General features: G+C 43.9%; 1 protein-coding gene across 1 annotated transcript; it reads left to right on the top strand.

The window, feature by feature from the left end:
* Positions 1-17,931: 17,931 nt before the first annotated feature.
* RAB4A (RAB4A, member RAS oncogene family) lies at positions 17,932-69,382 on the top strand (the record flags this gene model as incomplete). Its single annotated transcript, XM_079703762.1, has 8 exons — positions 17,932-17,962; positions 50,048-50,128; positions 52,231-52,345; positions 57,693-57,755; positions 58,881-59,035; positions 60,445-60,540; positions 64,290-64,424; positions 69,176-69,382. The coding sequence occupies 7 exons, from the start codon at positions 17,932-17,934 to the stop codon at positions 64,403-64,405; spliced, it is 657 nt and encodes a 218-aa protein (XP_079559888.1). The 3' UTR covers positions 64,406-64,424; positions 69,176-69,382.
* Positions 69,383-72,089: the final 2,707 nt, after the last annotated feature.

Below are 72,089 nucleotides of genomic sequence, written 5' to 3'. Positions count from 1 at the left end.
TTCAAAGGATTATGGGATTTATAACATATGTGGACATAAAATACATAGCAATAATAGCAGAAAGGATGGAAGGCAGAAATGGACTGTTGTATGATTCTTATTGTAGACCCTAAAGAAACCACCAAAGAATAATAATAAAACAAACACTTGGAAACTGTGTGAGATAATATTTGTTGTTTCAAACTGCTATATCCTGGGGTAAATTGTTGCACAGCAAGATAACTAATGCAAGAGAAAGAAGGGAGAAAGCATGAGGGCTGCAGGTGGGGATTATTTTCTTTTGTCTTGACTTCAGATTCGCTTCCTCCCCTCACCCCCCAGCACCTTGCCTGTGCTCAGGGACAAGACTGAAGGGGAGAAAGAAACTCAGTGAACCGACGTAGGGAGGCCTGGGGGACACATCTCAACACAATCACGAGCCCCACCTGCTGGAAACAGGAGCCCAGGTCCTAACATTTGAGGCTGTCAGGGTAGGGAGGTCATTCATTCATTCAGTAGCATGTACTGAGCACAGGGCAGTCAGTGCCAAGATGTCCCCTGGAGATACAGAAAGAACAGCAGACCCAGGGCCTCTCGTGACATTTCCAGGCCAGCGTGTGGAAGTCCCAGGCCTCTCCCATGTCTAGTCATGAGCACGCAACAATCCACAGACTGGGATGCTGTTCCAGATTTAAGGATGGGCGTCTCAGCTGCTGGCTGCCTCCTGGTTCAAACAGGGCTCCACAGCAGTAGAAGGGCGAGCATGTTTTATTTTCTAGATCAGGACTTGATCACAGTATCTTTGGAGGCAGAGACATGTCCAAGGGCTTCATAGGAGGAAGCAGCAGGAAACAACTCAGCACGTGGGCTGCTGGTTGCTCCCTCGAGACCCCTCCCCAGCCCCGCTCGGGTCCACACACCTATCCCTTCATGCTCCAGTTCAGCGTGCTGCCAGGGAGTGAAGAGGATGCTGAGCCCAAACACTGGCGGGGACGTGACAGGACACAACTGCCCGCCGGGCACCAGAAGCCAAGCCACCCCCTCTGCCCGTTAGCATCCGATCAGTGTCAAGACAAGGCTAAGTCTTGCTGAGCAAATGCTGGGCAGCCTCATGTCTGGCCCCAGCTTCTCCCACCGGCTCTGGCCTCACTGATTCCAAGTCTACCCCCATCACCCTGCGCCCTTCACTCTCTCCCTACAGCCTCTCCCCAGTTCCTTCCCCATTTGCACGTGGCCCTTGGCTTCCTAGCTCCGCACGTGCTCACCTGGCTCCTCACCAATCACGTGGGCTGTCGCATCTCCCAGCGTGTTGGTTGGCAACTCCCCAGAGGATGGAGGGCCACCAGGGTTCCAGGGAGGCTCTCGAGGTCGCCTGAGAGCCCAGGGAATGAGCAGGCGGGGATGCAGTATCTTTTGAACCGTGAGAGCTGATCTCATCACCCACACCAGGACCCATGGGTGGAGACCAGAAATGTTGGCATCGCTGTAAAGGGGTCTGTGTACCTCAGACAGCCCTTCACTGATGTTGTAGGACAACGACAGAGGAGGGGAACTCCTTGTTGCTCTTCGGATAAGAGAAGCATCTCTTTACTTCTTAGTAGTGACAGACATTGAGAGACACAGGAAGGGAAGTCTCTGGCACACCTGCTCCCTCCCACAAATCTTCAGTCTCCCGGAGACAGCTCTTGCCACCCACGCACAACCAGAGGATATTATTTGGAAGTCCTAGTAACTGTCTGCAGTAACTGTCACACAGGGATTTCTGCCATCATCCCTTATGATAAATGGAGCTTCCTATCAAAAAGTTATACACACCTCAGTGTTCATAGCAGCACTACTCACAATAGCCAAGATGTGGAAACAACCTACAAGTCCATTAACAGATCAATGGATACAGAAGATGTGGTACATACATACAATGGAATATTACTCAGCCATAAAAAAGAATGAAATAATGCCTTTTCCAGCAAGATGAATGGACATAGGGATGATCATACTAAGTGAAGTAAGTCAGAAAGAGAAAGACAAATACCACATGATATCACATATATGTGGAATCTAAAATACGACATGAACTTATCTATGAAAGAGAAACAGACTCACAGACATAGAGAACAGACTTGTGGTTGCCAAGCGGGGGGGAGGGTGAGAGAGGGAAGGACTGGGAGTTTGGGGTTAGCAGATGCAAACTATTATATAGAGAACAGATAAACAACGAGGTCCTACTGTAGAGCACAGGGAACTATATTCAGTATCCTGTGATAGACCTCAATGGAAATGAATATAAAAAAAGAATGTATATATAATATGTATAACCAAATCACTTTGCTGTATAGCAGAAATTAACACAACATTATAAATCAAAAAATTTAGAACAAACAGAGCTTCCTATAGGCAAGGTCATGTGTTCTAACTGCCATGTCACTTTCACAAAGTACTACAGTATACAGCCCTCTGCGCTTTTTCTTCAAGCTTCTTAAAACTACATTAGGACCAGCTTCTGTAGCCCATGCATTTAGTTAGTCAAAATGATTTGTTAAGCCCATCGATTCATGAGAGTTCAGGTTTTATGAACAGGAGTCAACAGACATTGGGCTATGGCAGCTCAGGATAAGAGCCATCCTGCCAAGTGACCTGGAAATTGGTGAGTTTGTAGGGCTCCCTCACCCGCATCTGTGAAGCAGGGAGAAATCAAGCCGAGTTTGGGGACAACACTGTCCTCCTGTCCAGGCTGTGGGGCTGCCTTACAGATGAGGGACCTCAGCAGTGGGGTCAGACCTCCCTCAGCAGCCACTCAGGCAAGTCTAGAAGGAACACCAAGAAATTAGAGGGGAAACGAAGTGCTTTTCTTCACCAAAGTGCAGCGTTATAGTTTTAGTGTATCCATTCCAAAAGCAAAAAGTATAGCGATTATCTATTCTGTGTCTGGCATTGCTGGGTGCCAGAGCTACAGAAAAGAGTACCCTGGATTACAGCCCTGAAGGAACTGACTCTCTGTTTGGGATAAACATTACAGGACTACCAAAGACTAGGGACACCTGTTTTGTAGGGCAGAGGACATTTAAGCTGGACTTTGAAGGATGCATAGGAGTTTGCCAGGAGTAGAAAAGGGCAGCAAAGCCCTGGAGAGGTGAGCAGGTGTGGCAGGTTTGGGGATTTGAGCGGAGTAACCAGAACATAATGGGGGTTGGTATCACATGAGGTGGGAAAGGGAAGGGCCAGATTATGACAGTTTTATGCACAATGCTAAGAAGCTTGTGTTTCACCCTTTTTTGATAGTCTGGCATTTAGTCTGATCACAAAATAAAGATCTCCTGATGCTTCACTAGAGCTTTGCTTCTAAGCTTCATCTGTTCTTCTCTTAAGGATGAAAAGTGGCTTTCTTCACTCACTTCTCTTCTTTCATTTTTCATTTTTTTAACCTCTAGTGAAGGTTAAAGTTTTTATACAAATCTGAATACTCATGGCTATTGTTATGCAGGGGAAGCCCAAAGGCACTGCAAAACACAGCAGAGAGGCCAGTTTCCTGGGGACAAAAGGAACTGTGTTAGATCTGACCACGGGGCTCTGGCACCAGGGGCAGCTGGGAGGGAGATAAAAGTGCAGAGTCAGAAACTGAGCTGAAATGGACGCTAATATCAGCAGGAAGCCCAGCTGCATGGTCTCCACAACTTGTCTCCCACGATGCAGAGTCTATATATCCACTCTATGCACAGTAAGTAATGCCGTGCTTCACAACCCCCTTCCTCTCTCTCTCTCCACTCATCCCCGACGGCTGTCATAACAGCTGTATACAGCAGCCTCCACATTGTATTTCTCTGACTTGACCTCACTTGACTCATGCATCCACCTACCTACTCAGCATCCCCACTCACACTTGACAGATCCTGGTCTCCACATCCCTCATGTGGCAGATTCTGTTTCCCACAGATAAGCACCAGGGTATTCCCATTCCGTACACTCCTCTGCAATGCGATGCTGGCACCCTCCCACGGAGAGCCGGGTCCGTGTCCCCTCCCCTTGAGCCTGGCCGACCTTTGTGACTCCCTCAAACAATAGAGGACAGTAGAAATGAGCTGAGGGACTTCCGGGGCTGGGACCTTACATGCCATGTGCTTCCACCTTGTCTGGGGAGGCTCAGTCTTGGAGCCCAGCCCCCAGGATGTGAGGGAGGTGAGATGTGGGGTTTCTCGCCGAAGTTCTCAGCTGAGGGTCCTGCCGACAGCCAGTATCAACAGCAGGCACGTGCACAGAGTCTCGGATGGTCCAGCCAGCGTGTGAGCCGCAGCGCCCACAAGGTCCACTCTGAGCTCTGCCTACACGGCAGACTTGTGAGCAGAACTGACTTTGGGATGGTCTGTCCCTCAGTGATGGACAGCTGGAACCTCCAACCTGCTCCCCCCGCAGGCTCCCTTTCTCAGAGAATAGAACCGTCCTTTACCCCACAGCTCAGGCCAGTACCGGATGCACTGTTGGCTCACTTCTCACGTCTCAGATCCAGATCCAGTCGATTCTACCTTCAAAATACACCCAGAGTCCATCCACTTCCCATTACTTCATGGCCCCACCCCCAAGCCTCCATCATCTCGGGGGATGGTGGCAATAGCCCCCTCTCTCCAGCACGCGGGGCCACCCTCCCTTCTTCCACTGTACGTATCACTCCTGGCATACTCCACACTTACCTATTAATTCCCTCAAGTTCCGTCTGGAGACAGGAGGCAGAAACGTGACTTTGTCCACTGCTGCAGCCCCAGGAACAGAACGGAGCCCGGAATTGGTGGGCATACGGCGAACGTTTGCTAACCAGGTGAATGAACAGAACCGGCAGCAAAGGGCACCGTCAGCACAGATGTGAGTGAATCAGAGGAACCCACCTTTGCCTCCTTAGCTCAGACTTTTTTTTTTTTTTTTTTTAACTGGACAACACAACCCAAACTGACTTCTTTCAAAGATGTGTCCTTGGACCAGCCACATCTCAGCCCCGAGATTTCCCTTTTCTCCAAAATGGGAATACTAAAACCCGGTCCTTGCAGGGGCCTTTGAAGGATGAGAAAGAGTATGAAAGTCCCTGCCACACAGAAGACACTCAATATGATGTTAGCGTTCTTGTTGTTGTTAAAAGTAAATTGGGGGGCTTCCCTGGTGGCGCAGTGGTTGAGAGTCCGCCTGCCGATGCAGGGGACACGGGTTCGTGCCCCGGTCCGGGAAGATCCCACATGCCGTGGAGCGGCTGGGCCCGTGAGCCATGGCCGCTGAGCCTGTGCACCCGGAGCCTGTGCTCCGCAAAGCGAGAGGCCACAACAGTGAGAGGCCCACATACCGCAAAACAAAACAAAAAGTAAATTGGAGTCAGATTAGGATGTGCTGAGGGGTTTTTATCTTGGGGCACTGGGAGTCATGAAAGGATTTTAAACAGGGAGTTACACAGTTAGATTTGTGTTTCACAGAGCTCTCTGTGGACCTTGAAGCCTCCTGAAACTCTCTCTAGGGCATTCTGTATACATGGATTATGGACCTCACTGGAGGGAGGGTCCATAGGTCTCTTTAGGTCTCAGTGAGTCTGCAGGCCCATAAAGGTCAAGAACCACTGGGAAGGGAAGAAGATGGTGAGGTAGGCAGGAAGGGGCAGTGGGAGGGATTTCCATGTCATGAAAACATTCAAGCAGACCTCCGGAGGGGACCATAGTGAGGACCTGAGGCCTCTGGCCAGCAGCCGCATGAAGGCACCATCCTGGAAGTGTGCCCGCAGCCCCAGCCTAAACTTCAGATGGTGCAGCCTCACAAGAGACCCCAGATCAGAAGCACCTAGTTAAACTGCTCTGGGTTCCTGAGCCACAGAAACTGTATGCAGTAATATACAGTTACTGTATTCAGACCCTAGTTCTGGTGTAATTTGTCACAGAGCAATAAATGACAGATTCCTTTAACTTTCTCCAACTCTCCTGGGCATCACTGCCCTTGGCTCACTTGATAATCCAGTTTCCATGATATTCTCCTTTATGATATTTCCCTACATGGACCAAGGCAAACTGACCTCAGAGCCTAGCTCTTAGCCTCTGCACTGCATGACATCCCAGCTTCCCTTGCATAATAATGTAACACTTGCACAGAGCTCTACAGCTTACAAAATGCAGCATCACACTTCATCCTCGTGGGAACCTTGGGGTAAGGAAACACTTTTGCATTTCTCCATTTTGTAGTTTAAAATAATGAGGCTCAAAGAAACTGAAGTGATTTGCCCAAGGTCACAGAGGTAGCGCGTGGTAGCTGGAATTCCAAACAGGTCTTCTGACTCCAAATCCCCGCCTCCCTCTATTAGTTTGCTGGGGCTGCCATAACAAAATAGGGCAAGTGAAGCGACTTAAAACAGTAGAAATGCATCGCTCACAGATCCAGAGGCTGGAAGTCCAAAATCAAGGAGTCAGCAAAGTCCTTCTGGAGGCCCTGAGGGAAGATGTGCTCCACACCCTCCCCCAGCTCCTGGGTTGGTGGCAGTCTTGACCACAAGTCCCCTGGTTTGTGGCTGCACCATCTAATCTCTGCTGCCATCCTCATGTGGCCTTCTCTCCTGGTGTGTCTCTCTCCTCTTCTTATAAGGGCAGCAATGTTATTGGATTAAGAGCCCACCCTGAAGACCTGATCTTAACTTCCTTCTTAGCTACATCTACAAAGATCCTGTGTTCAAATAAGGTCCCGTTCACAGTTACCAGGAGTTAGGTCTTCATCATATCTTTTGGGAGGACACAAATTAACCCAGAAAACCTTCATAAATTACATGCTTTCCTAGTAGACAATCCATAGACAATCACCCAACTGGGCCTAAACTGGGAATTCCTGGGATTGTCCTTGCTTTGCCCCAAAGTGCAGTCTGGGGCTCAAGCAGCCTGGGAGAGTCCACAAAGTGCCCACCAGGGGGCACCACTTGACCAGACAATAACTCCAATATACCTATGGGTTTATTAAATTCCTCCCTGAATTGTTTCTCAATTTTATTTCTTAAATTATGATCTTCAAATTTGCTGGTCCAGAGAGATTCAAGGATTTACTGGTTTTCCAATCACAGATTTCTGAGCAGCTTTGAAACTCATTGCACCCACGCTTGTAGCCATGGACTTGGAGCCACCCTGTGCTGGTAGGTTCTTCAGGCAGACAGTAGGTCTCCGCGGTCCTTAAACTGGGCACTCCCTTGGGATAAGCTCAGTTAGAGGAGCCAGGAGCCCCCGCTGATTCTGAGATTCAAGTGAACAGGAAAATACATGGAGGAGTAGGATGGCTGTCCCGCCAGGACTGGCTCAAGCTCCTATCTCGCTAAGGTAATTTCAACTCTCAGCAAAGTTGCCCAAGAGAAGTCTGCTTTGGCCACCACTTCCCCATGGGCCCCGTCTCTCTATCCTCCTTCCTGCTCAGACTCATGTGCCACAAACTTGCCCCCAAACCCACTGCACATTGGTTCCCAAAGAGCCCTCAAGTTCCAAGACTGCGTCTCCCACAAACAAAATCTCCAGTTCCCTGAGGGTCATTAGTTATGAAAGGTCCCTCTTTACTCACACGCAAAGTGAAACTCGTCAGCTGTCTGAGAAGGGGCGGAAGGAAAACCCACAGAAGCAGCCTCAGAATAAGCATCCCTGAGTCCTGGGCCTGGGTGGCTCACCCATCCTGGGGATGCTGGTGTGCAGTCTCGGCACAGATTGTGGGCTCCCCTGGGACAGTTTAAAGGCTCATCATCATCTCCGTGGCCGTCGTTACTGTTTCCACACAGGTGACACCAGCCTTCACTCATCCACTCATTCATCCCACACATAGTTGGGGGCATCTGAAAAGTGCTCCAGTGCTCTGACTGGGTCAGAGGCTCCAGACTCCCTGCCAGGCTGACACTGAGTCATCGCTCAATCATGGGGTCAGGAGAGTAAAAGAGAGAAAGAAAACGAAGAGATTGGGCTTTAAGAAGGAAATGGACCATCTCAACAGAGGGGATCAGGGAAAGTCCCGAGTCAAGAGCCTCCTGAGAAAGGTGAGGGAGTGAGGAGGGGACCCTGCAACCCACCCGGTCCCCCCAGCTTTGACGGCTGGTGTTGGCTGCATCCCCTGGAGAGAAGCTCTGCTGACTGGGGCAGGGGTGGGGAGCCCTGAAAGAGAGGGAGCAACCCCCAACATGGATAGCTTGAGCTTTAGCCCATGGTGGATTTCCAACCTGTCTATACCTCTAACCAGAGAACTAGCTCCCAGCAAGACGCCCTCACTGCCAGACACAAAGGCCCCGAAACCCACCGCATTTAACATTCCACTCTGCTGCCCTCCATTCCATGCCCCAGAGGCAGTCAGTGCCTGAGTCCTTTAGCAATGAAGCGCTACCCACCCCAGCCCACATCAGGATTCCTCACGTGTGGGGACCACCTGCTTCAGAAGCCTGAGATGCTTGTTAAAAAAATGCAGAGCCCTGGGCCCTGACCCAGGATCGGTGAATCAGACCCTCTGGAGATGGGATCCAGAGTCTGTGCTTCTGCCAGTCTCCCAGGTGTTCACAGACTCTGCAGAAGCCTGGTCTTCACTTCGGAGAAGAGAGCAGGACCTGTACTGACACACAGCATTGCTGTATTTACAGCTCTGTGGAGCATTTGGGTGATGAAAAGTGTTGTTTATGGGTTGAATGGTGTCCCCACCCCACAGTCATATGTTGAAGTCCTAACACCCAGGTCCTCAGAAACTGACCTTTTATTTAGGATCAGGACCGTTGCAGATGTAATTGGTTAAGATGAGGTCATTAGGATCATTAGGACTTAATCCAATGTGACTGGTGTCCTTATAAAAAGGGGAAATTAAAGCATAGAGACAGAAAAAGGGAGAAGACCACGTGAACACGAAGGCAGAGATCACGGGGGTGCCAGTGACCACTAGAAGCTGAGAGCAGCGGGAACAGATCCTCTTTCACAGCCTCAGAGGGAGCCAGCCCTGCCCACACCTTGATCTTGGTCGAGTTGCCTCCAAGACTGGGGGACAGTAGTCTGCTGTCTAAGCCCCCCGTTCTGTGGTCCTTTGTTACAATAGAAATGGTATTGGCTACAGTTTGGGCCCAAATAAAGATGTGGAGACCAACAGAAAGGACAGAGGACAGAGTTTGGAGGAGGGAAAGCAGGCTGGAAATAGAGGATATGGTGGGTGTCCTCACAGTAGAAAAACCCACCCCAATCTCATGGAACATATTATATTTTCCCATGGGAAAGCCAGTAATCTTCTATCAGAACTTCTTAAAAATTAGCCTAGAGAAGATTTAGGAAGAGCATGAAAGAGCTTTTGGGGTGACATGAAGGTTCTATATCATGATGATCATGGTTGTTTGTTACACGACTGTGTAAAATTTGTCAAAACTCATTGATGAATTTTGTTGCATGTAAATTATAACTCAGTAAAACTGATTAAAGTGAAAAATCAGCCCAGGAAAGAAATTTCTGGTTAATTTTGTTTGGTGGTGATTAGAGAGAAAATCCAAGAAGAAAAGAAAAACAACAAAACCACTTGTTTTTGCAAAACATCTTTTTTTTTTTTTTTTTTTTTTTTTTTTTTGCAGTACGCGGGCCTCTCACTGTTGTGGCCTCTCCCGTTGTGGAGCAAGCTCCAGACGCACAGGCTCAGCGGCCATGGCTCACAGGCCCAGCCGCTCCGCGGCACGTGGTATCTTCCCGGTCCAGGGCATGAACCTGCATCCCCTGCATCGGCAGGCGGACTCTCAACCACTGCGCCACCAGGGAAGCCCGCAAACCATCTTTTAAACAAGAAACCAGGCTAAAAATAGGCCATTTGATTTGAAACACAGTATGGAAAAGAAATAGAAAAATAGAAGAAAGATAATTCTATAGCATTTTTATCAGAAAATGAAAACATGGGTATTTTAATATCCTCAGGCAGATAGTTAATCTGATATGGAAAATATAATAAAAAGAAAATAAAAACCAGAAAATTTTCTTCTCCTTTTTAAAAAAACATTTATTTATTTATTTTTGGCTGCATTGGGTCTTCGTTGCTACACGCGGGCTTTCTCAAGTTACGGCGAGCAGGGGCTACTCTTTGTTGCAGTGCGCGGCCTTACTGCGGTGGCTTCTCTTGTTGCAGAGCACGGGCTGTAGAGCGCAGGCTCAGTAGTTGTGGCACATGGGCTTAGTTGCTCTGCGGCATGCGGGATCTTCCTGGACCAGGGCTCTAACCCGTGTCTCCTGGATTGGCAGGTGGATTCTTAACCACTGCACCACCAGGGAAGCCCTAATCTTCTTCTTCTGAATTAAGAACAAAAATTCAAAGAACTCGTGAGTAATCCCTGAATACAAATGCTGTTAAATGCAGAAATAAGCAGAGAAGCGTTCCTATTAGAACGAATGGACGGTTCACTGGTAAGTTTCAAATTAAAATACGCAGTGGGGGAATGACCACATTACTGAAGTGTACCCATAGCTCCAGCCTCGATGGAACACTATACACTGTGTACTAACATTGAGCATTTGCGGTATGTTCCGCACACATAAACAAATCCATGTGCTTCTAGAGGAGGTCCAAAGCCTTGAGCTTGGTCATGGAGAACAGGATGTTAATTGCAGTGTTGCTTTCTATCTCACAACCGGAAGTGCTCCCACTCACATCTCTGTACATTCAGCATTGTGGTGCCTGAGAGAACCTGGGTTTGGTGCATCCTCAGCTGTAAAGGAGGGTGAGGGGAGCTACCTGGGCAGGTGTTGTGAGGGTCAAGGGAAGGGACAGAAAGCACCCAGACAGGACATCGGTTTTCTTAGGTTCCCCTACTTTAAACAATTTAATGCCTTTTCAAGTCACACCTCTGTGTTTTGGATGTTTTTATACTGCATTATTTTTTCTCTTACATATTATAGATAAAAAGGAGACATGCCTTGTTTAGTTTGGCTCTAGAGAAAAATCCCAACATTGATACATACTAGCAGTGAGAACTGGGGCAAAATATGTAATCCATCTAGACCTTTGTTTCCTAATCTACAAAATGAGATAATACCTACCTTATGAGTTTGTTGTGGGGACTAGGTTTTATAATACATGTAAAGCACTTAGCACTATACCTACTGTTTAATTAAGTCCTCAGTAAATAGTATTAGATGATACTTTTAAATGGTTTTACTACAGCCTTTCCACAGTTACATGGTGGCATATGAAACTACTGACTTTTACATTTCCCATAAATCAACAAGTTTAAAATTAAGTTTATTATATTAAACTAAATCCAAATTAATAAAGAGCTGCTGAGTTTCATTTCATTCATTCCTCCTTCAACAGCTACTTAATTATTGAGGGTTTTCTATGTGCCCAGTACTATTTTAAGCATGAGGTCAGAGCAGGGAATAAGACAGATAGATACATCGCCTTTCCTTACAGAGCTTACAGCCTAGAGGGGAGCAGATGATATACTAATAAATGATGTACGGGGTAGATGCTGGGGAGACCAAAGGAGGAAGTGTGTGAAGGGCTGGCGAGGAGAGGGATCACTATTTGATGTCTGAAAGGGAGGGCCTCATGGATGAGGTGACATATAAGCAGAAAACATGAAGGCTCTGGGGGAACAAGTCACATAGACGTCTGGGCAAGAGCATTCCAGGCAGAGGAAAGAACACATGCAAAGTCCTGAGGCCAGAGCCTGCTTGGTGTGTTCAAGACACAAGAGGGCCTATGTGATCAGAGCCGTGAGACTAGTGGGGGCCTGGGGGGAGGAGAGCATCAGAGGAGAGATAGAGCCCTGGGAAGTGACTGAGAGGAAGGGTTCTGAGCAGAGTGTGGCCACCCACCCCACCCCCCATCCCTGGCTGCTTCAAAGATTGTTCTTTTTGTTTTTATCTACATTTTAATAGGTTCGCTCCAGCAGCTGTGGGAGAGCAGACAGCAGGGAGGCCAGTTAGGGGCATGAGGGTGAGGGGGCAGCACAGTGAGCAAAGGTGATTCTGAAGGTGGAGCCAGGGGGACTTGCTGAGGGCCAAACACGGCACGAGTGACAGAGCGAAGCTGAGGACTCCAAGGTTTTGTCCTGAGCAAACTGCCATTTGCTGAGATAGGAGAGCCTGCAGAGGGCACAGGTTTGCTGAGAACTTTGGATGTTTGGGCTTTATTTTGTGAGTATTAAGAAACCTAATAGGTGTTCAAGTAAGAGATATCAAGTAAGCGATTGTATACAGAAGCCCAGGCAAGAAGGAGATCTGGCAGCATCAACTTTACCAGATATTGAAAGCCCTGCGACTGGATGAGATCAATAATGAGGAAGTGAGTGAGGATAAGAGATCACAGCCTGAGGAGGAAGCAGCACCCCTGAGCTGGGCAGACAGAGTGGGAGTCCTCGGGGCCCAGTGAGGAGGGGGCAGAGCTGTGCAGAGAGGGGGGTCAGAGCCTCCAGGGGTCCCTTCATGCCTTCATCTATGGACCCGCACAGGCCTGCGAGGAAGCTACCTGGGGCCAGGGGAAGGGTCACCTGCGGAGAGTGGAGGGGAGAATCCCCAGCACCCACCCAGGGCCCAGGAGTGTGCCTAAATCCAGAACCACAGTGGGTCCTCAAGTTCAAGGACACTGGGTGGAGTCGTCAGAAGGGGTTGGCCTCAGTAATGGGGCAAAATGCTGCTCTGGGCCCCCCACAAAAGCTTAAAAACAGGACCTGAAAGCATCAAACTCTTTCCAAATAGCTTAACTGTATCCCAGAACAAAGTGCAACAATACTTACATATATAAACAAAGTAAACTTCTCAATGTCTGGCATCCAATCAAAAATTACCTGGCATGGAAATCATTACTCACAACAAGGAGAAAGGCCAATCAATAGAAACTGCTTCAGAAATGACTCAGATGATAAAATCAGTAGAAAATGACATGAATACCATTATTAGAACGTATTCCATAGGTTCAAGATGCCAGAGGTGAGACCAAGCACTGAACATGGTACACACACACCACGGTGAACTTCTAGAGATGAAACTACAGTATGTGAAATGGAAAATACACCGGGTGAGGTTAACAGCGGATGAAATACTGCAGGAAAGATTAGTGACTTTAAAGGCAGGGCAATAGAAATTATCCAAATTGAAACACTGAAAGAAAGACTGGCCAGAAATGAAACAGAGTAGCCGTTAACTGTGGACAAATTCAAGTGCCTGATACATGTGCGATGCAGTTACCAAGGCAGAAGAGAGGGGAGGGGCAGAAAGACTATCTGAAGAAATAATGGGTGAAAAATTTCCAAATCTGATAAAAACTATAAACTCACACACACACATAAAACAAAACAAAGAAATGTAATGAAACTGGAGGACAAAAACCATGAAGAAAACCACACCAAGGCTCATGATAGCACATCATAATCAAACTGCTTAAATCAGAGATAAAGATAAAATCTTAAGAGCAGGCAGTGATAAAAAGACACCATGCATACAAAGGAATAAAGATAAGAATGACAGCAGACTTCTGATCAAAAACAACATAAGCCAGAAAAAATTTTATTAGGGGTAAAAAAAAACACATTAATTTAGAAATCAAAACAGCAAAAATATCATTCAAAAACAGAGATAAAAAAAGATTTTGTTAGATATACAAAAGCTGAAAGAATTCATCATCCACAGACCTGTGCTTCTAGATCCACTGAGGGAAGTCCTTCAGGCAAAAGGGAAATGACAGCAAGTGGAGATGTGCATTCACACCAAGGGCTGAGGAGTCCTAGATATGCTACCTATGGGCTCAATATGAGATGTTGGGTCTTATTGTTTAAACCTATTGAAAAGGGAATTTGCTGGAAAATGTGGTAAAAACATACAGTGGAATATACAGGAAGGAGATTCTGACACGTGCTACAACATGGCTGAATCTGAAGGACATGATGCTCCGTGAAATAAGCCAGTCACCAAGGACAACCGTGTGATTGCATTCACATGAGGTCGCCAGAGCAGTCAAATTTACAGACCGAGAAATGGAATGGTGGTTGTAGGAGGCAGGGGGTGAGGGGAACGGGAGCGGAGGGTGTAGAGTTACATTTCCGCAAGATGGAAAGAGTTGTGTGGATGGAGGGTGGTGATGGCTGTACAATGTGAATACAGGTGACCCTTGAACAGTGCAGGTTTCAACTGCGTGGGTCTAGTTATACATGGATTTTTTTCCCATAAATACACAGTGGACTCTCCATATTCATGGGTTTCGCATCCACAGATTCAGCCAACCATGGATGGAAATTCCTCTGTGTGGTTGGTTGAATCTGTGGCTGTAGAACTACGGAAACAGAGGGCCAACTGCACCATACCCTCCTATCTAAGGGACTTGAACATCCATGGATTTTGGTATCTGCAGGGGCTGCTGGGACCAATTCCCCCACGGATGCCAAAGGGACTGAATGCCTCTGAACTGTACTCTTCAAGTCAGATGATTGAGATGGTCAGTTTTATGTGTATTTTACCACAATTTTAAAAACAGAGGAAATTGCCTGCTTAAAGCAAAAATAATAACAGCATATATGGGGCGTATGAGAAATATGGGGGTAGAAGATCCACGGCACCATGGGTGGGGAGAACGGTGGTGAGCTGCTAGGAATGGAAGGTTGACAGTGGTGAGGTGAAGACCCTATTATAAACCCTAAAGCAAACACTCAGATAACCTCACAAGCAGTTATTCCTAATAAGCAAACAGCAGGTAAAATAGAATCATAAAAAAAAAATGCTTCTGTCCACCTTAAAGGCCTGGAAGCAGTGACACCCCAGTAGTAGTGACCACAGGTGTACACAGATACCAGAAATTATCAAAGCGTGTGCTTTAAATGTCAGTTATACTTCAACAAAATTGTTTAAAATAAAAGCAGGATGAGCTGCCTGCACAGGTGAGACCTCCTGGGCGGGGGGGATGTCACATCTCTCCACGTACCCCCTTCTCTCCTTCTGCAGCAGTAACGACATTGTGCACTCTGACATTAGGTGTGGCCACGTCACTTGCTGTGTCCTGCAAAATGTCAATGAAAGGGATTCTATCAGTTCCTGAAGGGGTCCTCACGAGCCAATGCACGTGGTGCCGTGTCCTCCTCCTGCCCAAGAGGCAGCAGGAGCATGTGTATAGCTGAGACTTGGGGCACCCTGGGTCTACCAAGGCCAAGTGGAGCTGAGCCTCTGCCAGCATGAGTGCAGCTGGCAGTCTGAGTGAGAGATGAACTGCATGTATGTTGGGACACCTTTGTTACTACAGCTAACTTAGCCCATCCTGACTGAATACCCCGACACCACACAGGTCCCATTACAGTGGAAGTTTAGTTTGGCACTAGAAGGCAAACCTGTCCAGTGGCCTCCGAGGTCTCTTCCACCTTGAAGACATGAGTTATGTGTCACAGGTGTCAGCAGCCTGGGTGTCTATAACTAAGGTACCCTTTCAAGCCCCCACCAACCTGTGCAGAACTTGGTGCCTTCTCACAGTATCACCCAGATATTTCTGAGTCCCCAAATATTCAAACACAAGTTAGCTCCTATTCTTCACCTCCTTCAGTTATCAAGGAAAATCACAGTGACACCGAGACTGTGACCAGTGCCCCCCGCCAAGACTGGCTCTGCCAAGGATGCCACATCCCTTTGTTCCCAGTGTCACCGCTCCCCAGAATGTCAGGGTCATGCTGTATTCTCATCCCGAGCCCTTTCTAAGGCTCCCCTCCAGGGGACCAGGCCGCCGTTCTAGGTCTGACCCTTGTCTAGGAGCCCATCTGTTCCCACTGGTTCCTCCAGAGATACAACTGCCTCTACCCATGTGGGCCTCTGCTAGTCCTGGGGAACAGAACTCCTTGTGAGGCTGGCAGCCCCTGAAGCTCCTAATTGTTCGTTAAATGTGACACACTGCCAGGGAGCAAAAAGGAAAGTACCACGTGCTTCCAGGCCCCACTGACCTGAGGAGGAGTGGGCAAGATCTATTTTGGAAGAAATCCTTCTCCCTTCATTTCCATTAGACAAATTTCCAATGTGCCTAGGATTTTGGAAGGCTCCCCTGAAGAGAAAGGAGAAAATAACTGGAGAGAACACAGATTAATTTTGCAGTAAGTTTCCCTTCCACACAATGAACAGTACCTTAGAATCAAAGCAGTCTCCAAGAATATTTAGGAGAAATGTATTTTCTCTCAAAGATCCAACGTTGCTGAGATGCAAATCATCTTTCACATTATTATTCAAGGAAGTTTGGCCCCTTCCAACCTCAGCTCTTGAGTACTTCCCTTTCAAGTTGTGATATTTGGCTTTATATTTGCAAACTAAAACAAAAATGGCTTCTCTGGGTGGTTTTTCCAAAACAAATAGTCTTTTCCACAGGCCTATCTAAGCATTCGTTTTCCACAGTAAAGAAAACTGCTCTCAGCTTTGAAACAGTCACTTAATTTCTATCACCCTGTCCAGGTTTCACAAATCATGAGGTCCAGTTTCGATAACTCAGTGATTCCTTTCTTATTATCCACAGAAGTTCCTGACAGGAAGAAGACTTAGATGTAAAGAATGGGATCACTGTCTTTCTTCTGAAATAGCTCTAATCAGAGTCAGTCTGCTATGCTCAGGAGTGTAAATCAAACCTAACTTGCACAAAGCCAGATGAGAAAACAACAAAGTGTCCCAGCCACTGAACAAGGGATATATACAAAATAATTCCAGGAAATTACAGTTCTCACCACATTTCAGCATGGGGCCTCCTCTGTGATTTAGAAGCAAGGATATCTATTTTCTGCTAGCATCAGAGAGAAGAGTAAAATGCCGAGCCAGATAGCCTTTGGAGGGGAGGGGAAGATCTCAGGGAAGTCTGATGCCAATTTGGAGGACAGAGCTAAATGGGCTTGAATAAAATGCATTTCCTGGCATTTTCCCCACCATCCAAGTCGCTTGGGAGCTTAGCCAGGACATATTTTTAGTATTCTACTGTGTCTTTTGAACAAGGTTGGGTCTTATGAGATACCACGTGGCCCTGCTCATGCTCCGATGGAGCAAAATTCCAACCAAAAATCTCTTCTCAGTAAATGTTTATCGCTGCATTTCCAACAGAAGGGGATTCTGAATTCAGTTGTGCTCCTTAAATCAAACTATTCAAACAACAGACTTGTACCCGTAGAAATGCGTCCGCGGCCGAGAGCCCAGAGATGCTTCCTGCCCAAAGGCCACATTCCCTAAAGTGAGGTGCAGGGGGGCCAACGTCTACCGTCTTCTGGGGACTTTTTGGAACCGGTACGTCCTAAGCTTCTGTCAGGTTCCCCCAGACGCCAGCTCGGCCCCAGCGGCGACGGCCCCGGAAGGTCAGCCTGCCTCCCCGCCCGCAGGGCTGGCCTCCAGCTGGACACCTGGGGCCACGCACGGCCTCCTAGTTACACATTCATCCCGTCCCCGGGTTGATCATTCCAGCGTGGAGGAAGTCCTTCCCCGGCCGAGCGCCCCAGATGACGACGACCAAGCCTTTACCGAGGCGGCCAACCTGGCGAAGCGCTGCCTTCCTCGCCAGTGCAGGCACTTTGCCTCCTCTGCGCGAGAAAGGACCCCGCTGTCCCAGCCCCTGCGCCCACCCCGTCACCCCCAGGCCTGCGGACCGCCCTCCCCTTGCCGCCCCCCCCCCCCCCCCCCCCCCGCGCGCCGACCCGGCTCCTCGGCGCCCATCGGCTCTCCCCGCCCCGGCCTCCCCGCGCGCACGCGCGACCACGGCGGGGGCTGGGCCTCGCGCCCCCTTCCCTCCTCCCCTGCCCCCTCCTCCGCGTCCCAACCGTTGGGGGGGCGGGGCCGCGCGCCTGCGCGGAGCGGACAGTCTGGCGGGGCCGCAGCCGCGGGGTGGCAGGCAGTTGCCGTGGGGACCGCGGGCCCCTCCCTCCTCCGGTCCTCTGCCCCTGGCGTTCTCCACCGAGGCGCGGCCGACGACCCGGCTTCCCTGCCGCCGGCCCGGCGGAGCTGCAGACGGTGCCCCGCGAGAGGCGGAGCCGCTCCCAAGATGTCGCAGACGGCCATGTCCGAGACCTACGGTACGAGGCGGGGGCGCGGGCCGGGGCGCGGGGTCCCGGGCTTTCGGGCCGGGGTGGGGTGCTGAGGCCCCGGGCTCGCGGGCCGGGGTGGGGTGGGCGCGGGCGGCGGGGCGCGGATCCGAGTGCTGGGGCGCCAGCCGGCCGAGTGTGGCCAGTCTACGTGATCTGCTTCTCCGAGGGTCCTCTTGCTGGTTCTCCGCGTTCACGCTGGTAGGGTTTCCCTTTCTTAGTCTGATATCAGTAGTCAGGGTTTGGGAAGCCAGTTGGAGACTCGGCTCATCTGCGATATTGTCCCTAGCAAGGGATGTGAAGGACTTGAGGCGACGCCTGCAGTTGAGTGTGCTCCTCGGCTATTGCACTTTGAGCTTTCCTAGATTGGAAGTCTTCCTTTGCACTGAAATTACAAGGGCTTATCGATAGACAAGTTCATCCATTTCTATTTCCAGAGACTTTTCAGGCTGCGTGATGGCTCTTTATAAATGTGTCTTTTTAAGACCATAAGCACCTCCGAAGCACAGCCGAGTCTGCTTGATCTTTGCTTCCTCTGTAGCACCCACACCTGAAGGCACCCAACAGAGATTTTTTTTTTTAATAAACGAAAGCCTTCCCAGTTCATAAACTGTGTGTTTGTTTTTGTCCTGCGTGGTAAAAATAAACAACATAGTACACTTCTGCTTTGTATCAAGGTTGATGAGGTGTTCACCAGTCTGGAATCACTCTCAGATGTGTGCATTCTCAGATTAAGTCTGATTTGGATTTTACAGCCCCAGGGAGGGGCTCAAGTTCAAAACCATTACTTCTAGTCAAATCAGTCGTGTCTCCTCCGTGTGTCCTGACATGCTGCCCCCTTTCCCATCAACAGATAGGTGTGGACCGGCTTTATGGGCCGGTGTGGTTTCCAACACTACAAGGTACCCACCGGCACTGCTCTGCTCTCAGGGAGTTTACGGTCCAGGGGGGGATACGATGTTAATCCAGGTATGATACTAATGAATGTTAAAAATTTCAGGCAGGAGTTCTGAAGGAATGTGGTCTCTGAAGGTATGTTAGAAACCTGACCCAGACCCAGGCCAGGGAGGCGTTAACCAGTGCGCACATACCCAGGCCCTGAGGGATCCAGGGTCCCTGTGAGAGGAGTGTGGTTGAGGCCCCTTGGCCCCTGGGCATTTGCTCCACCTTCAGCCACTCCTGTGACTGGTACCTGCCCTGTTCTTGGTAACGCTGGGAGCAGGATGGCTGTTCCTAGAAGGCTTAGGAAGTCTGACAGGACGTCCCTGGCTTGTAAGGATCAGTGTCGTGGGAGCTTCTGATGCTACAGCACCTGTCACATCCACGTGGTCTGCCTCTGTCTGTAGAGAACCACAGTCAGATTTTCTAAAGAAAATCCATTTCTCCAGCAAGTTTTGGTTATGATTTTGCTTTTTCTTTATTTTCAAGTGCTTCTTTCCCCACACTTTGTTTTTTTCCTCTGAGCCGGAGAAGGAGCACATGGGAGGGGTGGAAAGTCCAAGTAAGAAACCAAGTGGGGTTATGAGTTAGGAGGAATATGGGAAGATGGAGATTTTGTTATTCAGTTGTCTCATATGAAACAATAACCTTGGTAAAATCTGGCATCTCCACTTCAGACAGAGCTCATCAAGCATCACAGGTTAACTGATCAGATTCTGTTCATCAGGCTTTCACCTTTAGTGTTCGTATTTCATGGTACCTTCCAAATATGTTTTTTACTTTTTTTTTTTTTTTTTTTGCGGTACGCGGGCCTCTCCCGTTGTGGAGCACAGGCTCCGGACGCGCAGGCTCAGCGGCCATGGCTCACGGGCCCAGCCGCTCCGCGGCATGTGGGATCTTCCCGGACCGGGGCACGAACCCGGGTCCCCTGCATCGGCAGGCGGACTCTCAACCACTGCACCACCAGGGAAGCCCTGTTTTTTACTTTTAACTAACTGAATTTAATCCTTCCCTCTAGTAGAAGAAACTCATAGAAAATTAGTTTTAGGAAGAGCAAGTGTGGCACTTGAAAGTGCCAACCCAAAATAAAAGTCACCCAAAACCAAGTCCTAATCTGTCACCTTCACTTATCATTGGTAGATTGGCACAGCATTGGTTCCCAAAAGGAAAACAGTCAGGTTCCCTGCTTCTGGCCGTTTGCCTGTTAGGTAGCTGGTAAAGGAATGTTTGCCTAATCTTTAAACTCCTTTGTACTCTGTGCTCATTTTCTCCCTTCTGGAAAAGGAGTCTCTGTAGCTTGACAGGTATATGATGAAAAATAAAGAACCACTGTTTACCAGTGTACTGTTAATGAGCTCTGTCTACTTGCCTTTTCGCTTATTAAGGCAGTATTTCACCTGCCAGTGACTGAAAAGTGTTCAGTATTTTGCTGCTCTGAAAGCACCAACCACATGAATAACGTATGTTATGTAATACTTAACTTAATAGTGTAATACAACATTGAAATCTCGAGCACATAGGTTTCTGATTGAAATCCTCCCTCTGAGTATCCCTAAACCAAAACAGTGTTTCCCACACATTGTTAGATCCACAGCATTCCTAATGCTCTGGCCACTTAGTATGGCTTGGGGCTTCCCAAGGAGCTCCAGACTGGCTGATCACAAATTGGCTTTAATTTCTGATACCAAGATTTGTGAGACAAAACAAACGAATCGAATAGGTAGTGTCAAGCAGTGATGTTCAGAAAGGAGCTGAGAAGCGTAAGTGGTTTAGAACAGCGGTCCCCGACCTTTTTGGCACCAGGGACCGGTTTTGTGGAAGACAGTTGTTCCATGGAGGAGGGGGCGGGGAGGGTTCAGGTGGTAATGCCAGCGACGGGGAGCGACAGGGAGGGACGGGGAGGGACGGGGAGCGGTGGGGAGCGGCGGATGAAGCTTTGTTTGCTTGCCGCTGCTCACTTCCTGCTGTGCCGCCCAGTTCCCAACAGGCCGTGGACGGTAATGGCCCGCAGCCCTGGGGTTGGGGACCCCTGGTGTAGAAGATGCTAGAAATTAAAAAAAAAAAAAATGTAAGGGCTGAGGCAGTTTGAGAGTGAGGAAAAGTCTAAGCCAAATCTCTATATACACTGGACTTTATGCATTCTACAGTGACAACAATTTATGAAGCCAGAAAACAAATTGTTGGCCGCATACTAGTTTTACTATTGATACAGTATACTCAATACTTTTATTTTGTGCTTTATTTTGAAAGTATTACAACATTTGACATATAACTGTGAGAATTATCAGGACATGTTCTTTTTAGAGTGTTATCACTATAGGCTGCTGTGGGTTGAATTGTGTCCCCTAAAAGGTATGTTCAAGTTCAGGTCCTAAGCCCAGGCAACCTGTGGATGTGACCTTATTTGGATATAGGGTCTTTACTGATGTAATCAGGTTCAGATGAGGTCATGTTGGATTAGGGTGAGCTCTCATTCAATGACTGGCATCCTTATAAGTTGAGAGGAAATTGATATAGACACATGGAGGGAAAATATGATGTAAAGACAGGCTGAAGTCGAAGTGATGTAACTACAAGCCCAGGACCACCAAGGATGGCCGGCAGCCACCAGAAGCTAGGAAGAGGCAAGGAGGGGTCCTTCCCTGGCATCCTCAGAGAGAGCCTGGCCCTGCCAGCACCTTGACTTTGGACTTCTAACCTAGAACTACAAGACTACCAAATAAGCCATCCAGTTTGTGACATTTTGTTATAGCAGCCATAGGAAACTAATACATAGGCGTTGGTAGTCAAAATATGATTCAGGGAGAAATTCAGGCTTGATAAAGCAAAGTGGAGTGAAGAGAACATTCTAGGCAAAGGAAATAACGTCTTCAGAGTCATCTGGTTCCAATGAAGTGTAAAAAAACTTGCTGTTAGGGAAATCACCTAAATTGCCATTACTGTGTTTTGTTAGACAGGGCATGTAAAAAATGTCAACAAAGGAAGCATATAACATCACAATAAAGGACATTTCTCTAAACTGAATACATTTATCATTTTAAATGTTTGTATTTTTCTTTTTCTCACCATTGAAAATTGGTGAACAAGAACCAAAGTTTGGGGAACACTATAACCATGGTTCTCAACTGCATGTGCCCCGAGCCCCCTGGTGTGTTAAGATGCAGATTCTGGTTTTGCATATTCACTTCTGCACCTGCCCAGTTCCCAGGCTGTGCATGCACTATTGGTCCAAGGACCACAACTGCATATCAGGACACTATTCTGTACAATGCCTCCAGGCCCTAGAACTTTGAAAACATTGTTCTTTGGAAAATCAGAAGTTTATGAGAATTTTTCATGGTCATTTGAACTATAAAGCATTCCAATCCTTGCCTGTCATTTGCCTTTCTCTGAAGTCTCCTAAATATTTCTAGCCACATCAGTCCCTCAAGCTAAATATCTTGTTTTCAACTCCCTACCTACCTGTTGCATGTGGATGGCCTAGAGGTAGCCTACCCCATGTCCCAAACCCAACTAATTACCCATTGCTATTCCCCAGGTACCCATTTCCCTAAGAGATGATCTTTGCTCTGAATATTTTTTTGGAATGAGAAGAAAGCTGAAGTTTCTTTGATTTTTTTTTTCTCCTAAACCATCCATTAGAGATTGCTCAGACTGATGTAATAGATTTTTCTCACCCATTTCTAACAAATCCATTAGAATACTCGCCAGTGGAAATAGTTTGAGGGAAAACCTTTGATTCCTCTGTGTCCTGTAACACTTGTCTTTGGACGTCACAGCTTTCTCTGCCAGTCTCATCTTGGTAATGGACTGAGTTCCATGTGTTTAAAGAAGACTTTTGCTTCTCTGTAGCTGTGAATATGAATCAAAAGCTAAAATGATGTGCAGGATACTATTGTTTAAAGGCGGATCAAGCAAGGCAGATGTAAAGGATAGAGTACTACAGCACAACATGTAAGTCAAACGAACACTGTCTACAAATTGTCTTCCTTTGTAATCCCCACTAAGCTTTGTAAACAAAAATAAGTTTACATTGAGAGAGATTTGGCCAATAAATAAACCCCTGATGATGACGGTTGTGATACCTGGAGGAATCATGCTTGATTACTCTGCCATAGCTAGATGCAACCCTATACTACACTACAGAACAGTAATTGCTTATATGACAACATTTAGTGACCTTGGCCTTCTAATTCTTCCTGTTTCTCTTATATGCTGTGTTTTGGGCAGTTAAGAAGTCGTAAAAAGCAGCTAATATTTAGAAATGGGGGGAGGGACACCATTCATAAAGCGCTGATACTTTATGAATGAGACGATGTATTTTAGAGGGAGGTTTATCATTTTTCAAATGTGAAGTTTTAATCTTCCAGAAGAGACTGCGGACTTAAAAACACAGCATCTTTCCCTTCTTTGTTGTAATTTAAAATATTGTTACGTGCCACGTGCTCGCTTCATTACAGAAGTTTCTCTGGTTCACTTGCTTACACGGGTTATGATAGGAGTCCTCATAAAATAAACACCCAGCTTTGCTGCCTGTGGGGACTGGCAGATCTATTTTGCAATTCAGTCAACTCTTGATGGTGGCAAAGCACATCTCTTTCCAGACTAGACCGTAAGCTCTTTGAAAGTAGGGGACTACTTGCATGACTTTCTGTCCCCCATGCTGTGACCAGCCCCTGGACACCATCAGGGAATGCTGAATGAGCCTTCACTTTGATTCCACTGGGGAGGTGGTATATTTTCCTCTCAGTTGCAGGATATGAATCAAAATGTCAGGATGAATAGAAAAGCTGACTGGAAGATGTAGTTTAATTCTTTTCTTTATGGTAGAAGTCTACCCGTTTTTTACCTTGTATGTAATATAAATGCAATTCTAATTAAAGCCTCTCCAAAGAGGTCACACAGGCATCCTTTTTGAGAATGGACTTCCCTTGGGAAGTCACATCTGAAATCAGCTCCCAGCGGTTGGAGCTGAGGGCTGCAGAGGCACCATTGCTTTGCCTCTGGGGCAGCAGCCCTTGACCACTGCCCAGTTGAACGTAACTGCACCTGCAGAGAGAACATGATGGTCATATGGCAGCTGGCTGGCCTCAGTGTGTCCATCGGGCACTTCAGGGAGGCTGGCACCCTGCCCTGGGGCCTGGGGCACCCGGGCAGACTTCTTCCCACCCTGGAGACAGACACCAGGTGACCGGAATCTGTGTTCACCCAACGTTCAAATGCCCGGCTGTTGGTAGTTATTAAATACACTCGTTGAATGCACTCACCTGATTCTAAATCCATGTTTACTTAACCACCTTCTGATTATAAATTGACTCTACATGATCAAAAATAAAATTTTTTAGAAATTATGCTTAAAAGAAAACTTCTGTTCAATAGATAATAGATTGTTAGCTCTTTTGGTCATTTTCTCAGGTGGAAGGTTTCCAACTGCAAGTGGCATAAGTAATATGAAAATGTATTTTTTTTTCATTTTAGAGTACTTTATTCAAGTATTGGTCTGTTGGAATTCATTCTAGTGCACTCTTCTTGTTGAGTTTGAACATGTATTTTTGAAAATAGCTATAGATGAGGTTTCAGGGCTGGTTGATCCAGAAGCTCAGCCATGTCAGCAAGGACCTAAATTTTTAACATCTCTCTCCTCTGGCTGTATTATCCTCATCCCCTGAGTCATAAAACAGCTACTGTTTGTAATCTGGGTACCCTTCCTTGTTTACATCCATAGAAAAGAGGAATGCTTTCCCATGTTTATGAAATAAAGTGCATCATCCCCATCTGATTGGGCCAAGTTAGATCAAGTGCCTGCCCTGGACCAGTTACAGGCAGGGTAATGCCTTGCCCTCTTTAGCTGAAACCTCTGTTTCTAATCCAGTCTCAGGAAGGGAGGAGGGGCCTGGGAATCGGTTTATAAAAACAGCGCCTGTCCTGGAGTTCTGGGGTCCTGTTTCCCCAGGTTACTGTGGCTCCTTGGGGGAAGGCTGTTAGGCAGACAACATCTACCGCAGCGGTGCCTCCTAGTCTCCAAAAAATGTCAGCTGTGGTTCAGTTTGAACTTGTTTCTTCCAGTTAGTGATCTTCCTGAAGTAGAGGACAGACTTAGATGTCCCTTCTCCAATGGGGAGGACGCAGCAGAGTTGTGGAAAGAGCACGGACCTCCACCGTGGGCGAGCACAGATGGGAATCCCTGATCTTCTTAGGAAGAGCGAAATTTCTCGTGTTATTTTGCAGACACAATATACTTGCCTTTGATCTTAGTTCTCATTGGCTTTGTGAAGCTGATAAAAATATTTGGTGTTTTGAAGACTAACATTTACCTTCAGAACCACTTTGACCGCACTAATACTTTGGCGGGGGGGACGGAGAATGGAAGTCAATTATTTGGTGGCCATTGCTATTTCCCCACTTTTCATAAATCAGCACCTTGAGTAATTTTGTCATAAATTTGTACGTAAACTAGGATACTGTACCTGTCACATACCTTTATAAAAATGAAGTCCTTACTTTGGATTGTCTTTTTAATATTAAAATCCATAGGGACCTTCATAGCCTAGACACTGATAAAACTTTGTTGGTAAAATTGATATTAAAGTGTGTTTTGTTATTACCTAAATAAGTTCAATAAATGTTCACAACTACAAAAGCATTGAGTTAAAAGTGACCTTCTCTGTATTCCTTCTGGTGTATATCATTTAGTAACAAAGTTAATTTTCCCTAGTTACGTTTCCCAAGAACAGTGTTATTTCTAGCTGTTATGTGACTAAAGATGCTTTCAGATCAATATCCTTGAATGAGATTCTTCTGGTGTTGACCTATTACTCTGTTTCCATTGTACCAGGAAATCTTTCCTTACTGAGAAACCATTGGTGTGTCAGCCTGAATTATAACCCTAATCTCTGAATTATAACCCTAATCTCAATATCCTTTTTTTTTTTTTTTTCGGTGCGGTACGCGGGCCTCTCACTGCCGGGGCCCCTCCCGCCGCAGAGCACAGGCTCCGGACGCACAGGCTCAGCGGCCATGGCTCACGGGCCCAGCCGCTCCACGGCATGTGGGATCCTCCTGGACCGGGGCACGAACCCGTGTCCCCTGCATCGGCAGGCAGACTCCCAACCACTGCACCACCAGGGAAGCCCCCTCAATATCCTTAAATGAGATTCTTCTGGTATTGACCTATTATTCTGATTCCATTGTACCAGGAAATCTTTCCTTATTGAGAAACCATCGGTGTGTCAGCCTGAATTATAACCCTAATCTCTAGATGAAGGGTGAAGTTAGAATAATCTACACAAGGTGCTTTGTATCCAGTGTCTAATCCTCACCAGGACAGGGTAAGGTAAACACTGGGATGCACTTCGGGATGAGGAAACTCTCTGAGAGGCTAGGTGTCTGCTCAGGGTCCCAGAGCTAGGGTGGTGGGGCTGGCATTTGAGCTCATTCTCAAGGGTAATCAAGTCCTTACTCTCCTTTCCTTTCCCGAACAGAAATCTTTCTCTTCCATTTAGTCTCTGATCAGTGATGACCCCCTGGATCTCATTGCTCTAGTGCATGTGCTAGACACACACTGGATGTTTGATACGAGTCAGAATCTATCTCTAACTCAGGACACAATTGGGAGGTGGGCGCTGAAGCCTGTACCTTCTCAACTAATGCTGGAGGCCTTTCCCATTCGCGTGGGGTGCTTTCATTTCTGCGTAATCTCTAAAATTGCAGATACTATTATGGTACTCGAGGCTTGCTCCAAAGTTGTAGTTCAGAAAGACACGCTTTCTGTGTGAATCCTCAAATACAAAAATTACTGTTCAACTGTTCTCTTTTTATTACCCTAGTTGGAGTGTTCTCTGAAACATTTTGACAAACAACTTGCCCTTATTTCTTCATATAATTTTATCCTCTCGTATACCTCAATCAGATTTAACATTCTACTCTTTAAAGTATTCAAACTTGTTTCCTGGTTAAGGATAATTGTTTTTTTTATTAGGTCTCTTTATTTCTGTCTGCTTCGCTGGCCGCCAACTTCCTTTTCTGGGCAGTTTCTACTTTAGGAGAAGAATTCCTTTTCTTTTTTTTGTTCATATTATTACATCAAGTAGGTATCACCTAAGAACTTGCGGTTTTGATGCTGGGTCGCTGGCCAGGCTCACTCACCTGCGAAGGAACCTCAGGCCCCCAGTGGGTCTGACCCACACGAGCGTGTCTGCACAGTCTCAGAGCCTGTCCGTGACCTTGAGCAGCCCCTGGGGTCTGTGCTGAGAATGTTAAACCCACGATGTCACAGATCCTTTCTGCCGTCGTTTAACTCGGGCTCAGGCAAAGCCCCAGTGCCGCTGCCACCAGCCAGGCTGCTCGCCGCCTGTCCCGCCGCCATCCATAGGTCACTGCTCTCCTGCCACCCAGACCGGCCGCCTCGCCTAAGCCAACGCTCCACCAAGGGTTTTGCTGCTTGATTCTCCCTGCCCAGTAAACCAGAACTAGTTTTTTTGGAAGCACTACATGTCATCTGATGTTCTGTGCGGTACTTTGTCCTCTTTGTTGCTGTTCCCTGGTGTCCTCGGGGCTGTTCCTTACCCCCCAAGGTCCCCTGGTCTGGGGTCCCGCTCTCTAGTACAGCCCCTCGTCCACCCTGGGCGACGGCAGGGTCCCCGCTTGGATTCTCAGTTCCTCGATGTCGTTGCGTGTCCCCTTCTCCTCCTTCTCTTCTGCTCCCCCTGTGAGGCCCTCACATCCCCGGCTGCTCTCTGGACGTCACATGCCCCGTCCCGGTCACCCTCACCCGCCCTTCCCCTTCGGAGCTGCAGGCTCCCGGCCCCTCCAGCCCCTTCTGTTCGGGTGATGAGCTGCCCATCACCCACGTGCCGCCCACGGCCTTTCCTTCCCCTCTTCCTTCCTCAGCTGCGCTCGCGCTGTGCCCCCGGCCCTGGCTCCCCACCGTCTGCCCTGCCCGCTGCCCTGTGGACAGAGCTCTTCTCCGATTGAGATCTCTGTAGACGGATGGCCTGTGCATCCGGCTGGGTGCTCGGGGTGCCTGGCCACCCTTCCCTCTCTCCTGGCCGGCTCGCTTTTCCTCTGCATCTGCTGTTTTAAACCTTCATTGATCTCAAGCCCTCAGCTCACCTCCACTAGGTGACAGGAAGAGAAAGGTGCCGTGCTGAGAAGACTCCCTGCCCTGCCGCCCCTTCTCCGCCTGTCTTCACCTCCACGCCTCACCTTAGCCCTGGTCCTGCTGTCTCAAGAAAGGAAGTCCCTGTTGCAGCGGACACTAAGCCCTGCCCCACACCTCATCTCTCAAGTCTTAGTGACGTGTGTCACCAGTCATCCCTTTTCTGCTGGTCACTTCCCACCTGCTGGCATCCACACTGCACTCTCCCTTCACTGACCTGGCCCTTCTTTCCATCCCAGCCAAGCTTCTGGTCAGAGCTGTCAGCGCTTTTTACCTGCAGCCTCTCGCATCCCCCATCCTTCAGCAGCCCACCCTCGGCCCCAGCTCCAGTGACCTGGTTCCCTTCGGGGTGCTGGGGGTTGACCTTACCGAGCTTCCGTTCACAGCGCTTAGAGGAGCCACCTGCCCAGATCTCCTCCATGGTCGTGGGCATTTGGAGTGTGATCTCTGAATCTGCACCCACAACATGGATACGTCCTCAGAGCCTTCAGGCTTTCTTACCTCAGTTGTTGGTATCACTGACCAGCTGGTCCCTAAGCCGGAAACCCAGGACCCCTTCTCAGATGACCCACTGTCCCAGCGCCTTTTCTGCCAGGAAGTGGAATACATGGAATGAATCCTGCAGTCAAGGCCGTCATCCACTTTTGCTTCCTTTCTGACCTCTGGAAACCTTAAAAGCAGAACCAGTGCTTGGAGAAACGAGGAAGGCAGAGGCCATCTGGTCTACTCACTGTGACTTAATTTTCTTGAAGGCTGAAGGTCAGTGGTGGAGCAGATGTGCGGTGCTCTAGTGCCCCTTTCTGGCCTGGTGCCCGGTTCCCCGTCGCTCGTTATTGTCCCTGTAGCCACAGTCATACTGTAGCATGTGCTAGCGATCTGCTGTGGTCCGGGAAATGGGAGGTTGCTTGAAATGAGTGTAAAAACAAGTCTGTAGGTTCCAAATGAGGTTTCCCCCATGGAGTTAATCCTTTGGCTTTGTGTTAGCTGCTTCAGTGGAGGCCATTTTTTCCTGATCCAGTTTTGTCCGTGTTCCTCAATGACTGACTTTTGCCCAAGACTGGTTTCTAATTATTCAGTACCTTTCCTGTTACCTCATTTAACATTTCTCATGCAAAATTAAAAATACATTAGTAGCGTATATCCCTTTTAGGTTTTCTATTTTGGGATATGGTCTTTCCCCCACCCTCAAGCTTAGCTCATTCTGAGGAGACCCTCATAATGATCATAAGTTGGATGCAAAAAATTTCTTTGTGATTTTGAGCAAAGTGACATCCACTGTAATAAAACAACATCAAATCCAACTGAAGTAGACATAATTATTTAGCTCCCAATTAGTTATCTTATACAACCTAACAATGTGCCCTACACATCCCTCCATAAATTACTCTGTAACATGCCTAGTGACCGGCTCCTGGTAAGCCTTTTTTGTAGCTGTTAAGCACTGTACACTTGTCATATAAAACATACATGATATGCAATGTGTATGTCATCCACCTTCCAGCAAGGAAAGGCGGGGGGGGGGGGAAACCACAGATCATAAAAACAAAAGAAATCAGTAAAGCCAGCGAGCACACTTTCTACCAAACCCATGGATACGGGCCTTGTGAGTGAAAGCCTCACTGCTGTGAAAAAACAGACACCCTCCTGCCCCGAGGAGAGAGTGCCAGGTTTTGTAGCTGATGCCACTCAGCTCCGAGGAAGCCTGTGAAATCCAGAGCCCCTTGGCAACAGGAGGAGTTTAACGGAAACTCTTCGTAAGTTGGATCCTTGTCACCTACAGGGAATAAGTCATTGCCGGTTGTGGTGCTTGGTCGTGTTTGTGTCAACCAGACACATGTATCTCCAGACAGAAAATAACAGGACACACAGACTCGCATCTCACCTGCCGGTCCCTCCCTCTGGGTACCACGTCCTCCTTGAAGCACACCCTTCAGTGGTCCTTTCAGTGTGGGATGTGCAGAGTCAACTTACAGAGTCACTGTCTGATACTATCACCCATTCTTTCATTTTTTTATAGAACTTTTTATTTTGAGATCATGATAGATTCATAGGTTTAAGAAAAAATAGAGATCTCACAGACCCTTTCCCCTGTTGCCCGCAGAGGGAACATTGCAAAATGGTCTTTTGATGTTGCCATGGCTACCACAGATCACTTTTATCAGCACAAAGATCTCTCCTGCACCCTTTAAAGGCACATCCTCTTCCTCCCTGCCCCCACCCCTCCCTAGGCCCTGGCAACCGCTCATCTGTTCATCTGTTTCAGGAGTGTTCTGTAAGTGGAATCATGCAGTGTGTAATCTTTGGGGATTGACTTTTTCACACAGCATAATTCTTCGTGGAGATCCGTCCAGCTTATCGCATGTGTGAACGGTTCACTCCTTTTTATTGCTGAGTACTGTTCCTTGGTCTGAATGTACTAATTTGTTTAACCAGTCACCTGTTGAAGAACATCTGGGTTCTTTCCAGTTTTTAGCAATTACAAATAAAGCTGCTACAAACATTCATGTGCAGGGTTTTGTGTGAACATAAGTCTTCATTTTTCTGGGATAAATGCCTGGAAGTGCAGTTGCTGAGTCATCTGGTGGTTGCTTGTTTAGTTTTTGTGAGAAACTGTCAAGCTATTTTCCAGTTCACTGTACCATTTTATATTTCTACCAGCAATGTATGAGTGATCTAGTTTCTGCACATCCTGGGCAGCATTTGGTGTTGTCACTACTTTTTATTTTAGCCTTTCTGTTAATGTGTAGTGATACCTTATTATGGTTTTATTTACATTTTTCTGATTATTGGCTAATGACCTAAAACATATTTTCATGTGTTTATTTGCCATTTGTATATCCTTTTCAGTGAAATGCCTCTTCATGTCTTATGCCCATTTTCTAATTGGGTTGTTTGATTTTTAAATTAATTTAATTATTGAATTATAATTGATTACAATATTGTATTAGTTTCAGGTGTATAGAAAAGTGATTCATTTATATATTTTTTCAGATTCTTTTCCATTATATGTTATTACAAGATATTGAATATAGTTCCCTGTGCTATAGAGTAAATCCCTGTGGCTTATCTATTTTACATATAGTAGTTTGTATCTGTTAAGCCCCACTTCCTAATTTATCCCTCTCCCTCCCTCTTTCCCCTTTGGTAACCATAAATTTGTTTCCTATGTCTGTGAGCCTGTTTCTGTTTTGTATATAGATTCATTTGTACGATTCTTTAGGTTCCACAGACAAGTGATATCACAATAATATTTGTCTGGCTTACTTCACTAAGTGTAATATTCTCTGTGTTGCTGCAAATGGCAATATTTCATTCTTTTTTATGGCTGAGGAATATTCTACTGTACATATATACCACATCTTCTTAATCCAGTTGTCTGTTGATGGGCACTTGGGTTGCTTCCATATCATGGCTATTGTACATAATGCTTCCATGAACATTGGGGTGCATGTATCTTTTCAAATTAGAGTTTTTTTGTGTTTTCTGGATATATACCCAGGAGAGGGATTGCTGAATCATATGGTAGCCCTATTTTTAGTGTGTGAGGAACCCCCCATACTTTTTTCCATAGTGGCTGCACAGATTTACATTCCCATCAACAGTGTAGGAGGGTTCCATTTTTTCCACACCCTCTCTAGCATTTGTTATTTGTAGACTTTTTTTTTTTAACATCTTTATTGGAGTACAATTGCTTTACAATGGTGTATTAGTTTCTGCTTTATAACAAACTGAATCAGTTATACATATACATATGTTCCCATATCTCTTCCCTCTTGCATCTCCCTCCCTCCCACTCTCCCTATCCCACCCCTCTAGGTGGTCACAAAGCACTGAGCTGATCTCCCTGTGCTATGTGGCTGCTTCCCACTAGCTATCTATTTTACATTTGGTAGTGTATATATGTCCATGCCACTCTCTCACTTCGTCCCAGCTTACCCTTCCCCCCACCCCCCGTATCCTCAAGTCCATTCTCTAGTATGTCTGCATCTTTATTGCCATCTTGCCCCTAGGTTCTTCTGACCATATTTCTTTTCTTTTCTTCTTTTTTTAGATTCCATATATATGTGTTAGCATACGGTATTTGTTTTTCTCTTTCTGACTTACTTCACTCTGTATGACAGTCTCTAAGTCCATCCACCTCATTACAAATAACTCAGTTTCGCTCCTTTTTATGGCTGAGTATTATTTCATTGTATATATGTGCCACATCTTCTTTATCCATTCATCTGTTGATGGACACTTAGGTTGCTTCCATGTCCTGACTATTGTAAAAGTAGCTGCAATGAACATTTTGGTACATGACTCTTTTTGAATTATGGTTTTCTCAGTGTATATGCCCAGTAGTGGGATTGCTGGGTCGTATGGTAGTTCTATTTTTAGTTCTTGAAGGAACCTCCATACTATTCTCCATAGTGGCTGTATCAATTTACATTCCCACCAACAGTGCAAGAGGGTTCCCTTTTCCTCACACCCTCTCCAACATTTATTTTTATTATTTATTTATTTATTTATTTTTCCAGCATTTATTGTTTGTAGATTTTTTGATGACGGCCATTCTGACCGGTGTGAGATGACTCATTGTGCTTTTGATTTGCATTTATCTAATGATTAATGATGTTGAGCATTCTTTCATGTGTTTGTTGGCAATCTGTATATCTTCTTTGGAGAAATGTCTATTTAGGTGTTCTGCCCATTTTTTGATTCGGTTGTTTGTTTTTTTGATATTGAGCTGCATGAGTTGCTTGTATGTTTTGGAGATTAATCCTTTGTCAGTTCCTTCATTTGCAAATATTTTCTCCCATTCTGAGGGGTGTCTTTTTGTCTTGTTTATGGTTTCCTTTGCTGTGCAAAAGCTTTTAACTTTCATTAGGTCCCATTTGTTTATTTTTGTTTTTATTTCCATTTCTCTAGGAGGTGGGTCAAAAAGGATTTTGCTGTGATTTATGTCACAGAATGTTCTGCCTCTGTTTTCCTCTAAGAGTTTGTTTTGATGGTGTCTGGCCTTACAATTAGGTCTTTAATCCATTTTGAGTTTATTTTTGTGTATGGTGTCAGGGAGTGTTCTAATTTCATTCTTTTACATGTAGCTGTCCAGTTTTCCCAGCACCACTTATTGAAGAGGCTCTCTTTTCTCCACTGTATATTCTTGCCTCCTTTATCAAAGATAAGGTGACCATATGTGTGTGGGTTTATCTCTGGGCTTTCTATCTTGTTCCACTGATCTATATTTCTGTTTTACTGCCAGTACCATACTGTCTTGATTACTGTAGCTTTGTAGTATAATATGAAGTCAGGGAGCCTGATTCCTCCAGCTCCGTTTTTCTTTCTCAAGATTGCTTTGGCTATTCAGGGTCTTTTGTGTTTCCGTAAAAACTGTGAAATTATTTGTTCTAGTTCTGTGAAAAATGCCAGTGGTAGTTTGATAGGGAGTGCATTGAATCTGTAGATTGCTTTGGGTAGTATAGTAATTTTCACAATGTTGATTCTTCCAATCCAAGAACATGGTATATCTCTCCATCTGTTTGTGGCATCCTTAATTACTTTCATCAGTGTCTTATAATTTTCTGCATACAGGTCTTTTGTTTCCTTAGGTAGGTTTATTCCTAGATATTTTATTCTTTTTGTTTCAATGGTTAATGGGAGTGTTTTCTTGATTACACTTTCAGATTTTTCATCATTAGTGTATAGGAATGCAAGAGATTTCTGTGCATTAATTTTGTTTCCTGCTACTTTACCACATTCATTGATTAGCTCTAGTAGTTTTCTGGTAGCATCTTTAGGATTCTCTATGTATAGTATCATGTCATCTGCAAACAGTGACAGCTTTACTTCTTTTACAATTTGGATTCCTTTTATTTCTTTTTCTTCCCTGATTGCTGTGGCTAAAACTTCCAAAAGTATGTTGAATAATAGTGGTGAGAGTGGGCAAACTTGTCTTGTTCCTGATCTTAGTGGAAATGGTTTCAGTTTTTCACCACTGAGGATGATGTTGGCTGTGGGTTTGTCATATATGGCCTTTATTATGTTGAGGAAAGTTCCCTCTATGCCTACTGTCTGGAGGGTTTTTATCATGAATGGGTGTTGAATATTGTCGAAAGCTTTCTCTGCATCTATTGAGATGATCATACGGTTTTTCTCCTTCAGTTTGTTAATATGGTGTATCATGTTGATTGATTTGCGTATATTGAAGAATCCTTGCATTCCTGGGATAAACCCCACTTGGTCATAGTGTATGATCCTTTTAATGTGCTCTTGGCTTCTGTTTGGTAGTATTTTGTTCAGGATTTTTGCATCTATGTTCATCATTGATATTGACCTGTAGTTTTCTTTTTTGTGACATCTTTGTCTGGATTTGGTATCAGAGTGATGGTGGCCTCGTAGAATGAGTTTGGGTGTGTTCCTCCCTCTGCTATATTTTGGAAGAGTTTGAGAAGGATAGGTGTTAGCTCTTCTCTAAATGTTTGATAGAATTCGCCTGTGAAGCCATCTGGTCCTGGGCTTTTGTTTGTTGGAAGATTTTTAATCACAGTTTCAATTTCAGTGCTTGCGGTTGGTCTCTTCATATTTTCTGTTTCTTCCTGGTTCAGTCTCGGAAGGTTGTGCATTTCTAAGAATTTGTCCATTTCTTCCAGGTTGTCCATTTTATTGGCATATAGTTGCTTGTAGTAATCTCTCATGATCCTTTGTATTTCTGCAGTGTCAGTTGTTACTTCTCCTGTTTCATTTCTAATTCTATTGATTTGAGTCTTCTCTCTTTTTTTCTTGAAAAGTCTGGCTAATGGTTTATCAATTTTGTTTATCTTCTCAAAGAACCAGCTTTTAGTTTTATTGGTCTTTGCTATCGTTTCCTTCATTTCTTTTTCATTTATTTCTGATCTGATCTTCATGATTTCTTTCCTTCTGCTAACTTTGATGGTTTTTTGTTCTTCTTTCTCTAATTGCTTTAGGTGTAAGGTTAGGTTGTTTATTTGAGATGTTTCTTATTTCTTAAGGTAGGATTGTATTGCTATAAACTTCCCTCTTAGAACTGCTTTTGCTGCATCCCATAGGTTTTGGGTCATTGTGTTTTCATTGTCATTTGTTTCTAGGTATTTTTTGATTTCCTCTTTGATTTCTTCAGTGATTTCTTGGTTATTAAGTAGTGTGTTGTTTAGCCTCCATGTTTTTGTATTTCTTACAGATTTTTCCCTGTAATTGATATCTAATCTCATAGCATTGTGGTCGGAAAAGATACTTGATACGATTTCAATTTTCTTAAATTTACCACAGCATGATTTGTGACCCGAGATATGATCTATCCTGGAGAATGTTCCATGAGCACTTGAGAAGATTGTGTATTCTGTTGTTTTTGGATGGAATGTCCTATAAATATCAATTAAGTCCATCTTGTTTAATGTATCATTTAAAGCTTGTTTTTCCTTATTTATTTTCATTTTGGATGATGTGTCCATTGGTGAAAGTGGGGTGTTAAAGTCCCCTACTATGATTGTGTTACTGTCGATTTCCCCTTTTATGGCTGTTAGTATTCACCTTATGTATTGAGGTGCTTCTATGTTGGGTGCATAAATATTTACAATTGTTATATCTTCTTGGATTGATCCCTTGATCATTATGTAGTGTCCTTCTTTGTCTCTTGTAATAGTCTTTGTTTTAAAGTCTATTTTGTCTGATATGAGAATTGCTCCTCCACCTTTCTTTTGATTTCCATTTGCATGGAATTACTTTTTCCATCCCCTCACCATCAGTCTTTATGTGTCCCTAGGTCTGAAGTGGGTATCTTGTAGACAGCATATATACGGGTCTTTTTTTGTATCCATTCAGCCAGTCTGTGTCTTTTGGTTGGAGCATTTAATCCTTTTACATTTAAGGTAGTTATCGATATGTATGTTCCTGTTACCATTTTCTTAATTGTTTTGGGTTTATTATTGTAAAGACCTTAAAGAAGGTATTTTCCTTCTCTTGTGTTTCCTGCCTAAAGAAGTTCCTTTAACACTTTTTGTAAAGCTGGTTTGGTGGTGCTTAATTCTCTTAGCTTTTGCCTGTCTGTAATGGTTTTAATTTCTCCGTCAAATCTGAATGAGATCCTTGCTAGGTAGAGTAATCTTGGTTGTAGGTTTTTCTCCTTCATCACTTTAAATATGTCTTGCCACTCCCTTCTGGCTTGCAGAGTTTCTGCTGAAAGATCAGCTGTTAACCTTATGGGGATTCCCTTATGTGTTATTTGTTGTTTTTCCCTTGCTGCTTTTAATATTTGTTCTTTGTATTTAATTTTTGATAGTTTGATTAATATGTGTCTTGTCGTGTTTCTCCTTGGATTTATCCTGTATGGGACTCTCTGTGCTTCCTGGACTTGATTAACTATTTCCTTTCCCATATTAGGGAAGTTTTCAACTATAATCTCCAAATATTTTCTCCATCCCTTTCTTTTTCTCTTCTTCTTCTGGGACCCCTATAATTCGAATGTTGGTGCATTTAATGTTGTCCCAGAGGTCTCTGAGACTGTGCTCAATTCTTTTCTTTTTTCTTTATTCTGCTCTGCAGTAGTTATTTCCACTATTTTATCTTCCAGGTCCCTTATCTGTTCTTCTGCCTCAGTTATTCTGCTATTGATCCCTTCTAGAGAATTTTTAATTTCATTTATTGTGTTGTTCATCACTGTTTGTTTGCTCTTTAGTTCTTCTAGGTCCTTGTTAAACATTTCTTGTATTTTCTCCATTCTATTTCCAAGATTTTGGATCATCTTTACTATCATTATTCTGAATTCTTTTTCAGGTAGACTGCCTATTTCCTCTTCATTTGTTAGGTCTGGTGGGCTTTTGCCTTGCTCCTTCATCTGCTGTGTGTTTCTCTGTCTTCTCATTTTGCTAATCTTACTGTGTTTGGGGGTCTCCTTTTCGCAGGCTGCAGGTTCGCAGTTCCCGTTGTTTTTGGTGTCTGTACCCAGTGGCTGAGGTTGGTTCAGTGGGTTGTGTAGGCTTCCTGGTGGAGGGGACTAGTGCCTGTGTTCTGGTGGATGGGGCTGGATCTTCCCCTTCTGGTGGGCAGATCCACGTCTGGTGGTGTGTTTTTGGGTGTCTGTGGTCTTATTATGATTTTAGGCAGCCTCTGTGCTAATGGATGGGGTGTGTTCCTGTCTTGCTAGTTGTTTGGCATAGGGTGTCCAGCACTGTAGCTTGCTGGTCGTTGAGTGAAGCTGGGTGTTGGTGTTGAGATGGAGATCTCTGGGAGATTTTTGCCGTTTGATATTACGTGGAGCTGGGAGGTCTCTTGTGGACCAGTGTCCTGAAGTTGGCTCTCCCACCTCAGAGGCACAGCACTGGTTCTTGGCTGGAGCACCAAGAGCCTGTTCTCCACACGGCTCAGAATAAAAGGGAGAAAAAGAAAGAAAGGAACAAAGAAACAAAGAAAGAAAGAAGATAAAATAAGATAAAATGAAATAAAATAAAGTAAAATAAAGTTATTAAAATAAAAAATAATTATTAAGAAAAAAAATTTTTTCAAGTAATAAAAAGAAAAAAACGGACAGACAGAACCCTAGGACAAACGGACAGACAGAACCCTAGGACAAAGCAAAGCTCTACAGACAAAATCACACACAGAAGCATACACACTCACAAAAAGAGAAAAAGGGAAAAAAATATATATATCGCTGCTCTCAAAGTCCACCTCCTCAATTTGGGCTGATTCGTTGTCTATTCAGGTGTTCCACAGATGCAGGGTACATCAAGTTGGTTGTGGAGATTTAATCTGCTGCTCCTGAGGCTGCTGGGAGAGATTTCCCTTTCTCTTTGTTCACACAGCTCCCGGGGTTCAGCTTTGGGTCTGAGAGCATCTGTTCTTCACTCAGACAGGACGGGGTTAAAGGAGCGGCTGATTCGGGGGCTTTGGCTCACTCAGCCCGGGGGAAGGGAGGGGCACTGAGTGCGGGGTGAGCCTGCGGCGGCAGAGGCCAGCGTGACGTTCCGTTGCACCTGCCTGAGGCGTGCCGTGCGTTCTCCCAGGGAAGTTGTGCCTGGATCCTGGCACCCTGGCAGTGGTGGGCTGCACAGGCTCCCGGGAGGGGAGGTGTGGATAGTGACCTGTGCTTGCACACAGGCTTCTTGGTGGCGGCAACAGCAGCCTTAGCGTCTTATGCCCGTCTCTGGGGTCCGCACTGATCGCCGCGGCTCGCGCCCATCTCTGGAGCTCCTTTAGGCGGCGCTCTGAATCCCCTCTCCTCACTCACGAGGAAACAAAGAGGGAAGAAAAAGTCTCTTGTCTCTTCGGCAACTCCAGACTTTTTCCCAGGCTCCCTCCCGACTAGCTGGGGCGCACTGGCCCCTTCACACAGCCAACGCCAGTCCTCTCCCTGGGATCTGACCTCCACAGCCTGAGCCTCAGCTCCCAGCCCCCACCCTTCCCAGCGGGTGAGCAGATAAGCCTCTTGGGCTGGTGAGTGCAGGTCAGCACCGATCCTCTGTGCGGGAATCTCTCCGCTTTGCTTTCCGCACCCCTGTTGCTGCGCTCTCCTCCGTGGCTCCGAAGCTTCCCCCTTCCACCACCCACAGTCTCCACCTGCGAAGGGACTTCCTAGTGTGTGGAAACCTTTCCTCCTTCATGGCTCCCTCCCACTGGTGCACGTCCCGTCCTTATCCTTTTGTCTCTGTTTATTCTGTTTTCTTTTGCCCTACCCAGGTACGTGGGGAGTTTCTTGTCTTTTGGGAGGTCTGAGGTCTTCTGCCAGCGTTCAGTGGGTGTTCTGTAGGAGCAGTTCCTCGTGTAGAAGTATTTCCGATGTAGTTGTGGGGTGGAAGGTGATCTCTGTGTCTTACTCTTCCACCATCTTGAAGCTCCTCCTGTAGACTTTTTGATGATGGCCATTCTGACCAGTGTGAGGTGGTACCTCATTGTGGTTTTGATTTGCATTTTCCTGATGATCAGTGATGCTGAGCATCTTTGCATGTGCCTGTTGGCCATCTGTATATCTTCTTGGAGAAACGTCTATCTAGATCTTGCATCCATTTTTTGATTGTTTTTTGTTGTTTGTTTTTTTGATATTAAGCTGCATGAGCTGTTTGTATATTTTAGAGATTAACCCCTTGTTGGTCTCATCATTGGCAAATCTTTTCTCTCAGTCTGTAGGTTTATCTTTTCATTTCATTGATGGTTTCCTTTGCTGTTCAAAAGCTTTTAAGATAGATTAGGTCCCATTTGTTTATTTTTGCTTTTATTTCTTATTTCTAAGAAAATATTGCAACCATTTATGTCCAAGAATGTCTTGCCTGTGTTCTCATCTAGGAGTTTTATGGTGTCATGTCTTATATTTAGGTCTTTAAACCATTTTGAGTTTATTTTTGTATATGGTGTGAGGGAGTGTTCTAATTTCATTTACATGTAGTTGTCCAGCTTTCTCAACCCCATTTGTTGAAGAGACTGTGTTTTCTCTACTGTATATTTTTGTCTCCTTTGTCTTAGATTAATTTACTGTGGGTTTATTTCTGGGCTCTCTGTTCTATTCCATTGGGCTATATGTCTGTTTTTGTGCCAGTACCACAGTTTTGATTACTATAGCTTTATAGTATAGTCTGATGTCTGGAAGGGTTATTCCTCCAGCTTTGTTCTTTTTCCTCGGGATTACTTTGGCAATTATGGGTCTTTTTTGGTTCCATATAAATCTCAGGATTGTTGTTCTTGTTCTGTGAAAAATGTCATGTGTATTTGATAGGGATTGCACTAAATTTGTAGATTGCTTTGGGTAGTATGGACATTTTAACAATATTAATTCTTCCAATCCAAGAGCGTGGGATATCTTTTCATTTCTTTGCATCATCTTCAATTTCCTTTATCAATGTTTTATATTTTTCAGTGTATACGTCTTTCACCTCCTTGGTTAAGTTTATTCCTAAATATTTTTTTGATGAAATTTTAAATGAGATTGGTTTTTTTTACTTTCTCTTTCTGATATTTCATCGTTAGTATAAAGAAATGCAACAGATTTATGTATATTAATCTTGTATCCTGCTACCTTACTGAATTCATTTATTAGTTCTAATGGTGAGTTGTTTGAATTTTTTTACTGTGGAGTTTTGAGAGGGTTTTTTTTCAATTGATGAATATATTCTAGATGCTAGTCCTTTGTTGGATATTTTGCAGATCTTTTCATCCAGTCTGTAGCTTGTTTTTTCATTCTCTTAACAAGGTTTTCTACAAAGCAAATGTTTTCAATTTTGGTGAAGTCAGATTTATCAGTTTCTCCTTTTCTGGATTTTTGTGTGTGTGTGTGTGTGTGGTGTCCAGCCTAAGAGCTCTTTGCTTAGCCATAGATCCTGAAGCTCTTCTCCTATTTTTTCTAAAAGTTTCATAGTAATGTTTTACCTTTTAAGTCCGTGATCTATTTTCAGTTAATTTTGCATAAGATATGAAGCTTAGGTCAAAGTTCTTTTTCCCTCCCGATGGATGTCCAGCTGCTTCAGCACCATTTGTTGAAAAGGCTCACTTTCTTCTGTGAAGTGAGTTTTGCACTTTCAAAAGCAGTTGGACGTATTAATATAGGTCTACTTCTTAGTTCTGGTCTGTTCCATTGATCTATGTGTCTCCCCCATCAGTCCCTCACAGTGTGATTGCTGTAGCTACATAATAACTCAGGTAAGGTGATTGCTTCCACTTTGTTTTTCTTTTTCAAAATTGTTTTTGCTATGCTAGCTCCTTTGTCTTTTCATATGAATTTTAGAATAATCTTGTCTATATGTACCAAAAAGTCTTGCTAGAAATAGGAATGAATTGGTGTCTTTACTTTGTCTAGTCTTTAATCCATGAGCACAGTATGTCTATTTATTTAGATTGCCTTTTGTTTCTTGCATCAGCATTGTGCAGTATTTTTTATCATAGAAACCCTTTACATGTTTTTGTTAGACTTATGCCAGAGTTTTTTTTTTCAGTGATTGCAAGTGGTGTTATATTTTAAATTTTGACGTTCGTGTGTTTGTCATTAGTATGTAGAGATACGATTGATTTTTATATCCTACAATCTGGACCTTGATGAATTCACTTATCAGTTATAGGAGGGTTTTGGGGTGGTTTTTTTTTTTTTTTTATTCCTTGGATTTTCTATGTAGACAATCATATCGTCTGCCAATAGGAACAGTTTTATTTTTTCCTTTTTGATCTGTGTGCCTTTGTTTCCTTATGCCTCACTGCACTGGCTAGAACTTCCTGTATGATATTGAATCGAGTGGTGAGAGCAGACATTCTTACTTTGTTCTTGATCTTAGGGGGAAAGCAGTCTTTCACTGTTCAGTGTAAGGTTAGCTGTAGAATTTTTTAAACGCTCTTTATCAGTTGAGGGAGTTCCTCTCTGGGTTGCTGTCTTTTTTTGTTTTTTGAGTGTTTTTATCATGAATGAGTGTTGACTTTGACGAAATGCTTCTGCTGCATCAATTGTGTGATTTTTCATTTTAACCTGTTAGTAGAGAAATTACATTGATTGATTTTTAAATATTATACAGCCTTTTGTCCCTGAAACAAAGCCCACTTGGTCATAGTGTATAATTTTTATATATGTAAAACTGAATTCTTTTTGCTAATATTTTGTTAATGTTCATAAGAGATACTGCTCTGTCATTTGTGTTGTTTTAAGGCTGTCTTTTTCTGGCTTTGGTATCAGGGAAATACTAGCTTCATAAAATAACTAGGGAAGGGTTCCCTCCTCTTCAGTTTTCTCAAAGATGTTATATAGAGTTGGTGTTGATTCTTTTTTTAAATGTTCATAGAATTCTCTAGTAAAACCACCCAGCCTAAATGTTTCTTTTATTGTTAGTTTTAAAATTACACATTCAGTTTCCTTAAGTTATATGGCTATTTAAGTTATCTATTTTATTGGGTGAGTTGTACTACTTTGTGTTTTTGAAGAATTGGTCCATCTCATCTAAGTTGTCAAATTAAAGTATGTGGAGCTGTTCTTGTTACTCCTTTGTTACCCTGCTGGGTCTGTAGTGCTGTGACCTGAAATTGGCTATGTGTGTCCTCCCTTTGTTGTTGTTGTTATTGTGAGTCTTTGTTACATAAATGAGTTAAAGATGGCCCTGCATGTTGGCCTCTCTGTGGTGTTCTTCTTCACAGCAAGCTGAGATGTTAGTTCAAAGCCTTGCCAGCACCAAATTCCATTCTTACCCACTCAGTTGCTTTAAATATAGCCCCAATACACATATTTTTAGCCATTTAGAGGCTACCTGCTTTGAATACCCTGTGAAGCCTCACTCTCATCTGCAAACTTTTGCTTAGACACACTCTGGGGCTGTGACAGGCCTCTAGCAGGTGCTGTCTGGCTTCCCTCCCATGCAGCCAGTCACAGTGCTACCCAAACGAAGGTGGTGTGTGCTGTGACCATCTCAAGGTCCTGTCTTTTTCCTTGATCTGCCCCCAGACCTTGATCTCACGAGTTTTGCTAGAGGTTTATCAATTTTAATGATCCTTTCAAGGAACCAGTTTTTTGTTTTATGGATTTTCTTTGTTTTTCTGTTTTCAGTTTCATTGATGTCTGCTCTTTATTTCCTTCCTTCTGCTTGCTTTATTTATTTTGCCCTTCTTTCTCTGTGTTCTTGAGGGCAGGAGCTTAGATAATTGATTGAGACTTTTCCTCTTTTCTAATATATGCATTTAGTGCTCTGAATTTTCCTTTCAGCATTCCTTTAGTTGTAACCCACAAATCTTGATAAGTTATATTTTCATTTCCATTCAGCTCAGTGTATTTTTCTATTTCCCAGGAGACTTCTTCTTTAAATCATGGGTTATTTAGACGTAGATTGGTTACTTTCCAAGTATTTGGAGATTTTCCTATTGTCTTTATATTATGAATTTCTACTTTGATTCCCTTGTGGTTGGAGAACACATTTTATATGATTTCAATTCTTTTAAATTTTTTGAGGTTTGTTTTATGGCCAAGGGTATAGTCCATCTTGATTTATGTTCCATCATCCCTTGGAAAGAATATGTGTCTCTCTCTTGTTGGGCAGAGTGTTCTGTAAATGTTGACTCCATTCTCTTGGTTGACTAAGCTGAGTTCTTCTGTGTCTTTGCTGATTTTCTGTCTAGTTGCTCTATCAGTGTTGAGAGAGGGGTGTTGAAGTCTCAGCCATAATCGTGGGTTTGTTTCTCCTTTCAGTTCTATCAAGCTTTAGTTTGATGTATTTTGTAGCTCTGTTTTTTGGTGCACACATTGAGGCTTCCTATGTCTTATTGGTGGAATACCCTTTTTTCATTATATAGTGACACTTTCTTTCTCTGGTCATTTCCTTTGCCCTGAAGACTGTTTTAGCTAATGATAATGATTTACTTCGATTAATATTTGTGTGATACCTTTTTCCATCCTTTCACTTTCACCCTGCCTGAACATCATAATTGAAGGGAGTTTCTTGTAGGCAGCTTGTAGTTGGGTCATGTTTTTTCAACTAATCTGCCAATCTTTGTCTTTTACTTGATATATTTATATAGTTTACATTTAATATAATTATCTGTTAGAATTTATTTTTGCCATTTTATATTTTTGCTTTCTGTTCTGTTTTTCATTTTCCTCTTTTCTTTTTCTAGTCTTTCTGCGGTTTATGTGAACATTTTTTGGAACTCCATTTGATTTACCTATAATGTTTTTGAGTATATCTCTTTGCATTGCTTTTTTAGTGGTTGCTCTAGGTATCACATTATATATACATATCACAGTCTACTGGTGTCATCATTTTACGTTCGAGTGAAATATAAAACCTTGCCTTCTCTTACCGGCATACCTTGTTTTATTGTGCTTCACAGAGACTGCGTTTTTTGCAAATTGAAGTTTGTGGCAACTCTACATTGAGCAAGTCTGTTGGCATCATTTTTCCAACAGCATTTGCTCACTTTGTGTCTCTGGGTCACATTTTGGTAATAATCAAAATATTTTAGACTTTTTCATTATTATTATATTTGTTATGGTGATCAGTGATCTTTGATGTTCCTGTGGCAAAAAGATTATGACTTGCTGAAAGTTCAGATGATGGTTAGCGTTTTTTACCAATAAAGTATTTTTTTAATTAAAGTATGTACATTGTTTTTTTAGACAGAATGCTATTGCACACTTAATAGACTACAGGATAGTGTAAACATAACTTTATACGCACTGGGAAACCAAAACATTTGTGTCTCTCACTTTATTGTGATTTTTGCTTTATTGCAGTGGTCTGGAACTGAACCCACAGTATCTCTGGGGTAGACCTGTGCATCCGTTCACCCTCCCCCACTTGTAATGTAGTCATCTTAAATATTTCCTCTTCTTATATTTAGTCACATCAAACAGTGTTACCATTTTTGCTTAAACATCCAAACATACTTCAGAATACTCAAGAAGAGAAAAAGAAAAGCCTATTGTAATTGCCCTTTTTTTTTTTTTTTTGGCTGTATGCGGGCCTCTCACTATTGTGGCCTCTCCTGTTGTGGAGCACAGGCTCCGGACGTGCAGGCTCAGTGGCCATGGCCCACGGGCGCAGCCGCTCCGTGGCACGTGGGATCCTCCTGGACCGAGGCACGAACCCACATACCCTGCATCGGCAGGCGGACTCTCAACCACTGCGCCACCAGGGAAGCCCAACTGCCCATATTTTTATTTACCATGTTCTTCCTTCCTTCATGATGTTCCATGATTCCTTTTATCACTTCCTTTCAGGTTTTTTTGTTTGTTTTTTGCCACGCTGCACAGCTTGATCTTAGTTCCCTGACTAGGGGTTGAACCCTGGCCCCAGCAGTGAAAGGCCAGAATCCTAACCACTGGACCACCAGGGAACGCCTTTCCTTTTGGTTTAGAGAGCCTCCTTTAGCCATCTTTTAGGGTAGATCTGTTGGTAACAAATTCTGTTAGTTCTTTTTTTTCCTTTAAGAATGTCTTGATCTCTCCTTCATTCTAGGATATTTTTAGGATATAAGGATATAAGATTCTGGATTGAGAGTTCTTTTCTTTCAGCCCTTGAAAAGTATTGGTGCCACTTCTGGCCTCAGTGGTTTCTGATGAGAAATCTGTTGTCGTTTGGATTGTTTTTTTTCCTGTAGGTAAGGTATCATTTCTCTCTGGCTGCTTTCAAGATTTTTTTAAATTTGTTTTTAGTTTTTAGAAATTTAATTCTGTGTCTTGGCATGGATGTATTTGGACTTTTGTTTGGAGGAATCTAACTGTTTGAATTCAGTAAGCTTTGCGAATCTGGATTTATGTGTCTTGCCAAATTTAGGAAGTTTTCAGCCATTATTTCTTTGAATACTTTTTCAAACCCATCCTCTTTTTTATCTCCTTCTGGGACTCATGAAAGTTAGATTTGTTTTTTGTTTTTTTTAATAATCTCAAAATTCCATGAGGCTCTATTAATATATTTTTGGGCTATTTTCTGTTTCTTGTTCAGATTAGATATTTTCTATCATTTTGAAGCCCAGTTCACTGATTATTTCCTGTGTCCCATTTTGTTTTGAGCCCATCCACTGAGCTACATACATCAGTTATTGTATCTTTCAATTCCAGAATGTCCATTTGGTTCTTCTTTATATCTTCTTTTTCTTTATTAAGCCTTTCTTTTAGCTGAAGATTTCTCCTTTTCATTTGTTTCAGTCATGGTGTTGTTGCTTGTTGAAGCATTCATGATGGCTGCTTTACAATCTTTGTCACATTTTTCAGACATCTCTATCATCTTGGCACTGGAATCTGTTGATAATATTTTTTCTTTCTGTTTGAGTTCTTCCTGGTTCTTGATATAATGAAGGATTTCCGTTTGAATTCTGGGCATCGTTGCATTGTGTTATGAGACCTTAGATTTTTATCTAAATCTCTTGTTTAACTCTTCTCTGCTCTTGGGCGCTGCTCCGTGGCTGCTGGGTGAGGTGGAAGCCCAGGCTGCCCGCCGAGCTCCCGTGGACACCCAGGGCCAGGCCTGTTCCTTGTACTGCTGGGCCAGGGTGAGAGCCCCAGTGTCCGGCCTCCCACACCCCATGACCACATGTCCCCACGGGCACTGTGGCTCCGTACCTGGCCTTGGGACACCACCCTGCTGGGGGCGTCAGGGAACCTCACTGCAGCCTCGGAAGGGTGGTGGTCTGGGCTCCCCACTCAGCCTTTGCTGGCATTGGTGGCGTGAGGCCACAGTTTTTCCTGTAGTGTTTGTCTGGAGTAGAGCAGTTTTGTGTAAAAGGTTTCTCTCTTGCTAGGTTGCCCTTTCCTGGTTCGATGACTTGAGAGAGCAGGCTTTTGTTGGGGCTTCTTAAAATCTGCCTCCATTGGCATTTCCAGGCTGCCAGCTTGTTCGGCTCCAAGTCTGGGAAATACGAGGGAAAAGGAAAAACCCAAGGGACTCATCCCTGTGTCATTCCTCAGGCCCCAAGATCTCTGGCCAGTTTGCCACCTTCTCTACACTTTTCCAAGTCTTCTTATGTTTCTTTTATATGTAGTGTCTAGGGTTCTAAGTTGTCCTGAGCAGGCGAAATGGGGAAAAGTACTTCTACTCCATCTTCTTGGAAGCAGAAGTCCACCTTGGTGTTAAGGATCATTTTTTGCACATCGAATTCCACATTAGACAGTTCCTTGTTTTTGTGCTCCTGCCCCAGCACTGTGAAGATGGTGACCTTTGGGCTTAAGGAACCTCATTTCTTAATAGGGAGTTTTTCCTTTCTTGCTGATTGCTTTTACAGTTTAATATTGACTCTACCTCATTCTCTGTTGTTTTTTTTTTTTTCCTTTCCAGAATATGTACTAGACCTATATGTTGGACCTTTTCCTTCAATTCTGCATTTTTCTTAAACTCTCATGTTTTCTCTCTCTTCATTTCTCTGTTCTGCCTCCTAGTAATTTTCTCCAGTCTGGATTGCAGTTCACTAATTTTCTCCTTAGTTTTGTTGTTTCTACTCTTTAACTCATCCATTGACTATTTATTTTTAATGACTGCAGTTTTTATTTCTAGACAGACACATTCTGGAAATCTACCTTTTCTTTTATATCGTTTTTTATGGATTCATCTTTTCTTATGGATTCAGTTCCTTTTTTATGGTATTAATCATCCTGAGTATACTTTGTCAGGTTCTTTTTTTTATCAAATTCTTGAAATTGTAATGTCTTTGGATTGCTGACTCACTCATGATGGATTGTTTGAATGTTTTGTAATTTTAGATTGTGAGGATTGCTCTTCTTCAGAGGAGCTGTAAGCATGGGACTCCTATGTATCCTGGTTTGAGGATGTGTCCTTCCAGAGTGATCTGCATTTGCATCTTCCAGGCATCCTGTTGATATCACTTTCTAAGGCCATTTTTATTGTTTTAAATTTCTTGACTTGGAGGTTCATTGTCGACATGTTTTTTAAGTTTGAATTTCACACTCACCTGTGGAGCCAGCCCATGATAAATCTTCAGAGGGTAATGTTTTTCTGCTGATCCTGCTGAGAGGTTGGGCAGAGTCAGAGAAGGTTCCTTGTCCTCCTGAGCTGGTGAGAGGATTTTTCCAGCCTGTCCTTCACTTGTTTAGATTCAGCTCTCCACTCCTTCCTTCACGTGGGCACAAGCTCTTGAATCCTGTCCCACAGTTGTTAAAACTCAATACTGACAACCCTCCATCTGGGGCCCCTACTGCTTTTTCCAGTTCCAAGCATCTACAGATTTCCTTTTCTTTCCTGAAAGGTCAGCTATGTGTTTTGTTTTTTTTTAATATGATATATTTTTTCCAGCATTTCTAGTTGTTTAACCCAAGAGGGTTTTCAAAAATAGGGTTTTCTGTTTAAGTATGAAAACTTACCTCTTGGAGCTGCAAGACTCAGAGTGTGAAGAGTTTTTTGGAGGAATTAAATATTTTTACATATGGAAATTACACATCTTACTTGTCTTTGTCCAGCAAGGTGCAAGTCAGTTGATATGTTACCCTTTTACCTGTTGAGGTTGTGGTATAATCTGGAAAGCGATTACCATAATAGAGTCCATTTAAGCAAAACTTCCAAAGCAGAAAATAATAATGGAACAAGCATTAAGCCAAAGTCTGTGCTTAGATCTATGAGTTTTTGTTTCAGGATTAGATGGATTTGTGAAACTCCTTTTACTATGTGCATATAAAACATGAGAAACATTCGCATTTGTATATATAAATTATTTTTGCTCTCAAGACTTACTTTTGCCTATATATTGGCAGCATCTTTACCTGGTTCTCATCTTCCAATGTTTACAACCTATGTAATGTATTGGGCTTTATTTCTTAAATAGAAGAGGATATTGAACAAGATTGAGAAATTTCAGTATTTTCATTTTAACCTGGCAATCTTAATTTCTTGGGCTGTAAAAGCTGTTCAATGACAATGATGAGACTTGCGTATTTTATTTTGTATGTGTGGTAAAATATACATAGCATGAGATTTGTCATTTTAAAATCAACAGTTCAGTGACTTTAAGTACATTCACATTGTTGTACAAATATCGCCGCCATCCATTTCCAGAACTTTTTCATCTTCTCAAACCGATACGCATATCCGTTGAACCCTGACTCCCCATGTCCCCTCTCCCAGCCTCCTCGCAACCAGCCTTCTACATTCTGTCTCTGTGAGTTTGACCACCCTGGGTACCTCATATAAATGGAATCTTCTGGGATTTCTCCTTTAGTGACTGGCTTAGTTCACTTAGCACAATCAAAGTTCATCCATGTTGTAGCATGTATCAGAATTTCCTTCCTTTTTAAGGCTGAATAATATTCCAATGTATGTATGTATGTACCACATTTTGTTTATCGTTGATCCGTCAATGGATATTTGGGTTGCTTCCATCTTCTGGCGACTGTGACTAGTGCTGTTATGAACACTGGTGTGGCATGCTTTTAAAACAGGCAGTGAGATGCATAAAACTGTAGGTATTTTTAAATGCTAACAATTGTTAATAGCACTATCCTACAAGTTTAATTGCCTGTAGCTATTTGAAAAGCATGAGAGGTTGAATAGGCTTGACCTTCGGGTGATAAGGAATGTAGTTCTCAGGAACAGGGCTGGACCAAGCACCAGCAAGCAAGTTGACCCTTTTTGCTTCGCTGGGTGGGCGGGGAGAGAAGGAACCAGGGCTGGGAGTGCGTGGTCGGGTCTGAAACAGGAGTGTGGAGGTGACACCTTCAGAGGTGCCCCCGACAGAACCAGGAATGTGGAGCAGGCCCTTCAGGGCCACAGGCTGAGCCTGGCAGGCGGGGGTCAGCAGACGTGGGTCGGGGTCAAAGTGTGAGGGTGGAGAGGGGCTTGGTGCCTGCAGCACTAGGCTGAACAGAACGGGAGTTCTTCGCCAACAGAAAAAGCAAAAGGAATCACCAAGCCAGTGTCAGGCTACCGATGCCCCATCATTCCGATTCACAGATTCCATTCTAGAAAGCCTCTATTTCCAGTTGTTGGAAAGTAGGATCCCAAATTAAATCTATTCCCCCGTGTAAAGAAGAAGTGAAGAGCTCTCTCTATATTGAATGGGACAGATATCACACGTGGAGTACTGACCCAAACCCCTGGGCTTATTAGGCCGGCCTTCCCAAAGGTCATAGACACAGGAATAAAGGCAAGGCCACAGAAGTCTGCAAGTGCAGGGAGAACTTACACCTGTTTTTAAAAGAAGAAAGGAGTGGACTTCTCAAAGCCTGTAAGTCTACCAGGTTTTTTCTTTTGTACAGAAAAATTGCAATTTCTAGGAGATTTTTGCTTGTCACTGTGTGTGTATTTATTTGAATAGCAAAGAGATTTCAGTCATTACAAGAGGAGTTTTCAAACTTCCAGTATCAAAAGAAATTGTCCCCAGAGCAGTTTGAAAAGGCACTGGGTTAGCATATAAGCCATATATCAAAAATGTGGAAAGGTAAGTCAGTGTGTTTATTGCCATTTTCACAAAATATTCAGTTACCTCTTTTTTATATTAACTGAGATTTCATTAAATTTTATGATTATAGTCTAAGTTCACAGCACCTGCTCTGAAGTTATGTTTCACAGTCTCTTTTTGTTTTTCAGATTTTTTGTTTAAATTCTTGGTTATTGGGAATGCGGGAACCGGCAAGTCTTGCTTGCTTCATCAGTTTATTGAAAAAAAATGTAAGTGACGTCACATGGTCAGTGTTTCTTGCATGTCTTCTCCCGAGAGTGTGCTCTCGTGCAGATTTGTTTAGGACAAAATTTCCGAATATGTTTTCAGGGAAAAGGTCATAGTTTAAAAATATTTTTAAATGACATAAAAAGTTTATGTTATTAAACATTTAGTAATCTGATTTTTTACTTAGCATTTCAGTTTCGTAGTGGGTCATTGTTCATTATGTAGTGAATTGTCCTGTACATTTTCCAGACACTAAAATACAGTATGATGCTGTGGAATTCTATTTGCTGGCAGGAGTGGTCCGAGAACCCTAGTTGTACATTTTGGATAAGATAGCATTTGGTCCCCAGCGGCCTTGTATTGTCCTTAAGGCAGCTATTGTCATCAGTCCTGTTTTACAGGTAAATAAACAGAGGTTTACAGGACTTGGTGTATGCACTTGGGATGGTCACCTAGTAACAGTGCACATTAGGCTCAAACCCAGGCCTTTCGACCACAGAAAATATCTTGTGCTGTTGACTTGCCTTGTGTTGGTAAGAGAGGTTGAATTTTGTATTCCAAGCTACTGTAAAAGATGGTAGGTTTGAAAGGCCCTTAAAATAAGCCGTGCTTATATAGTAATGGACAGAATTGTGGAGAATGACCTGTCTATCTACAGGTAGTCAGGTAAAGGCCCGAACACAGAAAATTAATCTCACTTAATGAAGTGCCTCTTAAGTAAGAATGCGTGAGATGCATTAGGTGGCGGGCTGTGGAGACAGAGGCAGCAAAGGGTGTCCTGGGAAAGAGCTCTGAAGAATAAGATTCTAGAAGTGTTTTCTGCTGCTTCCATTTCCATCGACCAGGAGCTTGTTGGAGCCTTCATGTAGTGACATGGACCCAGCGTGGCTCAGTCCCTCTTGAATTTGACAGGCGCTCACCCGCTGGGCAGCCTGGGGTTCTATACGAGTTACCCAGACTTTGCATTGTTCCATCTCAGAAGAGGGGATGCTGGGCCAGGTGCCCGGCCTCGGCGGACACTCTCCCTTCACATCCTCCCCTCACCCCTCACGACCACAGTAATGATGTAATGAGGCTTCACTGTATTGCTCTTGTAGCTGTGTCTTAATCAGGATGCCCTTGGCCTTTTGTTACTGCCTTTGAAGGCTTTTCCTGCCAGGCTGGCCCAGTAGCTGGACACCAGCAGATGTCCATGCCGGTCTGCACTGTCTGGGCCTGAGACAAGCTGCTGGAATCAGACCCTTTCCTCCCCCAGGCCCCCAGGGAGCAATGAACACAACTGTCAGATGACACCCTGGTTTCTGGTACAATTAAACTTTATAGTTATAAAATATAAACCAGTCAATGGACTGTGTAGCCAGGATATTTGTTTTTTCTTTTCCTTTCACATCACAGAAATTTTCTTTTATAAGACAGCTTATTCCTGTTGGGTTTAGCAAACTACTTATTTTGCCAACCTCCCTGCCCATTCAGACAGTATTGATTTCTCCAGCAAATTCATTCCAAATGATTGCCACACACAATACTCAAGTTCATGAAACTCAACAGCTGTAATGTGCATAGAGGTCTTGGTTTGGGGTGTGTTTGTTCTGAGTTTTTTACTCTATCTTTTCTTCTTTTTCCCTTAACCTTTGGTGAGCATCAAGTTTCTTTCTTGGGCTACGGTGCTTTTCCTTCCCTTTACTTTTATTTCTTTAGAATGTTTGTCCGAATAGTTGAAACTATCGTTGGCCAAGTTGCAGTCTGTCACTGGGCAGTAGGCCCTTCAAGGTGGTACCCAGTATTTTGTGCAGTTGCCATTCATGAGAACCTTAGCAGTGGTCAGGTAGATATGGTCTTATATGGCGTGGCCACCAAGCCTCAGCTTTAAATATATGGCTTGTTCAGGTGTTTTGAGAAAAAGCTTTGTTGCCTTTGAGAACAGGAACTGTGTGTATTCTGTTTAAAACAGTGAGTGCTTATTATCATCTGACTGTTGGAGAAATGAATGGCGACAGTAAATTACATTTTCCATTGACAGAACCCTTGATTTTAATGTTACTTGTATAAATCTATAAGCCTGTTTCCCTAATGTTCTAAAATTAAATTTCTTTTTCTTTTTCAGTCAAGGATGACTCAAATCACACAATAGGAGTGGAATTTGGCTCAAAGATAATAAATGTTGGTGGTAAATATGTAAAGTTACAGATATGGGACACAGCAGGCCAAGAGCGATTCAGGTAGCTTTTTCTCTAACTTAATAAAAATATTGGAAAATTGGGTTTGAAATAATCAATTATATTCTCTTAATGTACGTGGTCCCCTCCTCCCTCCCCCCACCCTCACAGATTTTAGAAAGTTCACCTCTGGAAGCTTTAAGACAAGCTAAAAGTCAGTTTTTCTCTATACAGCATTGATTTACGAAAGAATACATTAGAATCTCTTCCGAGTGCACGCGTCCTAATTTGCAGGCTAATTTATTCTTTGGGACCTAATGGTCCATTAGGAGGTCGTGACATTGCATATTCCACAATTTACTTTTAGATTAAAATCAAGGCAAAGTAGTAGCACAAACAATTTTTCTCTGTATTTCACTTTAAAAGGAGAATTTTTTAAAACCTCTTTGGGGGTTGGTTTTGCTTTACATTAAAACATTCCACAGAATATTCTCTCCTCAGCACTTGCATTACTCTGAAGTCATAATCGATGTTTGGAATGATGACCGCAGTCCACAGCAGATAGGTTCCATGTTTGATATTCTGTAACTACTAAAGCAGGAAAGTAGATTAATATTTTAGTTGTGTTTTTTTGAATAGATACAGAAAGTCAAACAGAACAGATATTCACAGTTTCAAAATTCAGTTAAATAAAACTCAATCCCAGTGCAAGCATTTCACTTAAAGTCAGGTATAATATTTTAAATGCTTAATAATTGTTTGCTTCAAAAATATCATAACTAGACTTCAGACAATATTACTATAAAGCTATAGTAATCAGAACAGCATGGTAGGACTTCCCTGGTGGCACAGTGGTTAAGAATCTGCCTGCCAATAAAGGGGACACGGGTTTGAGCCCTGGTCTGGGAAGATCCCACATGCCGCGGAGCAGCTGGGCCCGTGAGCCACAACTGCTGAGCCTGAGCATCTGGAGCCTGTGCTCTGCAACAAGAGAGGCCGCGATAGTGAGAGGCCTGTGCATCACGATGAAAAGTGGCCCCCGCTCGCCACAACTAGAGAAAGCCCTCGCACAGAAACGAAGACCCAACGCAGCCAAACAATAAACAAATAAATAAATTTTAAAAAATTAAAAAAAAAAAAAAAGAATCTGCCTGCCAATGCAGGCGACGTGGGTTTGATCCCTGGTCTGGGAAGATCCCACATGCCACGGAGCAACTAAGCCCATGTGCCACCAACTACTGAGCCTGCACTCTAGAGCCTGTGAGCCACAACTGCTGAGCCCACGTGCCACAACTACTGAAGCCTGCACGCCTAGAGCTTGTGTTCTGCCACAAGAGAAGCCACCACAATGAGAAGCCCACACACCACAACGAAGAGTAGCCCCCGCTTGCCGCAACTAGAGAAGGCCCACACGCAGCAACGAAGACCCAACACAGCCAAAAATAAATACATAAATTTATTTTTAAAAAAAGAGAAAGTACCTTGGACAGACTTAGAAGGACTTTCTTATTAAAAAGAAAAACAAAAAAAAACCAGCGTGGTACTGGCAGAAAAATGGACATATGGGTGAGTGGAACAGAATAGAGAGCCCAGAAATAAACCCACACACCGATGGTCAATTAATCTTCCACAGAGGAGGCAAGAATATACAATGGAGAAAAGACAGTCTCTTCGATAAGTGGTGCTGGGAAAACGACACCTACATGTAAAAGAATGAAATTAGAACACTCCGCACACCATACACAAAAATAAACTCAAAATGGATTGAAGACCTAAATGTAAGAGCAGGTACTGTAAAACTCCTGCAGGAAAAGCAGAGGCAGAACGCTCATTGACATAAATCGCAGCAATATCTATTTTGATCCGTCTCCTTAAATAATGAAAATAAAAGCAAAAATAAGCAAATGGGACCTAATTAAACTTAAAAGCTTTTGCACAGCAAAGGAAAAACCATAAACAAGACAAAAAGACCACCCTCAGAATGGGAGAAAATATTTGCAAACGAACCAACTGACAAAAGATTAATCTCCAAAATATACAAACAGCATGCAGCTCAATATCAAAAACAACCAAACAGGGCTTCCCTGGTGGCGCAGTGGTTGAGAGTCCGCCTGCCGATGCAGGGGATACGGGTTCGAGCCCCGGTCTGGGAAGATCCCACATGCCGCGGAGCGGCTGGGCCCGTGAGCCATGGCCGCTGAGCCTGCGCATCCGGAGCCTGTGCTCCGCAATGGGAGAGGCCACAGCAGTGAGAGGCCCGCGTACCGCAAAAAAAAAAAACAACCAAACAACCCAATCAAATAATGGGCAGGAGACCTAAATAGACATTTCTCCAAAGAAGACATACAGATGGCCAACAGGCACATGAAAAGATTCTCAACGTCACTAATTATTAGAGAAATGCAAATCAGGACTACAGCGAGGTACCACCTCACACTGGTCAGAATGGCCAACATCAAAAAGTCTACAAACAATAAATGCTGTAGAGGGTGTGGAGAAAAGGGAACCCCTCCTGTGCTGTTGGTGAGAATGTAAGTTGATGCAGCCACTATGGAGAACAGTATGGAGGTTCCTCTAAAAACTAAAAGTAGAGGCCCAGCTGAGGTCAGGGATGAGTGAGGCAAGGACTGAAAAGACAGAAATTAAGTGAAAGTCTGCTGACCCTCACCCTCTTCCCCCACCTCTTCCTTAGCTGCTGGCAGCCAAGTGTGTATGTCTCAGGCAGGAGAAATGATTCTTATCTGCAGAAAAATAGCCCCAAAGAAAAGGCTTAAAGATACTAACATTTTGGTTTCCCCAATGAAATAGCCCAATTTCTGTCCAGCCATCTCACAGTGAATAGCCCACACATAAAGAGCATCTTTTAGAGTTTGGCATTCCTTGTTCTTGAATATAAATGATCAACCAAGGATCACCAGACACTTGATGAAAATTTTTAAGATAAGAGAAAGAGCCCAAAATAAAATAGAAACTTTCAGGGAATAGACAAAAACTAAAACTACAGTATCCTCACAAATAAGAGTAGATATTGCATTCAGGGAATAAGAACAAAATTATAATTTAAAAAGAGCAATTAAAATAATATATTAGGGCTTCCCTGGTGGCGCAGTGGCTGAGAGTCCGCCTGACGATGCAGGGGACGGGTTTGTGCCCCAGTGGCTGGGCCCGTGAGCCATGGCCGCAGAGTGGCTGGGCCCGTGAGCCATGGCCTCTGAGCCTGTGGGTCCGGAGCCTGTGCTCTGCAATGAGAGAGGCCACAACAGTGAGAGGCCCACGTACCGCAAAAAAAAAAAAAAAAAAAAAAAATATATATATATATATATATATATATATAAAATAGAGTAGTGCTCTTCCAGAAAGTTAAGCAGTAAACTTGAGATGAGAAAGGGAAGAGACAACATAAAAAATCATACAGAGTTAGTCCAGGAAGCTCAAGGCCTGACCAGTTAAGCCTTCCCGAAGACAGAAGAGCAGAAGAAACAGTAAAAGAAACAATTGAAGAAAATTTTCCACTAGAGGAATGAGACTCTGTAAGATTCCACCTTACACCAAACACAGATGAGGGGGGAAAATCCAGACCAAGGTCTGCCATGAAAAATTTCAGAACACCAGGGATGAAGTGAAGATACCAAAAGATTCCAAGAGGGAAAAGCAAATCACATATTAAGAATCGAAAATGAGAATTGCACTGGACTATTCAGCAGCAACGCTTGGAAGCTAGAAGATAATTAAAGCCTTGCCTTCAAAACTCAACGTGAAAATTTTTTTTTCCAACCTAAAATTCTAAACTCAGCCAAACTATCCATTAAGTGTGAGAATAAAGTCAAAATACCTTCAGTTATACAAGAATGGAGGGAAACAAAGCTTCTCTTTCATATATACTCTCTTAGAAACTTCAAGAGGATATACTTCACCAGCACAAGGGAGGAACCAAGAGAGGAAGATGGAGCCACCGGGACCCCAGCCTGGGGAACAGGGAGGTGGCGGGAGCTGTCTGAGCCCCATTTCTTAGGGGTCCTTAGGGAGGTTCCAGTCTGTAGGCATGATCGATTAGATCACCGACCATTGGGGGTTGAACTTGAGCCCCAGTCCCTGAGCACCAGGGCCTTGTAGTCCTCGAGGAGGACCTGGAGGCGGGACTGAGGGCCACAGGTGACAAGAGGGGACGCACGTGGCAGGGGTCCAGGCAGAGCTGGTGGTTCGGATCAGGACGGTGCTGGTGAAGGTGTGGAGACGTGCACGGTGTAGGACCTGACCAGTTGGTGAGACAGGTCCTGACTGATGTGTCCACTGTGGGACACATTGCGTCACATCACTTTGTGATGGGCACAGAGTGGGTGGAGAGATTTCTGGCTGTGTAAACAGAGTGGGTGGTGGGGCCCTCTCCAGGAGGGGCCTGTAGGCCGGGAGCCAAAGAGTTCTGCCTGACAGATGTTGGCTGTGGCGCGTTCTTTGTGGTCACACGGAGTTGCCGGGCTGGCGGATGGCTCTTACGGAAGTAGGCTGAGCTGAGGATTAAACCGGAGTTGAGAGCGTTGGGACAAAAGAGAGCCCAGGACCCAGCCTGGGGGAAGGAGCTCCAGGACCAGCGGGGCAGATTCAGAGGAATGGTCCAGAGTAGCTGGTGTGAGAGGAGACCGGGAGGGAGTGGGGCTGCGGCCTGGGGGCAGGGGGAGGAGTCCAGGCAGCGGGGGAGGGCAGGTGCCGAGGGGTCGGTGGAGCTGCTGTGTCCCCGGGGCAGGAGGAGGCGGTGCTGGCGAAGCAGCTCCTGAGAAGTCTGGGTGCGACAAGGGGCCCACGATGGGACGGCAGCGGGAGTGTCGCGCCGCCTGCCTGGCTCTCATCCAAGATGGGAGGTGCCGGGGCCCATTGCATTCTGCGAGTGGGGAAATCTTAACACGCCGGGAGAGAGTCGAGATGCAGGGGAGAAGGTGTGTTACCGCAGGAGAAGTCCTGGAGCTTGTGGGAACGGGCGAGATGCGCTCGGGTGGGGGGCTCGCTGAAGAGGTGAGGCCACGCGGCCCCTCGTCCGCAGGAAGGCACGGACCCCGGGCAAGCAGAGGGGCTGCCGAGGGCTTCGTGCCCTGGGACTCTGTGATGCCCCCTTCCTGCCCCTCCCCCGACGTTCTCAAAGGCACCTTCAGTGGTGCAGGGCAGCCTCACGCCCTCCAGGGAGGATGACACTCATCCCAGCCTCACGTCCCCACCTCCCTGTCGCTCCTGTGACACGATTTCAGGCAGGACAGCCCTTCATGCCCATGTTCAGATAACTTTGAATCATTTCTCTTTAAAGCCACCTCCGTCCCTGTGTTGTGGTTTCCAAGGCAAAAATGTGTGTTTTGTGTGGGAAGATGGTGCTCAGGGGTACGGGCTCTGCGTGGTGGAAAGTGAAATCCTGTAACTCTTGCAGGTCTGTGACGAGAAGCTACTACAGGGGTGCGGCAGGGGCGCTGCTTGTCTATGACATCACCAGGTAATGACACCCCTCACCGGCCTGTGCTCCCCGAGGTCCGAGCCTCCCCACGGGTGTGCTGGGCATGTCGGTGGCAGGGCTGTGGGTGGGGAAGCCCCTTTCCCTGGGGGTCTTGGGGGTTTTTGAAGCAGCCCCTTCCACCACTTTACCATGTAAAGCAGCATGTTCCCAAGCTTCAGATAGATAAGCATCCCCGGTGTCATTATGTTTCTTAACATGATGTTTTGATACTTTCCTTAAGGTTTGCAAAGTGAAGCTTTGCGTGTGGTAAATTATTAGAAGTAACGGACCTCCATCAAGCACAGGCTCTAGGCTGGGATGGCCTGGGTTCAAATCCCAGTTCCCGTCACCAGCGGTGTGAGTCCTCCGGTGAGGTGCTCCGCTGTCTGGATTTTAGTTTCCTTGTCTGTTCCATGGAGTAATGACCACGTAATACGCGTGAGGTTGTTGGGCGGTTGATTTGGTTCATATAGAGCTCCTGGCCCATCGTAAGGATCTGAGTGCACTGTCCTGCGTGTAGCTATCACCCAGGTATCACAATTAAATTAAATTTAAAATTCAGTTCCTTAGAATATACGAGGATTTTATCCTTAGATAGATGGGGGCTGAAAACAGTCCTGAAGGTGGATGCACCTGATCAAGTCCTGGCTCTGCCACTGGCTGCTTGTGTGACTTTGGGCAGCTTAGTCTCTCTGGGCCTCAGGTTTCTTGTGGAAACAGGAGATAATAAGAGCCTGTGTCACAGGGACCTTACGGAGAATCAGTGTGTTAAATCCCTGTGAAGCAAAGTACCAGTGTGTCACACGGATCCATGGAGTGGCAGCAGTTAGCCTTAGGTCTTGCTCACATGTTGCATGAACCCAGAGCCCAATAAACACTGCACCCTGCTTGGGCAAACGACCGACAGCAAGCTGCCTGACTTGTTGCCTCATTTTCATGGAAACAAGATGAAATGCACCCTGTGGGTGTGGTGTACACCTGGGGCATCCAGGTCATCTGAGTGACCTTAAAGGTTGTGGGCATTGCCCTGCGTGTGCAGAAGCGCTGTGAGTGGTGTGAGTGACTGGAAAGAGTTGCTAGCTTTATAAAATACATGTACTATTTTCACAATCTTATATTACGCAGCCGAGAAACCTACAATGCGCTTACTAATTGGTTAACAGATGCCAGAATGCTCGCGAGTCAGAGCATCGTCATCATCCTCTGCGGGAACAAGAAGGACCTGGACACCGATCGGGAAGTCACTTTCCTAGAAGCCTCCCGATTTGCTCAGGAAAATGGCAAGTGGCCTTTCACCTGTCACACCTGCTAGAGGTTTAAGGTGCAGCTGTAGTTAGGAAGTGTGGAACTTCCTATTGTTTTTACTGTACCTTAGACTCATTTAACATAGTTTCACCCTATTGCATTCTGCCTACGAAGGTTACTATGATGAGGGACTTCCCTGGTGGTCCAGCGGTTCATACTCTGTGCTTCCACTGCAGGGAGCGCAGGTTCCATCCCTGGTCAGGGAACTAAGATCCCGCATGCTGCGTGGTGTGGCAAAAAAAAAAAAAAAAAAGGTTACTATGATGATAAAAGCTAATCTCTTAGCATTCTCTGGTGACTTTTCAGTCTAGGATCTTTGAATATCACAGGTCTTGGTTTAAAGTGAAATTTATAACAATCTTTAAAGGCCCTAATCAGATGATGTCATCTTTTATAAAATGTAATTTGAAGCTAAGTTAGTGAAATATTAGACGTAAATAGAAAGGGAAGCAGTAGAAGACATACTGGACTAATTGGCTGTATTTCACTTACATTAAGTTTAAGTCATTTGGCTAAAGATGCCTTTGAAACTTCTCTGAATTTCCGTATAGAATACATAAGGATGACATGTAAAATTAACGGTTGCTTATAGACAGCTGAATGAGAAGAATTCAGACATTTTAAAATAACTTTAAGTTTTAGAAGCAATCAATAACTAAAATATCCTAATACCAACTTTCAGTTGGACTCCAGGACTACCAACTTACACTCTCACAAACGAGCAGGTTTTCTGCTAAGAAAATAAACATGTGATAAAAACATAAGCCTTCATGAGTTTGTAAAGAAGCTGTTTAGAAATATGCACGCTTAGAATGTTAAAGCTCGAAAGGAATTTATCTGTCATTTAAATGAAACTCATTTTTACAAGGAAGGAAACAAGGGTCTGGAGAGGTGGTGGTTTGCTCACAAAAGCAAGGAGAGCAGCCTTCTGCTGCATGAGTCACCAGCTGGTGAATAAGAAGAGGGCTCATTCGTGTAAGATCCCCTCACTGTCGGCGGCACACCAAGTGTCAGCGCTTGTAGGTTGTATTTGTGGTGATGTGAAGACTATTGGAAAGGCAATTGCTACTTTGTCTTATATCAACAGCCGGGTGCCTTCAGCCAGCCTGCTTCCTTACCAGCGTCCTGCTTGCTTAGCTTCTTCAACACATTTAAGTGCTAGCACAAAATACTAGTTACTTTTCATAAAAAGTTAGATTTCTTCTAATATTTAAAAAAATATTTTGACATTTATTGATTTCATATTTGCAGAAATACCTGGTTTTAAGTACTAAATTCTATTTCGTCTACTATTCTAAGAGTGTACTAAGCTGGCAGTTATGAATCGAATAATTGTGATTGTCTTCTAAATACGGCTTCGTGTTTTGTTTGATGTCGATTTTAGAGCTGATGTTTCTGGAAACGAGCGCACTAACCGGGGAGAACGTGGAAGAGGCCTTTGTACAGTGTGCGAGAAAAATACTTAACAAAATTGAATCAGGTAAAAGGGCTTTCCGTTAATAAACTTTCCTTTAGCATAGTTTCCTCTCTAGCTCAATAGTGTCACTTTTCAGTACTTCCAGGAGTGATTTGGTCAGAGTGGCCTCTCTCCCCCTGCCGACCTGCAGTCGCCACTCACGGGCTTGAAGGTCTTGTCCGCGGCTGAGGTGGGAGCCCATGCCTCCTTCACAGCGGCCTCCTTGGCCCCAGTGACGGAAGGGACAAAGTCAGGATGTCAGGGCGTGTTTGCTTTTAGAACCACAGCCTTTGTTGGAGCCATCGCTTCAGGAAGAACGGACCTTTGTCCGCGCTCCATCAGCACCTCGGACTCTGCCGGGCCAGCGGTCGTGTGTGGTGGAGAGGCACCAGCCATGTGCCTTGACGTGATCTATGGGCACCTTGCAGGGTGCCGCTGGTTTAGCTCAGGCATCGGGGAGAATTTACTCCCGAAGCTCACTGAGCCTGCCTCAGTAGTAACCTGTCTCATCAGTGTTCTGTTTGTTGCTTCAGTAAAAATAAATTTACAATACCCCTCATTTAGGCAGCTAACAAACTAATATGTAGTTGTCATTTATTAGAGTTCCTTTTTATTTAAATATCACCACAATTATATGTGGACATTCAGTTTTTAGTTGATTCATTCAAATATCTGAATGCCTATTCTTTGTCAGGTGCTGGGATACAGAAATAAATTAATCACAACCCTTGCCCTCAAGAAACTGTCTTTCATGGGAAGCAGTCAAAAGATAATTATACTACGATGTGGTCGATACAGTAACTGAGAAGCGCACAGGATCTTGAGGCACACGAAGAAGGAGAGCCTACCTGTTCAGGAGGTGATACCAGGAAGGGCTTCCCGGAGGAGGTGGTGACTGAGCTCAGTCTGTCAGTGTGAGGAGGAGGAGGCGGGCAGGGGAGTGGGGAGGAGGGGAGGCCAGCAGGGACAGCGCGAGTGGACACTGGGGGAGAAGTTGAAGTTACTAGAACAGAAGGACCACAGCGGGGAATGGCAGGAGAGAAGGCTGAGGAGAGGCAGCAGCCAGGCCAGGGATCATGATCCGGGACCTAGAACTTTACCTTGTGGTGACCGAGTCTCCACCCTGCCTGTATGCTAGAGTCTCCTGGGATGCATAAAAGTTTGAATTCCAAGACCCACCTCTAGAGATGCTGAATTAAGCCCTCAGCATCAGATTTTAAAAAGCTCTCTCGTGTGATTAATTCTGATGTTCGTCCAAGATTGAGGACCACTGCGGTAGGGGTAAGTGGCCGTTCAGGGGCGGGGGCAGTGAATGATGTGGTCAGATTGTGGCTGGAGGCAGATCGTATGTGTGGGTGGTCACATCAGGGACATACTGGAGGGAGCCCAGGGCCGATGGCCAGGATAGCAACTAAGGCATGTTTGAGTAATCCGCAAAAAGATGCCTGACTAAAGCTTTATCGAGGATGTGGAAGCGGAGATGAAGAGACATAGATGAATCCAAGAAACCTTTTGGCAGTGGCGTCACGAGTCAGATGCTAACTAGCGGGGCGGGGCCGTTGCCTCGGGAGGGGGCTGAGAGGTGGGGTCAGGAAGGGAGGAGGGGCTGAGGGCAACTAGATGTCACACCTGGGTAACTCGGGGACCCAGAGGGTCATGGCAGAGCCAGAGGGTAAGCCGGTTCAAAGGAATCAAGATGCTTCTGTTTTGGAGTGTTCCCTGGGCAGCGTCCTGGAACAAACGCGGGGAGGCATGCAGGAGGCTGTGGGGAGAATCCCTGGCTGGCGGTGTCTGCTTGGGAGCCATCAGGCTGTAGGAGTAGTGGCGACTCTGGAAGGAGCGAGACCATGCAGCTATCAGTGGAGAGAGTGGGAAGGGCAGTGGCCCAGAGCGAAACCCTGGAGACCAGAGGATGCGAGAGAGGAGGAGGGGGAAGTCAGAGGTATATGAAGAGACCCGGGAACGTGGGTTTCACTTTAGCCGAGCTTCAGCCGAAGCGTTGTTCATTGTCAAGTGCATCAGAGGAAAGTCTCATAAGCCAAGACGTGAGCTGAAAAGTGTCCCGTGGGGCGGGCAGTAGGAAGTCACCGGTCATCTTTACCATCAGAATGACAGGGAGAAGACAGGGGGCAGCTGAGCAGCAAGAGGAGGTGAAAAGGGAGAGCCTGGCACCTCCCTGGAGGAGGGTTAATTTAACGAGAGGTTTCAGTGACAGAAGTCTTAGCGTATGTAAATGACGCGAGAGGAGAGAGAGGAACGGAAAGGAGAGAAGGCGGGAGGGGAGCCGACAGAGAAGGTAGGGGTGGGCGAGGTAGTGGGAGAGCTTCAGGGCCCCAGACGGAGGGCTGGTCTCAGCAGGAACAGGGCTGCTTCATCCTTCTGTGGTCTTTTGATCTGAAAACAGCAGCAAAAAGTTACTCAACCTGGTACAGAACTGTTATTTTTAAAGACTAGAGCATAAATAGTTATCATGAAAATTGGTGTGATGTTGAGTATTGGCAAGCTCAACATGAGCTTTTATTTAGATTACCTTCCCCCTTTGGTATCCACCCATGAATACATTGTGTGTGAGTTAATTCATATAAAGCTTTCAGGATCTTTTTCTTCTGAGATCATCCAAATCATAGTTACATCAGATGAAAAACTATAAGGATATGTTAGAATTCTTCAGCAGTACTTTTTTTTTTTTAGATTTTATTGAAGGATAGTTGATTTACAATGTTGTGTTAATTTCTGTTGTACAGCAAAGTGATTCAGTTATGCATATATATATTTTTTTCATATTCTTTTCCATTATGGTTTGTCACAGGATATTGAATATAGTTCCCTGTGCTATACAGTAGGACCTTGTTGTTTATCCATTTCAGCAGTACTTTTTAATTTTAGTTTTCTAAAGAGGCAGTACATTCATATGGTTCAAAAACCATTATTTTCTCTCTTCCTTTTTACATTAAAGTTAGCATTCTGTGAACTCTGCACTTACTATACCTACCAGTGATGACAAATCAGTATTTAGAGACTTCCTTATACATATATATGCTAATGTACATGTACACACATAATGTGTGTGTGTATGTAGTGTTCAATTTTGTGTATTGCCATAATTTATTTAACCAGTCTACTTTGGACATTTGAGTTGTTGCCAGTATTTTGCTATAACAAAAAATGTTGCAGTAAATAACCTTTTGTATATCATTTCACATGTGTATGAGTGTATGTATAGGATAAATTCCCAGAAGTGGATTTGCTGAGTCAAAGAACACAAGCACTTGGAAGTTAGGTGGAGGCTGTCAAATTCCTCCATCGGGGTTGTAGCAGTTTATCATCCCACTAGTAGTGAATGAAGGTGTTTATTTCACTAAAGCCACACCCACAGGGTGTATTACCATACGTGGGTTTTTACCAGTCTCATAAGTGAAAAATGGTATCTTTGTGGTTTAATTTTAAATTAAATCTTTGTATACATAGTATATTCGCATAATTCCAAATTCAGAAAGTGCAGAAGAGGATACGGTGAGTCACCCTCTGTCACCCCGTCTCCTGTCCCCTAGCTATCTAGAGCTCTTTCTTGAAGTCAACCATTATTACCAGTTCTTTATGTATCCATCCGAAGAGGTTTTTATGCCCATACAAGCAAACGTGTGTATTTTTTCCTGTTTATTCAAAATTGTGTTCTATGTACACAGTGTTCTGCACTTTGCTTTTTTCACTTAATATATTGTGGGGATCACAGAAACATGAAAACTTTTTCTAAAGCCTTGCTTGGTCCTCAGGTGAGCTGGACCCAGAAAGAATGGGCTCAGGTATTCAGTATGGAGATGCTGCCTTGAGACAGCTGCGGTCTCCACGCCGCGCACAAGCCCCGAGCGCACAGGAGTGTGGCTGCTGAAGCAGCGCAGGGTTCACAGGTAGGTGCCCGCGTTGTGGCAGCCCTGCCGCCTTCGGCCTCACCCTCTGTTTGCTACCCATAGCCCCGCACAGGCTTAGAGGTGGAAGCCGTCGCTGCTTTTTGCAGCCGCGTTATGAAAAGGAGAGGTGATTGCATAATTAAAAGTTAGAGATTCTCAGCAGTGAGAATCTCTGCTCACACATTCTTCTCAGGCTCACACGGAACACTCACCAAAATAGACCACATCCTGGCCCATAAAACACACCTGAACACATTTAAAAGAATAGAAATCATCCAGTGTCTGCTCTCAGACCACAGTGGAATTAAACTAGAAATCAGTAACAGAAAGATAACTGGAAAATCCAAAATACGTGGGGATTAAATAACACACTTCTAAATAACACATGAGTGAAAGAAGAAATCTCAAGAGAAATTTAAGAATATTTTGAACTAAATGAAAAAGCACAACTTATCAAAATTTGGGAAGATTCAACACAAACAGTACTTAGAGTGAAATTTATAGCATTGAATGCATGTATTAGAAAAGAAGAAAGGTCTAAATACCATCATATAAGTGTCCACCATAGAAAACCAGAAAAAGAAGAGCAAATTAAAGCCAGAGTAGGCAGAAGAAAAGAAATAATAAAAATTAGAGCAGGAAATCAATAGAGAAAAATCAACAAAACCAAAGCTGGTTCTTTGAAAAAGACCAGTAAAATCAGTGACTCTAGCCAGGCTAAGGAAAAAAAAGAAAAGAGAAAAAAAATGTATATATATATTTATATTTATATTTATATTTATATAAATTACTAATATCAGAAATGAAAGAGGGGACATCACTGCAGATTCTGTGGACATTAAAAGGGTAATAAAGGAATGCTATGAACAACTCTGTGCCCACAAATTTGATAACCTATATGAAATAAACCAATTCTATCAAAGACACAATTTGCCAAAACTTATACAAGAACAAATACACAATCTGAATAAGCCTATATCTATTAAAGAAATTGAACCAATGATTAATAATCTTCCAAAACAGAAAGCACCAGGCCCACAAGGGTTCACTGGTAAATTCCACCAAACATTTAAGGAAGAAACTATACCAATTCTCTTCAGTCTCTTTCACAGAACAAAAGCAGACAGAACACTTCCTAACTCATTCTATGAGACCAGCATTACCCTAATTCCAAAACCAGACAAAGACATTACAAGAAAAGAAAACTACACACTAGTATCTCCTGTGAACATAGATGCAAAAATTCTCAACAAAATGCTAGATTGAATCCAACAATGTATAAAAAGAATTACATCCTTCCAAGTGGGATTTATCCCAGGTATGCAGGGCTGGTTCAACATTCCAAAATCAATTAATGTAATGGTCACATCAACAGGGAACAAAAATCACATGATTTCATCAAGAGATGCAGAAAAATCATTTGACAAAATCCAATATCCATTCACAATGAAAGCTCTCAGTAAAGTAGGAATACAGGGGAATCTCCTCAACTTAATAAAGAAAATCTACCCAAAACCTACTGCTAACATCCTGCTTAATGGTGAGAAAGTTGAAGCTTTCCTATTAAGATCAAGGCAAGGAGGTCCCCTCTCACCATCATACTGGAAGTCCTAGCTAATGCAATAAGAAAAGGAAATAAAAGGTATACAGACTGGGAAGGAAGAAATTAGCTAACTTTGTTGGCTGATGATAATCTGTGTAGAAAATCCAAAAAATCCACAAACTCTGTATAAATGATTATATAGCACAGTTGCAAGATACAAGGTTAATATACAAAAGTCCATCACTTTTCTCTATGCCAGCAATGAACAAGTGCAATTCGAAATGAAAAACACAATACCATTTACATTAGCATCCCCCCAAAAAGGAAATAGGTAGAACTCTAACAACATCTATATGAGGAAAACCAAACTGATTCTGAAGTTTATGTGGAAAAGAGACAAAAGACCCATAATAGCCAACACAGTATTGAGGGAGAAGAACAAAGTTGAAGGACTGTTACTACCCAACTTCAAAACACTATAAAGCCACAGTAGTCAAGACAGTATGGTATTGGTGAAATAATAGACAACTAGATCGATGGAACAGAATAGAGAGCCCATAAATACACCCACATACTGATGTTTGATAAAGGAGCAAAGGCAATACAATGGAGCAAAAATAGTCTTTTCAACAAGTGGTGCTAGAACAACTGGACATCCATGCAAAAAAATGAATCTACATACCAGACATTGTACCCTGCACAAAAATTAACTCAAAATGGATCATAGACCTAAATGTAAAATGCAAAACTATAAAGCTCCTAGAAGATAAAAGAAAATGTAGATGACCTAGGGTATGGTGATGACTTTTTAGACACAGCACTAAAGACACAATCCATGAAAGAAATAATTGGTAAGCTGGACTTCATGAAAAATAAAAACTTCTGCTCTGCAAAAGACAATGTCAAGAGAATTAGTAGGCAAGCTATAGACCAGGAGAAAATATTTGTGAAACACATACCTGATAAAGGACTGTTATCCTAAATACACAAAGACCTCTTAAAACGCAACAGTAAGAAAACAAACAACCCAATTTAAAAACGGGCCAAAGACCTTAACAGACACCTCACCAAAGAAGATATCCAGATGGCAATAAGTATACGAAAACATACTCCATATCATATGCCATCAAGGAAGAAGCAAAGTAAAACAATGAGGTATCACTACAAGCCTATTAGAATGGCCACAATCCAAGACACTGACAGCATCAAATGCTGGTGAGGATGTAGAACAATAGGAATTCTTGTTCATTGTTGGTGGGAATGCAAAATGGTGCAGCCACTTTGGAAGACAGCTTGGCATTTTCTTATAAAACTAACCTTAGGACTTCCCTGGTGGTGCAGTGCTTAAGAATCCACCTGCCAATGCAGGGGACACGGATTCAATCCCTGGTCTAGGAAGATCCCACATGCCGCGGAGCAACTAAGCCCATGTGCCACAACTACTGAGCTTGCGCTCTAGAGCCCGCAAGCCACAGCTACTGAGCCCACGTGCTGCAACTACTGAAGCCCACGCACCTAGAGCCCATGTGCCACAACTACTGAGCCCGAATGCTACAACTACTGAAGCCTGTTCTCCTAGAGCCCGTGCTCCGCAACAAGAGAAGCCATCGCAATGAGAAGCCCGCGTACTGCAACAAAGACCCAGCGCAGCCAAAAATAAAAATTAAATTTAAAAAAAAGTAATGCTTAAAAATAAACATAAATTAGCAAGACATGCTTATAATCAATGTTTAAACTGTCAATCGTATAACACGGGTAAAACCATTAGGTAGGTAGGTAGATAGATAGGTAGATAGATGGATGAAACTAAACATACTCTTACTGTACGATCCAGCAGTCTCCTTGCTATTAACCCAAAGAAGTTGAAAACTTATGTCCACACAAAAACCTGCACATGGATGTTTATAGCAGCATTATTCATAATTGCCAAAGCTTGCAACCAAACAGGATGTCCTTCGGAAGGCAGATGGGTAAACTGCAGTCTATCCAGACAATGGAATATTATTCAGCACTAAAAAGAAATGAGCTGTCAAGCCTTCAAGGCATATAACTAAGTGAAAGAAGCCAATCTGGGGATTTCCCTGGTGGTGCAGTGGTTAAGACTCCGCGCTTCCAATGCAGGGGGGCACAGGTTCAATCCTTGGTCGGGGAACTAAGATCCCACATGCCATGCGGTGTGGCCAAAAAAAAAAAAGAAGCCAACCTGAAAAGGCTACATACTGCATGATTCCAACTATGTGACATCCTGGGAAAGGCAAAACTATGGAGACAGGAAAAAGATCAGGGGCTGGGGGTGGGAGGGATGAGTAGGCAGAGCACAGAGGATTTTGGGAGAGTGACACTACTCTGTATAATGCCATGTGATGGCTACGTGTCATCATTTATTTGTCCAAACCCCTAGAACATAGAACACCAAGAGTGAACTGTAATTTAACTATGGATTTGGGGTGGTTATGAATTGTCAGTGTAGGCTCATCAGCTGTAACAAATGTACCATCTGGTGGGGACGTTGATAATGGGGGAGGCTGTGTATGTGTGAAGGCAGGGGGTCTTTGGGAACTCTACATACTTTTCCCACCTCAATTTTGCTTCAAAGCTAAAACTGCTCTAAAAAAATAAAATCTTAAGAAAAAAATCCTAAAGCAACCACTGAAACAACACAATGAAGTTTTGGCTAATAAGCCAACATGGGAATTAAAATGGAATAAATACATAATTAATCTAAATAAATCCAAAAGAAGGCAGGAAAAGAGGAAAAAAGGAAGTGAAGAACAGATGGGGAAAATACAAAACAAATAGCAAAATGCTAGATTAAACCCAGCCTTATCAATTAAAAAAAATTAGATTCTCTGCTTGAAAGAATTTGTAAGAAATCCTTAATGCTCTTGCTCAGAAAGGAAAGTTGTTGGGAGTGATTGAGTTAGAGGTTCTTCTCCCTTTATGTCAGTGACGATTCTTTTCCTGGGTTCATTGAAGTCTAAATGAATGTGCCTGTAGCTAAGGCTCGTTTATAAAATTTGCAAGTAGAGATTTTAACTTTCTAAAGCTTCCTCTTTTTTATGTATAGTCAACATTATTCAATATGCCTAGGTAAGTTTAAATAAAAATTGTAAGTATTCATTCACTAGTTCCCTTTGTGACTTTAATCGATGTTTGTTTGTACATTTTTAGTTATGCATGTTTCTAAATTGTTCTTAATATTTTTTAGGTGTTCATACAGTGGTATTTGGGACACAATTGTTGGAGCTTGAAGAAGTTTTTTTTTTTTAACCACCATCTTTTTCTACTTTAAATGGAAGTAGATCTTTGTGCAAAAAAAATAATTTGGGTTGTTATGCAAGCTAGTAGATGTGGCACAGCAAATGTATAATAAATCCAATTCAGTGGACAAGACCATTAAATGTACACATGTATGTAAAAATGTTCTGTTCCGTATTCGCCCTTTCACCCTGGTTTGAATCCTGGCTGTGTACTGTATATATGCTAGTCCAGTACGTCTCCACAGCATGGTATGTGATGTATGGTATGATTGATAGAGCGTTGCACTAAATGCAGTCTAATACTTTATTTTTTTTTAATCGTCTGAACTAAAATCTGTTTATTGTGAGGTGTACTTTGATCATTGTGTCGGTTATATTGCACAGTTGGTTATGTTTATGACCTGATATTCAGAGACTCTGGCATTAATCGCCAATGCAGTGCTTAGTTAATCCCATTTACCACAGTCCACAAGGTGTTATGTGAGCCACACTCGAAATACTAGATCAGTAGTTACTCACATACCAAAACAAAATGAAAAATGGAGTTTTTCCATGAACTTTACACTGTCCAGCATCCTGTTGGTTTTAAAGCATCTTCATCAGATCAGTTCAGGAAGCAGAGCTGAGCACCTGCTCTGTCTCAGGCACTGTGGTCAGTACTAAAGATGCTGGTACCGTTAACCAAACTTCCTAGGCAACCGATCTACTCTCAGCATCTGGTCAGTGCAATAGATGAACCACGTACCAGGGGCTGCTCACCTGGTCCCAGTTTGCTGAACCACCTGGTCTCCCTGTTAGAAAACACATCGTTTGCTACTGTGCTTTTTCTGGGATTCAGTATTAGAGCATCACTGCCTCTTTTTTAGTCTTTTATTGTTTTGTGTTCATTTTAAGGCAACCCACTAAATCAAGTTAATTTTAAAGGGACACCACTATGAAGTTTCTGTACAGCTTTTGCCTTATGACAGTTATCAAGTTAACATGTTTTTAATTCACATGAGTTATATTGAAGTCTAATATATATTGTATTACAAAGACTTGTTCTAATATTTTTAAATGTTTATGCAAAAAATATATAATAGAACTTCTCTTTAAAGTTAAAATACAGTACTACTTAAAGCTGAAAGGTTTAAAAGCATTCTTCACCTTATATGTGTTCTTCCACTGTGACTTTTAGCTGCAAACTGGTAAATTTCATTACCTTTAAGTTGGAAGCTGCCTACTGCTTTTGTTGTTTTATTTTAACAGAGCACAGCAGCACTACAAACTCTGGGAAGTGACTTGGATAAAAATATCAGGATATAGCTGTTTTAGGTACTTTAATTTTGCTTCTTTTATGTCTTGAATATTTGATTTTGAAAAGTCAGAATATGAAGCAAATTATCAGACCGAACTGCTTCTTGGACCTCGCTAGAAGAACGTTTCATTCAGTATCTCATTTACAGTGGGTTTGCAAGCTGCTCGTTTTTGAACAGCTTTTTGCATGGGGTAGGAGCATGTCTGTTTGACCACATCAGTTTATTCAAAAGCAAAATTTTTTTTGATAAGATAAATGTTAAGTTGATTTATAAGTGAGCCTGTTAATTAAACCCCAGGTACTGCATATAATTCCACATCCCTTGACCAATAAAAGTTGCTGGAGAACCAAACCATGGTGGTTCTTAATAAAGGCCTTTAGGAAAAATGAAGAGGGGAGAAAATGTGGTATTTGGTCCATGGAGTGTTTTCCAGAACCACCAACCAATCCTCTGATTCTTCACACACTAGATGGGTTCTGTTCTGACCCTGTCTACCCGGAGATGGCATCAGATCCCATAGGTTAAGGGCTGAGTCGGCATCACCACCACCCACCCCCAGACACACACTGCAGATGCCAGTCACAGGTCCAGGTTGTTACCTGTGCTTCTGACCTACCAGCACAGGTTAAGTGCTGAGGTTAAGTCAGCACTAAGTCTGAGGTTCCCACGACCCCCTCCTTGGGTTTGAGTAACTTCTAGAGCAGCTCACAGGACTGAGAGAAACAGTTTCCTTACGAGATTACTGGTTTATTGCAAAGGATATTAAAGGATAAAAATGAACAGCAGACGAGGAGATAACATAGGGCCAGGTCTGGAAGGGTACCGGGCACAGGAGCTTCTGTCCCTGTGGAGTTTGGGCTGCACCACCCTCGCAGCACATGGATGTCTTCCTGTTCACCAACCCGGAAGCTCAGAAGCTCCTCAAATCTTGCTGTTCAAGAATTTTTCTAGAGCTTAATCTCCAGCCCCCCTTCCCTGAGGCCAGTGGGTGGAGGTAAAAGTTCCTTCGACCTTTCTGGTGACCAGCCCCACACTGAGGCTCTCTAGGGGACACACCTGAAGTCAATTCATTAGCATAAACTCTGCTCACAAGGGACCCCTAAAACTCAGGAAATTCTAAGGGTTTTAGGAGCTTTGTGTCGGGAACCAGAGATAAAGACCAAATATATCTAGTTACAAAGGTTATGTATGTATTTCCCACAACTTACTAAGTTTTCAGGATGCTCTTAATTTACATATCTAGAAAAGCATTTTCTCAGTCTTCCTAGAAAAAGATTCTATACTCCATCTGGACTTGAGATTATAATTTATTCTTTCACAGTCCAGCATTTAAGTGAAAATGAAAACATCACAATTTGGGATACTATAACGTTTTTTTGAAAACATATTACTTGTGACTTATGTAAGAGTTTTTGAAATCTTTAAGAACATTGATTCCTAGCAGATCAGTCTCATTCAGAGTGAAGAAAGTGCTAAAATTAGTAATTTAAATGATTTGTAATTCATACTGTGACACAGAAGATGGTTCTTTATTTTCTGTCAAATTTGTCTTTTTTTTTTTTTT

Source organism: Hyperoodon ampullatus (genome assembly GCF_949752795.1).
Source record: "Hyperoodon ampullatus genome assembly, chromosome: 1".
Taxonomy (NCBI): Eukaryota; Metazoa; Chordata; class Mammalia; order Artiodactyla; family Ziphiidae; genus Hyperoodon; species Hyperoodon ampullatus.
The sequence above is the reverse complement of the archived record's forward strand: the minus strand, read 5'-3'. Positions and strand labels throughout refer to the sequence as shown.